This window comes from Mytilus galloprovincialis, chromosome 13, assembly GCF_965363235.1.
Source record: "Mytilus galloprovincialis chromosome 13, xbMytGall1.hap1.1, whole genome shotgun sequence".
In the NCBI taxonomy this organism is placed as follows: domain Eukaryota; kingdom Metazoa; phylum Mollusca; class Bivalvia; order Mytilida; family Mytilidae; genus Mytilus; species Mytilus galloprovincialis.
Window position 1 is genome coordinate 73,433,371 of NC_134850.1, and position 72,089 is coordinate 73,505,459.

At 33.0% G+C, this 72,089-nt stretch overlaps 1 protein-coding gene across 3 annotated transcripts; it reads right to left on the reverse strand.

The window, feature by feature from the left end:
• Positions 1 to 1,646: 1,646 nt before the first annotated feature.
• On the reverse strand, positions 1,647 to 53,974 carry LOC143056964 (ubiquitin conjugation factor E4 B-like). 3 transcript variants are annotated; one of them, XM_076230175.1, is made up of 27 exons: positions 53,840 to 53,974; positions 51,859 to 52,030; positions 49,265 to 49,314; positions 49,133 to 49,158; positions 47,319 to 47,406; positions 46,775 to 46,901; positions 43,581 to 43,713; positions 42,873 to 43,005; positions 39,548 to 39,648; positions 38,352 to 38,460; positions 36,812 to 36,952; positions 36,256 to 36,372; positions 34,898 to 34,996; positions 33,964 to 34,077; positions 31,016 to 31,108; positions 29,275 to 29,380; positions 28,491 to 28,732; positions 24,738 to 24,865; positions 24,204 to 24,302; positions 11,502 to 11,737; positions 10,547 to 10,673; positions 8,588 to 8,732; positions 6,435 to 6,569; positions 5,890 to 6,081; positions 5,162 to 5,336; positions 4,603 to 4,749; positions 1,647 to 4,299 (listed from the first exon to the last, which is right to left on the reverse strand). In XM_076230175.1, exons 1-27 carry the CDS (start codon positions 53,861 to 53,863, stop codon positions 4,244 to 4,246), a joined length of 3,315 nt encoding a protein of 1,104 aa, XP_076086290.1. In that variant the 5' UTR covers positions 53,864 to 53,974; the 3' UTR covers positions 1,647 to 4,243. The 3 variants fall into 3 exon arrangements, with proteins under 3 accessions (XP_076086290.1, XP_076086291.1, XP_076086292.1); XM_076230176.1 differs by lacking the exon at positions 49,133 to 49,158 and having other exon boundaries at positions 49,239 to 49,314; XM_076230177.1 differs by lacking the exon at positions 1,647 to 4,299 and having other exon boundaries at positions 4,730 to 4,814.
• Between the last annotated feature and the right edge of the window lie 18,115 nt (positions 53,975 to 72,089).

A 72,089-nucleotide genomic window follows, 5' to 3' on the forward strand; every position in this document is an offset into this window, starting at 1 on the left:
CAAAATATTCAACTCAAACACGCCTTAACATAAAAAGGTGCACTCGATTTTCTCTTTTCGATACAATTGTTACCCATTTTTTAGAATTTTTTCTTGAGTCACATTATGGAAGGGCATACACGAAAATTACTGAACTAATAGATTGATATGTTCTATGTGCGTGGTAATTTTTTTTTTAAATCGGAAGTTATGCATTTTCTACATCCAACTTGATAGATACCCATGTCGTCGACTTGATATCCAATTGTTCTGCTTAACTGTGTAATAGATAAATTGAAACCTTATGCAAATGGTGTTTTTAAAATAGAACACTTTGATATTGAGAAGAAAATTTGTTTCTATTAACTTTTAAATATTTTGTTACTATAGTAAACATTACAGTAAGCATTTATCGCCTTCTCTAACAAAGAGCTTCAATTCTTTTGTTCTATTTCAACCGGGTTTCCGCCTGATTTGGTATAACATGAACCAAATCTTGTGGATTGGTTCTTAACTTTAAATTTAAGATGAAGCAAGTACTCCTGATTGGTTATGAACTTCAGAATGTTATTGGATCAAGTATTCTGGACTGGGGTTGAAGTCATGAAACTTTGCTCAGTGCTCGAAGCACAAAATAAGCTCGAAACTTGAAATTCAGCATTTTGATTGGTTGATTTTGGAGTACGAGTACAAACAACTAACTGGAAAGTTTTATGACTTCAGGGCCAGGTCCTAGCTTTTGAATTAAGATGGACCAAGTATTCTAGATCGATCCCGAAGTTTTGAATTTAGTTGAACCAAGTATTCCGGATGGTCCTGGCTTTTGAATTTAACTGGACCAAGTTTTCTGGGACGGTTTCGAACTAAGAATTCAGCTGGGCATAGAATTCCGACTTGTTCCTGGACCTTTGAATTTTAAAAACTGGACCAAATATTCTGGATTCGTTTGGAACTTTCGAATTAAACCGGACCAAGTATTCTTGATTGGTCCCGAACTTTTTAATTTAACTGGACCAAGTGTTCTGGATTGTCCTTCAACTTTGATATTAAGCTGGACCAAGTATTTGGGATTGGTCCTTAACTTTTGAATTTAGATGGACCAGGTATTATTGATTGATCATAATCTTTGGAATTTAGCTAAATCAACTATCCTCGATAGGTCATAAGATTTGGAAATAAGCTTGACCAAATATTTGGGATTGGTCCGTAACTTTGGAACTTTGCAGGAATAAGACCTTTGTATTTCTAATGGATCCTGAAGTATTGAAGTATTGAAAGAGAAACACAAAAATGTTTATGAGGCCAAAAGAACGCTTTTGACATTTTTACCCACCATGTCTGTTTGTTTTGTTAACACATCGACTGTCATGCAAGTCAGAGATTTAGCTAGCTACAAAACCAGGTGTAATACACCATTTTTATACATAAGAAAATGCCTGTACAAAATCAGGATTATGACAGTTGTTATCCATTCTTTTGATGTGAATGAACTTTCGATTTTTCCATTAGATTAAAGACTTTCCATTTGAATTTTCCTCAGAGTTCTGTATTTTTTACTTTTGTTATTTACTTTATATATCAATATGTCAAGGTTCTGTCATGTTTCACATGGCAGTTAATTAAGCATAGATATGGGATATAAGGTAGAAAAATGAAAATAACTTAAAGAAACTGTAATATTTTATTAAGTCAAACATCTCTGTTGCTGGTACATAGTTTTAAATCACATAATGTAAGTAAATAAAAAAGATGTGTACACATCTAATTTATGAGACTTGAAACCATGTAAATAAATATCAGAATTCAATGAGAACAAATATATTATATTTAAAACTGCCCAACATTCAATGAGGATCGTATGCAAATATTTTTCATCAATCCCAAAATAGTTTCAAAATATGTCTCAATGTTGCTTAAAGGATATTTTTTTTAAAATTAGGCAATCTAATTCAAAACATATTTTTGTGCCATATTTTTCATTTGATCAAAACGAAATTGTTAAAGTTTGCAAGTAGATTCAGAGAAAACAAGAATGTGTCCCAAGTACACGGATGCCCCACTTGCACTATCATTTTCTACGTTCAGTGGACCGTGAAATTAGGGTCAAAACTTTAATTTGGAATTAAAATTAGAAAGCTCATATCATAGGGAACATGTGTGCTAAGTTTCAAGTTGATTAGACTTCAACTTCTTCAAAAACTACCTTGACCAAAAACTTTAACCTGAAGCGGACGGACGAACGGACGCACAGACGGACGGACGAACGGAGGTACAGACCAGAAAACATAATTCCCCTCTACTATCGTAGGTGGGGCATAAAAATGATTTTCCCTAGCTTGTAGTATTGGACTTCAATGCCACACATGCCAATGTGTATGCCACTTGATCAACAAGTGATTGTGTGCACTGGTTAATGTTATAATGTGCAGACAATGGGAGAATGTTTATCATTATTTTCTTTTACTCCTGTATATTTGTTTTTAATAACACAGACATATTGACCAAATGTATATATATATATATAGTATCAAACTTATACAATTTCTATGCAATAAAGAAAAAGGAAACCAAAACTGAGCATATTAACACACATATTCACACAAATATATTCCACGTTCATTCATATACATTAAAATGCCTTTATAAACACTCCTTAAAGTTTGTATCACAATACAGCAAAATAGAATGATCATAAATGTAATTCTTATCTATAATTATTGTGCTAGTAAGATTTTCTTATTGGAAAATTCAGGCCCTTCTTGATAATGTCTACAAATATCACTCGTTATAAATTGAGAACAATCCAATATTGGATTCCCTTTATATTCGTGTCCCGTATGAGAACAGACCGTGACAAAACAACTGTTGTATGCCCAATGTGAATAATCCCGGACATAATTATTTATATAATTTATAAGTATATTCTTAAATTAGAAATTCTTATCTTTTAAACAGATATTTTAATGAAAAACGTTTAGGTATTTCTATTTAACTCACTGGCTCTTAGTCAATTAAGACCTTACTCTATCACATATTCCGAGAACAGGGTTTGAACTCACAACCTGTGTTGCCAGGTTAAGTAAACAAAAGGAAATAGGTATTGAAATTGTTTACTTCAAAGGCTTCATACTTTTCGCTTGGAAATCCACAAATGCCCTAATCCAAGGAAAACCATGTTTTTAATTCTTATTTGCACAACAAATCTTTTGAATGATTCATATCTTATTAATAACACAGCTAAACAGCTACAAACCAGATTGCACATTGACACCATAAGGAGTCAAAGAAAAGGGAACAAACTAAGAGCTTAATGCAAACAATAGCTATTTTATAGCTCCAATGTTCTCTTAAATAGATAAATAACATTTACATGTGAAGGAACATTCAATACATCATCAATCTGATTACAATACTGATCTTGTGTCCATGTTTAGCTAACAGGATCTGACAACACTCCTTTCTACTTTCTGTTCTGGTTATTATTACATCAACCAAATGCAATGAAATTTCTGAAGGTGTATATTAAACAGAAAGTAGAACTGTGATTTTTTAATCCTTGTTAATGAAGCTTGGACATAAAGTCTGTACTTGAATCAGATTTAAATCCCATTAGACAGCAAGAATAAAGGTCATAGGACTTATTACATAAATCACATCTAAGATTATCTTAAAGAACAAACATCTTGATAACATTTGAAGTGGCATATCAGTGATTGGGTTTTTAGGGTCATCCTTGAATAACTGAATTTCATAAAACCATCCAAAATCTATTTTTCTATTTACGTTCACTGGTTTTGTAGCCCTTAATTTCTTTATTCACTATTGTATTTTCTTCTTCTAACACTTAACATTAAGACAAACATTTCAGAAATAATTAGATTCAGATTAACAATTTTGAACTATTTTCTTATTATGACAATTCAAATGCTAAATGAAATCTTTTTTCCAGTAAAATAAATGCTACCAAGATAAATTTTGACATCTTATGATAAAAAGTAACTCCAACTTGCAGCTACAATATTATGGTTTTAAATACTCATTGTTTTTACAAATCAGAGAAAATTGATCTGTCATAAAATCCATCCACATTTACAAAATAAATGATTTATTTTAGTCAAGAACCATCTTTGAGATGGTACATACAGCTGTAAATTATGACTAAAAGTATAATCTTTGAGATAGTCCATATACTTCACATATACATGGACAAGTTTTTCTGACAAACATCCATGACGATTCATCCATTACAAACATTCCATTCATTCTAACGTTTCCTTTTCTCAATCTTCCATTGTTGAATTTTCTTCTTGAGATCTGTAGCTATAAACAAACATATATATTTAACTGTTATTTAAGGTTCACTTAAGATATTAGATTTTCTCTACTATTACAAATTCAGTTCTTCCAATAAATATTTTCTACCTCAGCAGTAGATTACCTAAGCTGTAATTTTTGGACCTTAATGCTCTTCAACTTCTAACTTCATTTGGCCTTTTTGAAACTTGATCTTATTAAACTTTTCAGTAGTGTGAATTCAAAGTCTCTAATGTTAACATACAGGTTATAATCCATTTGGATGGAATGATCTATTCTAAATGTCAAGGGTAATTTATGTTTCCATACCTGGTTTTAATTCATCCTCAGTGAGGGGCTGTCTATTGAAAGGGTCGGTCTGTGAGTTTAATAAATGCCTCATTATAATGGACTTTTCCATGACTGTTCCACTAGGTAATATCACAGGGTCATCTAGTAACGTGTCCATTAAAGGATCTGAAAATATATACAGATGATACAATAAATCTATCTGTCATCTAATAAGGTATCCATTAAAGGATCTGAAAATATATATATTGATCTGATATATGTATGTAACAAAATTGTAACTAACAAAACTGAATGTATATCTATATAACTTGAAATATCTTAAACCTAATAAGCCATATATTTTTAAAATTTCAACCCGTGATGAAAAGATTTGTTTTATTTGTTTGTTTTGTAAACCATGTAAATTAAGTTAAATGTTGAAGCAATGATGAATTCATGGTGAAAAACTTAAAACCACAACTTCTCATGATGCAGGACACAAAAAACAGACAGGGAAATGCAAAATCAATGTGTATAGAAACACACTACATCAATTAGGCCTTGATGTCCAAAGTAGATGCAACTAACAAAATATTACCTTTGAATTCTTCAGGAATTTCTCCATAGTCCGTTTCTGCTAAGTTTTTATCCCTGACCAATTCTTCCACTTTATCTTGTAGTTTACGGAATTTATCAATCTCTTGTTCTGTCTTAATCCTGGCTCTCCTCATTCTACCTATTGCATCATCAAACAATTCCTTTTTATAGGACCTCTAAAATACAAAATATATCAAGTTTGTTAGATCTATACCAAAGCAGATCCACTCATTATAAAATGCCTCCGTTATGATACATATGAAATAAATGACATTTCAGAACATGATCTTACTAAGGCCTTTTGTGTCTAGCGATAGAAAAAACTTATTTATCCTATATCTTGGTACATTTTTTAGTGAATTTACAGAAATTCCAAAAATATGAAATTCTATAAATTATCCAAAGATAAGTTATGTCAGCAATGTTTTATATATATATACTTGGTTGTTGGTATTCTCAGAGGGCACTTAGTGAACACCTAAAGTACATAAGTATATAATTTCCCCTTTCAGGTTTAATCAGAATTACTTTGTCTTTCCTCTATAAAGATTGTGTCATTTTATTATTAGAATTACTTTGTCTTTATGTATGTATTCCTCTAGCTAGCTAGCTAGCTAACTAGCTGCATATATGTCATTTTATTACAAGAAATAGGTACTAACTCCATATGACCGATCAGTCCCTTGTAAATGTCAACAAACAATTATAGATTTCCTGATTATTCCTTACCTCATCATTAGCTATAGTTTTAGCAAAATCATCACAGTCTAAATGTAGATATATATCGGTTAAACTATCCAGCAGTTTCTTAGGTTCCCATCCATATTTTTCTGGGTTTTTCACCTTTAAATTTTTACACTTTGACCCACATAGCTGTTGAAGGTTAAAATTTAACATAGCTGCCAGTCTGTCCCCTAAATGCTAAAATTAGAAAGGTGGTTGAAATAAAACACATTTGTCAATACTACATCACAATATAGAGAAATGTTAATAAAACATTCGACAACAGATGTATAGATGTATGGCATCTAGATGCTGGAATTAGTAAAATGATCATAAATTGAAATAGAACTCCCATCTTTTTATTTGTTAATTCAATAAAACACTGAATGAGTCCTTAAAAGAACCTACACAACTCCTTTAAATTAGAGACTCCAAGGAGCTTTTATCGCTTACCAAGCAAAAAAGTTTAACATTAAAAAAATTAACAACAGGAGCACCCATTTTTAACAACCCATGTATTAAAAAGATGGTAAGATTTAATCAAGACTTACTGAGTCCAGAAAAGGACCAATGATTTTCTGTGTAAGATAGTGGAACATATCAACTGTTTCTGTGGCCAGGGTGAGGTAAGATCGACATTGTTTCTCATCCATAGCTAGTTGTCGTTGTCGTGATTGTTGCTGCTCCTGAAATACAAAATCCATGAAAACTCTTATCTTAGCAACCATCTCCCTAGTTTTTTCCTGTGCATCATAGACATAATTGACCCAACCTGATATAAAATCTAGAAATTGAAGATCAATTCAAATATAAAGCTGACATTAAGGTATAAATGTAAATTCTGAGTTTTATATGTCTCTTTCTTGAATCAATGGTAAATGTGTAAAATAATACACAAGTTTTTCAAGGAAGACATGTTTCATCTGCCACATAAGCACAATGGTTTTTTTTGATGGGTTAGGCCTAAAATCACCCAGTCAAAAAATAATAGCAGATTCATATCTTCATATAATTGATAAGAAAGTTTGAAATTTTAGTTGATATCTGTTTTTAACATAATTGTGATTTAACATAAAGTGTGGTACAGATGACAAAAAAAAGTATCCCATTTGTGGCTCCTTATATAAAGTGGACACTACCAATAACTATACTGTTTCTCACTTGCCCTGAAGATATAATTAGACAAATAATTCAACAGTTAATTATAAATCAGTCAGGGCTTCCATAATGTATTTGAGCCAGCCGGACATTAAGCTCAGACAAAATAATTCAACAATATACTGTGAGTCATAACTGGTTATTTCCTTTTTACTAAATAGTATTACTACTTTCTTACCCTTGACTGTTTCTCCCATTCTACTGTATTTTCTAATGCCTCTTGAATTTACTAAATAATATTACTACTTTCTTACCCTTGACTGTTTCTCCCATTCTTCTGTATTTTCTAATGCCTCTTGAATTTACTAAATAATATTACTACTTTCTTACCCTTGACTGTTTCTCCCATTCTTCTGTATTTTCTAATGCCTCTTGAATTTACTAAATAATATTACTACTATCTTACCCTCGACTGTTTCTCCCATTCTTCTGTATTTTCTAATGCCTCTTGAATTTACTAAATAGTATTACTACTTTCTTACCCTTGATTGTTTCTCCCATTCGTCTGTATTTTCTAATGCCTCTTGAATTTACTAAATAATATTACTACTTTCTTACCCTTGACTGTTTCTCCCATTCTTCTGTATTTTCTAATGCCTCTTGAATTTACTAAATAATATTACTACTATCTTACCCTTGACTGTTTCTCCCATTCTTCTGTATTTTCTAATGCCTCTTGAATTTACTAAATAATATTACTACTTTCTTACCCTTGACTGTTTCTCCCATTCTTCTGTATTTTCTAATGCCTCTTGAATTTACTAAATAATATTACTACTTTCTTACCCTTGACTGTTTCTCCCATTCTTCTGTATTTTCTAATGCCTCTTGAATTTACTAAATAATATTACTACTTTCTTACCCTTGACTGTTTCTCCCATTCTTCTGTATTTTCTAATGCCTCTTGAATTTACTAAATAATATTACTACTTTCTTACCCTTGATTGTTTCTCCCATTCGTCTGTATTTTCTAATGCCTCTTGAATTTACTAAATAATATTACTACTTTCTTACCCTTGACTGTTTCTCCCATTCTTCTGTATTTTCTAATGCCTCTTGAATTTACTAAATAATATTACTACTATCTTACCCTTGACTGTTTCTCCCATTCTTCTGTATTTTCTAATGCCTCTTGAATTTACTAAATAATATTACTACTATCTTACCCTCGACTGTTTCTCCCATTCTTCTGTATTTTCTAATGCCTCTTGAATTTACTAAATAATATTACTACTATCTTACCCTTGACTGTTTCTCCCATTCTTCTGTATTTTCTAATGCCTCTTGAATTTACTAAATAATATTACTACTTTCTTACCCTTGACTGTTTCTCCCATTCTTCTGTATTTTCTAATGCCTCTTGAATTTACTAAATAATATTACTACTTTCTTACCCTTGATTGTTTCTCCCATTCGTCTGTATTTTCTAATGCCTCTTGAATTTACTAAATAATATTACTACTTTCTTACCCTTGACTGTTTCTCCCATTCTTCTGTATTTTCTAATGCCTCTTGAATTTACTAAATAATATTACTACTATCTTACCCTTGACTGTTTCTCCCATTCTTCTGTATTTTCTAATGCCTCTTGAATTTCATGAATACGTTTTAAACAGTCCAAACTTTCATCCAATAAAAATGTTGTATCATTCATTAACATGTTAACAAACTTTACGAATGATTTGCCTTTCCTAAAAATAAAACGTAAACACGTTAACAAATTTCACAAATGATTTACCTATCGTGAAATGAATTCATTAAAATTTTTAAGGGTTCGGCGAACCCAGTGTCTCGCCTTCTTTTGCTGTTAGTCGCAGGCTTAACAAAAAAGAAGAAAAATGTTAATAAAAAGGTGTATAGATACTATCTTTTGATTGTTAGAAGCTTCTGTTCAAGTTTGGTAAAAATCCAGGATAATTTATGAATCTAATAAATGTTTCAAAAACTTAACTGCAGACTGTATGTTATGTTATCTGGAAGAGAAACTAAGTCCATTTATAAGTAAAATATAAAAAAACAGGAAGGAAATTTGAACAAAATTTTCTTCTGATACTAGCTTTTGGTCATTAACAAGCTTCTATCTAAGTTTGACACAAATCCAGGATAGTTTAAGAAAGTTATTCAAATGACGACGACAGAATGCAGGTTTGCTATCTCTAGCTTTTTCGAAGGCTCGACAATAATAAGCAATGTTTAAAAAATTGTAAGATGAACATTATGCAAAACAGTCAAGACTGAAGGTGCAAGACTAAATATCTTGTGGAAAGGAAATATACCAATGTTGATACAACTGCCTACCAAATACCATTGACTATCATAAGTAGTTCTCTTTAAACTGACCCTAACACAAACTTTAACATGTAAAATATGCAAACTATGCAAAGTGTTAAGGTCAATGAATCATGATGAGAAGAGTGGTTATGTAATCTTTATGGAAATGAGGCTTGTAATTGATATACAACTGCATGCTAAATATCAATCAGCATACCAAATGTTAAACAGCGTACTAATTATCATTGACGTATCAGTAGTGGTTCCACATAACTCACATAATCACAAAGTAATATATTGCTTGACACACTAGTGATATAAAATGTGTGGTAAACAAAATATAAATGAAACAATTACTGTGGATTCATTTTTATTCGTGATATACCAATTTTTGTGGGTTTCGTGGGTCACAGCGAACCACGAATTTAAGAATTCAACGAAGAATAATCCCGAGAAATGTGTTTATTTCCGGTTTATATGTTATGCAGTTCTAGTATAGTGTTGACTAACGATAAACATTGTAACGTTAACATAACACGTGTTTTTTATTGAAAGAAGATACAAGTATTTTAATTAAATCAATAATAAATATATCGAATATCAGTGATAATTTACTTTCTAAAATTGATTAACACTGTTCAGGGAAAATAACTGCAAGTTGTTAATTACCGTGTCATAGTTTGGTTTACTAGTGATTTAAAATCAATAGGATTAAGTACGGGGATATTGCCCGTAGGTAATATTGTTTATGACAGGAACATTTATTTTCACACCTTATACTTACAGTTACACATGACTGTTTATTATATCGTGATTAGGGAAATGAGCTTTCAATCATAAAGTTTTGAATGCCTTATAGAATTCCGACAAGAATTTATAAATTGTAAAACAAACAAATAATTAGTTGTCACTGTCCATTATTGTAATAGCAGTTATCAATGAACACTTTAACCTAGAATGACCAAGCGCGGATTTTGATAATTCAAAACTTTTTCAATGAATTCCTTCTTTTTTGTTTGTTTTATTATTGATCAAACCAAGGAGGTTATATGATCTCCTAAATCAAAATGAATTCCACGAATTACGTATCTGAATTTTTTTTTGTAATCAGCGATCCACGAATTTACGTATACCACGAAACGTCTTTTTTTCTCTATCCACGAAAATTGATACCCACGAAAATAAATGAATCCACAGTAACCATCCTAAACAGAAGACAAAAAACCCAACTTACTTGGCTTCCTCTATCATTCTGTTCTGATGGGCTGGTATTGTCCACATTACTTTTAGAATAATACTTAGATGATATCTTATAGCAAACTTATCATAGAATTCACTGCTAGCTCCTGTGGATTCAATATCTGAAAAATTTAAATCAAAAGTTTAATAGAAATTAACTTAGGGTCACTACTGATTTACTATTTGTAACAAAAATAAAGTTGCCATAAATTTCATTCTTGGATAATGCTTATTCAATAACAGAATTCAAAGAAGGGTAAAGCTCATTTTAATATTTTTGTCAAATTCTATGTATATGGTGTATTGTGTAGCATAACCTTTTGACCTATGATCTCTCTGACTGACCAAGGATCATAACTAATGAAAAATAAATGCTCAATTTGAATTTTATTACATAAAGATGAAAGACAGACAGCTGAGACGCTTTAAAAGTCTACAAACTCAATTCATGCTAAATCTTTCGACTTTTACCTTGTATTTCTAAATATGAAATAGCTTTAAAACTCTACTTATGCAGTCGTGGATCAAGAACTTTTCATAAGGGGGCCCACTAACTGATATAAGGAGGGCCCTGTTTCAGTCATGCTTCAGTGATTCCCTATATAATCAACCAAATTTTTCACCCCAAAAGAAAGGGGGGGGGGTCTACAGTGTCTACAAAGATTAAAAGACTAACAAGAGGCTAAATGGACAAACATGTCAAAATATTATTGTGTTACAAGTGAGGATGAAAATACTGTAAATTCAAAAATTATTGCAAGCATTTATTATTGCAATTTTGTCATTTAAGACTATAATGCGATTTTAATTTTTGCGATATTGAGAAAAATCCTGTTTGATTTGTATACAAAAAATTAATAATGCTAGTTTAAATTATTGCTAATATAACCCGGTCACATTTTTCCGATAATAAAAACGTTGCAATAACTTGTGAATTTACTGTAACAAACCTGTATAAAAGTTCATAAGAGCTGGAACTAAATGTTGTAAAGCTAATGGATGCATTAAAAATTTCTCGTTGAGACTCTGACTCCGAGGTTGTACGGCAGGGTTCATCACAAAGATAACTTCTACTAGTTTAGCGATCAAGTAAGGGTTTCCAATATAATTACTGCTACACACTAATACAACCAACAAGTGTAGAATTCTGTCCATGGAGGGATCGTCTGCCACATGGGGTACATATCTATAACAGAATACAAATACTATCATCTATAATTACTGCTACACACTAATACAACCAACAAGTGTAGAATTCTGTCCATGGAGGGATCGTCTGCCACATGGGGGACATATCTATAACAGAATACAAATACTATCATCTATAATTACTGCTACACACTAATACAACCAACAAGTGTAGAATTCTGTCCATGGAGGGATCGTCTGCCACATGGGGTACATATCTATAACAGAATACAAATACTATCATCTATAATTACTGCTACACACTAATACAACCAACAAGTGTAGAATTCTGTCCATGGAGGGATCGTCTGCCACATGGGGTACATATCTATAACAGAATACAAATACTATCATCTATAATTACTGCTACACACTAATACAACCAACAAGTGTAGAATTCTGTCCATGGAGGGATCGTCTGCCACATGGAGTACATATCTATAACAGAATACAAATACTATCATCTATAATTACTGCTACACACTAATACAACCAACAAGTGTAGAATTCTGTCCATTGAGGGATCATCTGCCACATGGAGTACATATCTATAACAGAATACAAATACTAACATCTATAATTACTGCTACACACTAATACAACCAACAAGTGCAGAATTCTGTCCATGGAGGGATCGTCTGCCACATGGAGTACATATCTATAACAGAATACAAATACTAACATCTATAATTACTGCTACACACTAATACAACCAACAAGTGTAGAATTCTGTCCATTGAGGGATCATCTGCCACATGGAGTACATATCTATAACAGAATACAAATACTATCATCTATAATTACTGCTACACACTAATACAACCAACAAGTGTAGAATTCTGTTCATAGAGGGATCATCTGCCACATGGGGTACATATCTATAACAGAATACAAATACTATCATCTATAATTACTGCTACACACTAATACAACCAACAAGTGTAGAATTCTGTCCATGGAGGGATCATCTGCCACATGGGGGACATATCTATAACAGAATACAAATACTATCATCTATAATTACTGCTACACACTAATACAACCAACAAGTGTAGAATTCTGTCCATTGAGGGATCATCTGCCACATGGGGTACATATCTATAACAGAATACAAATACTATCATCTATAATTACTGCTACACACTAATACAACCAACAAGTGCAGAATTCTGTCCATGGAGGGATCGTCTGCCACATGGGGTACATATCTATAACAGAATACAAATACTATCATCTATAATTACTGCTACACACTAATACAACCAACAAGTGTAGAATTCTGTCCATGGAGGGATCGTCTGCCACATGGGGTACATATCTATAACAGAATACAAATACTATCATCTATAATTACTGCTACACACTAATACAACCAACAAGTGTAGAATTCTGTCCATGGAGGGATCGTCTGCCACATGGAGTACATATCTATAACAGAATACAAATACTATCATCTATAATTACTGCTACACACTAATACAACCAACAAGTGTAGAATTCTGTTCATAGAGGGATCATCTGCCACATGGGGTACATATCTATAACAGAATACAAATACTATCATCTATAATTACTGCTACACACTAATACAACCAACAAGTGTAGAATTCTGTCCATTGAGGGATCATCTGCCACATGGGGGACATATCTATAACAGAATACAAATACTATCATCTATAATTACTGCTACACACTAATACAACCAACAAGTGTAGAATTCTGTCCATTGAGGGATCATCTGCCACATGGGGGACATATCTATAACAGAATACAAATACTATCATCTATAATTACTGCTACACACTAATACAACCAACAAGTGTAGAATTCTGTCCATGGAGGGATCGTCTGCCACATGGAGTACATATCTATAACAGAATACAAATACTAACATCTATAATTACTGCTACACACTAATACAACCAACAAGTGTAGAATTCTGTCCATGGAGGGATCGTCTGCCACATGGGGTACATATCTATAACAGAATACAAATACTATCATCTATAATTACTGCTACACACTAATACAACCAACAAGTGTAGAATTCTGTCCATGGAGGGATCGTCTGCCACATGGGGTACATATCTATAACAGAATACAAATACTATCATCTATAATTACTGCTACACACTAATACAACCAACAAGTGTAGAATTCTGTCCATTGAGGGATCGTCTGCCACATGGAGTACATATCTATAACAGAATAAAAATACTATCATCTATAATTACTGCTACACACTAATACAACCAACAAGTGTAGAATTCTGTCCATGGAGGGATCATCTGCCACATGGGGTACATATCTATAACAGAATACAAATACTATCATCTATAATTACTGCTACACACTAATACAACCAACAAGTGTAGAATTCTGTCCATGGAGGGATCGTCTGCCACATGGAGTACATATCTATAACAGAATACAAATACTATCATCTATAATTACTGCTACACACTAATACAACCAACAAGTGTAGAATTCTGTCCATGGAGGGATCGTCTGCCACATGGGGTACATATCTATAACAGAATACAAATACTATCATCTATAATTACTGCTACACACTAATACAACCAACAAGTGTAGAATTCTGTCCATGGAGGGATCGTCTGCCACATGGAGTACATATCTATAACAGAATACAAATACTAACATCTATAATTACTGCTACACACTAATACAATCAACAAGTGTAGAATTCTGTCCATGGAGGGATCGTCTGCCACATGGGGTACATATCTATAACAGTATACAAATACTATCATCTATAATTACTGCTACACACTAATACAACCAACAAGTGTAGAATTCTGTCCATTGAGGGATCGTCTGCCACATGGGGTACATATCTATAACAGAATACAAATACTATCATCTATAATTACTGCTACACACTAATACAACCAACAAGTGTAGAATTCTGTCCATTGAGGGATCATCTGCCACATGGGGTACATATCTATAACAGAATACAAATACTATCATCTATAATTACTGCTACACACTAATACAACCAACAAGTGTAGAATTCTGTCCATTGAGGGATCGTCTGCCACATGGGGTACATATCTATAACAGAATACAAATACTATCATCTATAATTACTGCTACACACTAATACAACCAACAAGTGTAGAATTCTGTTCATAGAGGGATCGTCTGCCACATGGGGTACATATCTATAACAGAATACAAATACTATCATCTATAATTACTGCTACACACTAATACAACAAACAAGTGTAGAATTCTGTCCATTGAGGGATCATCTGCCACATGGGGTACATATCTATAACAGAATACAAATACTATCATCTATAATTACTGCTACACACTAATACAACAAACAAGTGTAGAATTCTGTCCATTGAGGGATCATCTGCCACATGGGGTACATATCTATAACAGAATACAAATACTATCATCTATAATTACTGCTACACACTAATACAACCAACAAGTGCAGAATTCTGTCCATGGAGGGATCGTCTGCCACATGGAGTACATATCTATAACAGAATACAAATACTATCATCTATAATTACTGCTACACACTAATACAACCAACAAGTGTAGAATTCTGTCCATGGAGGGATCGTCTGCCACATGGAGTACATATCTATAACAGAATACAAATACTAACATCTATAATTACTGCTACACACTAATACAACCAACAAGTGTAGAATTCTGTCCATGGAGGGATCGTCTGCCACATGGGGTACATATCTATAACAGAATACAAATACTATCATCTATAATTACTGCTACACACTAATACAACCAACAAGTGTAGAATTCTGTCCATGGAGGGATCGTCTGCCACATGGGGTACATATCTGTAACAGAATACAAATACTATCATCTATAATTACTGCTACACACTAATACAACCAACAAGTGTAGAATTCTGTCCATTGAGGGATCGTCTGCCACATGGAGTACATATCTATAACAGAATAAAAATACTATCATCTATAATTACTGCTACACACTAATACAACCAACAAGTGTAGAATTCTGTCCATGGAGGGATCATCTGCCACATGGGGTACATATCTATAACAGAATACAAATACTATCATCTATAATTACTGCTACACACTAATACAACCAACAAGTGTAGAATTCTGTCCATGGAGGGATCGTCTGCCACATGGAGTACATATCTATAACAGAATACAAATACTATCATCTATAATTACTGCTACACACTAATACAACCAACAAGTGTAGAATTCTGTCCATGGAGGGATCGTCTGCCACATGGGGTACATATCTATAACAGAATACAAATACTATCATCTATAATTACTGCTACACACTAATACAACCAACAAGTGTAGAATTCTGTCCATTGAGGGATCATCTGCCACATGGGGTACATATCTATAACAGAATACAAATACTATCATCTATAATTACTGCTACACACTAATACAACCAACAAGTGTAGAATTCTGTCCATGGATGGATCATCTGCCACATGGGGTACATATCTATAACAGAATACAAATACTATCATCTATAATTACTGCTACACACTAATACAACCAACAAGTGTAGAATTCTGTCCATTGAGGGATCGTCTGCCACATGGGGTACATATCTATAACAGAATACAAATACTATCATCTATAATTACTGCTACACACTAATACAACCAACAAGTGTAGAATTCTGTTCATAGAGGGATCGTCTGCCACATGGAGTACATATCTATAACAGAATAAAAATACTATCATCTATAATTACTGCTACACACTAATACAACCAACAAGTGTAGAATTCTGTCCATTGAGGGATCGTCTGCCACATGGGGTACATATCTATAACAGAATAAAAATACTATCATCTATAATTACTGCTACACACTAATACAACCAACAAGTGTAGAATTCTGTCCATTGAGGGATCGTCTGCCACATGGGGTACATATCTATAACAGAATAAAAATACTATCATCTATAATTACTGCTACACACTAATACAACCAACAAGTGTAGAATTCTGTCCATGGAGGGATCGTCTGCCACATGGGGTACATATCTATAACAGAATACAAATACTATCATCTATAATTACTGCTACACACTAATACAACCAACAAGTGCAGAATTCTGTCCATGGAGGGATCGTCTGCCACATGGAGTACATATCTATAACAGAATACAAATACTATCATCTATAATTACTGCTACACACTAATACAACCAACAAGTGTAGAATTCTGTCCATTGAGGGATCATCTGCCACATGGGGTACATATCTATAACAGAATACAAATACTATCATCTATAATTACTGCTACACACTAATACAACCAACAAGTGTAGAATTCTGTCCATTGAGGGATCGTCTGCCACATGGGGTACATATCTATAACAGAATACAAATACTAACATCTATAATTACTGCTACACACTAATACAACCAACAAGTGTAGAATTCTGTCCATTGAGGGATCATCTGCCACATGGGGGACATATCTATAACAGAATACAAATACTATCATCTATAATTACTGCTACACACTAATACAACCAACAAGTGTAGAATTCTGTCCATTGAGGGATCGTCTGCCACATGGGGTACATATCTATAACAGAATACAAATACTATCATCTATAATTACTGCTACACACTAATACAACCAACAAGTGTAGAATTCTGTCCATGGAGGGATCATCTGCCACATGGGGTACATATCTATAACAGAATACAAATATTATCATCTATAATTACTGCTACACACTAATACAACCAACAAGTGTAGAATTCTGTCCATGGAGGGATCGTCTGCCACATGGAGTACATATCTATAACAGAATACAAATACTATCATCTATAATTACTGCTACACACTAATACAACCAACAAGTGTAGAATTCTGTCCATGGAGGGATCATCTGCCACATGGGGGACATATCTATAACAGAATACAAATACTATCATCTATAATTACTGCTACACACTAATACAACCAACAAGTGTAGAATTCTGTCCATTGAGGGATCGTCTGCCACATGGGGTACATATCTATAACAGAATACAAATACTATCATCTATAATTACTGCTACACACTAATACAACCAACAAGTGTAGAATTCTGTCCATTGAGGGATCGTCTGCCACATGGGGTACATATCTATAACAGAATACAAATATTATCATCTATAATAACTGCTACACACTAATACAACCAACAAGTGTAGAATTCTGTTCATTGAGGGATCATCTGCCACATGGGGGACATATCTATAACAGAATACAAATACTATCATCTATAATTACTGCTACACACTAATACAACCAACAAGTGTAGAATTCTGTCCATGGAGGGATCATCTGCCACATGGGGGACATATCTATAACAGAATACAAATACTATCATCTATAATTACTGCTACACACTAATACAACCAACAAGTGTAGAATTCTGTTCATAGAGGGATCATCTGCCACATGGGGTACATATCTATAACAGAATACAAATACTATCATCTATAATTACTGCTACACACTAATACAACCAACAAGTGTAGAATTCTGTCCATTGAGGGATCGTCTGCCACATGGGGTACATATCTATAACAGAATACAAATACTATCATCTATAATTACTGCTACACACTAATACAACCAACAAGTGTAGAATTCTGTCCTTTGAGGGATCATCTGCCACATGGGGTACATATCTATAACAGAATACAAATACTATCATCTATAATTACTGCTACACACTAATACAACCAACAAGTGTAGAATTCTGTCCATTGAGGGATCGTCTGCCACATGGAGTACATATCTATAACAGAATACAAATACTATCATCTATAATAACTGCTACACACTAATACAACCAACAAGTGTAGAATTCTGTCCATTGAGGGATCGTCTGCCACATGGAGTACATATCTATAACAGAATACAAATACTAACATCTATAATTACTGCTACACACTAATACAACCAACAAGTGTAGAATTCTGTCCATGGAGGGATCGTCTGCCACATGGGGTACATATCTATAACAGAATACAAATACTATCATCTATAATTACTGCTACACACTAATACAACCAACAAGTGTAGAATTCTGTCCATTGAGGGATCGTCTGCCACATGGGGTACATATCTATAACAGAATACAAATACTATCATCTATAATTACTGCTACACACTAATACAACCAACAAGTGTAGAATTCTGTCCATTGATGGATCATCTGCCACATGGAGTACATATCTATAACAGAATACAAATACTAACATCTATAATTACTGCTACACACTAATACAACCAACAAGTGTAGAATTCTGTCCATTGAGGGATCATCTGCCACATGGGGTACATATCTATAACAGAATACAAATACTATCATCTATAATTACTGCTACACACTAATGCAACCAACAAGTGTAGAATTCTGTCCATGGAGGGATCGTCTGCCACATGGAGTACATATCTATAACAGAATACAAATACTATCATCTATAATTACTGCTACACACTAATACAACCAACAAGTGTAGAATTCTGTCCATTGAGGGATCATCTGCCACATGGAGTACATATCTATAACAGAATACAAATACTATCATCTATAATTACTGCTACACACTAATACAACCAACAAGTGTAGAATTCTGTCCATTGAGGGATCGTCTGCCACATGGGGTACATATCTATAACAGAATACAAATACTATCATCTATAATTACTGCTACACACTAATACAACAAACAAGTGTAGAATTCTGTCCATGGATGGATCATCTGCCACATGGGGTACATATCTATAACAGAATACAAATACTATCATCTATAATTACTGCTACACACTAATACAACAAACAAGTGTAGAATTCTGTCCATGGATGGATCATCTGCCACATGGGGTACATATCTATAACAGAATACAAATACTATCATCTATAATTACTGCTACACACTAATACAACCAACAAGTGTAGAATTCTGTCCATTGAGGGATCGTCTGCCACATGGAGTACATATCTATAACAGAATACAAATACTATCATCTATAATTACTGCTACACACTAATACAACCAACAAGTGTAGAATTCTGTCCATTGAGGGATCGTCTGCCACATGGAGTACATATCTATAACAGAATACAAATACTATCATCTATAATTACTGCTACACAGTAATACAACCAACAAGTGTAGAATTCTGTCCATGGAGGGATCGTCTGCCACATGGGGTACATATCTATAACAGAATACAAATACTATCATCTATAATTACTGCTACACACTAATACAAGCAACAAGTGTAGAATTCTGTCCATTGAGGGATCGTCTGCCACATGGGGTACATATCTATAACAGAATACAAATACTATCATCTATAATTACTGCTACACACTAATACAACCAACAAGTGTAGAATTCTGTCCATTGATGGATCATCTGCCACATGGGGTACATATCTATAACAGAATACAAATACTAACATCTATAATTACTGCTACACACTAATACAACCAACAAGTGTAGAATTCTGTCCATGGAGGGATCGTCTGCCACATGGGGTACATATCTATAACAGAATACAAATACTATCATCTATAATTACTGCTACACACTAATACAACCAACAAGTGTAGAATTCTGTCCATGGAGGGATCGTCTGCCACATGGAGTACATATCTATAACAGAATACAAATACTATCATCTATAATTACTGCTACACACTAATACAACCAACAAGTGTAGAATTCTGTCCATTGAGGGATCATCTGCCACATGGGGTACATATCTATAACAGAATACAAATACTATCATCTATAATTACTGCTACACACTAATACAACCAACAAGTGTAGAATTCTGTCCATGGAGGGATCGTCTGCCACATGGGGTACATATCTATAACAGAATACAAATACTAACATCTATAATTACTGCTACACACTAATACAACCAACAAGTGTAGAATTCTGTCCATTGAGGGATCATCTGCCACATGGGGTACATATCTATAACAGAATACAAATACTATCATCTATAATTACTGCTACACACTAATACAACCAACAAGTGTAGAATTCTGTCCATGGAGGGATCATCTGCCACATGGGGTACATATCTATAACAGAATACAAATACTATCATCTATAATTACTGCTACACACTAATACAACCAACAAGTGTAGAATTCTGTCCATGGAGGGATCGTCTGCCACATGGAGTACATATCTATAACAGAATACAAATACTATCATCTATAATTACTGCTACACACTAATACAACCAACAAGTGTAGAATTCTGTCCATTGAGGGATCGTCTGCCACATGGGGTACATATCTATAACAGAATACAAATATTATCATCTATAATTACTGCTACACACTAATACAACCAACAAGTGTAGAATTCTGTTCATAGAGGGATCATCTGCCACATGGGGTACATATCTATAACAGAATACAAATATTATCATCTATAATTACTGCTACACACTAATACAACCAACAAGTGCAGAATTCTGTCCATGGAGGGATCGTCTGCCACATGGAGTACATATCTATAACAGAATACAAATACTATCATCTATAATTACTGCTACACACTAATACAACCAACAAGTGTAGAATTCTGTCCATTGAGGGATCATCTGCCACATGGGGTACATATCTATAACAGAATACAAATACTATCATCTATAATTACTGCTACACACTAATACAACCAACAAGTGTAGAATTCTGTCCATTGAGGGATCGTCTGCCACATGGGGTACATATCTATAACAGAATACAAATACTATCATCTATAATTACTGCTACACACTAATACAACCAACAAGTGTAGAATTCTGTCCATTGAGGGATCATCTGCCACATGGGGGACATATCTATAACAGAATACAAATACTATCATCTATAATTACTGCTACACACTAATACAACCAACAAGTGTAGAATTCTGTCCATTGAGGGATCGTCTGCCACATGGGGTACACATCTATAACAGAATACAAATACTATCATCTATAATTACTGCTACACACTAATACAACCAACAAGTGTAGAATTCTGTCCATGGAGGGATCATCTGCCACATGGGGGACATATCTATAACAGAATACAAATACTATCATCTATAATTACTGCTACACACTAATACAACCAACAAGTGTAGAATTCTGTCCATGGAGGGATCGTCTGCCACATGGGGTACATATCTATAACAGAATACAAATACTATCATCTATAATTACTGCTACACACTAATACAACCAACAAGTGTAGAATTCTGTCCATGGAGGGATCATCTGCCACATGGGGTACATATCTATAACAGAATACAAATACTATCATCTATAATTACTGCTACACACTAATACAACCAACAAGTGTAGAATTCTGTCCATTGAGGGATCGTCTGCCACATGGGGTACATATCTATAACAGAATACAAATACTATCATCTATAATTACTGCTACACACTAATACAACCAACAAGTGTAGAATTCTGTCCATGGAGGGATCGTCTGCCACATGGAGTACATATCTATAACAGAATACAAATACTATCATCTATAATTACTGCTACACACTAATACAACCAACAAGTGTAGAATTCTGTTCATAGAGGGATCATCTGCCACATGGGGTACATATCTATAACAGAATACAAATACTATCATCTATAATTACTGCTACACACTAATACAACCAACAAGTGTAGAATTCTGTCCATGGAGGGATCGTCTGCCACATGGAGTACATATCTATAACAGAATACAAATACTATCATCTATAATTACTGCTACACACTAATACAACCAACAAGTGTAGAATTCTGTCCATTGAGGGATCGTCTGCCACATGGGGTACATATCTATAACAGAATACAAATACTATCATCTATAATTACTGCTACACACTAATACAACCAACAAGTGTAGAATTCTGTCCATTGAGGGATCGTCTGCCACATGGGGTACATATCTATAACAGAATACAAATACTATCATCTATAATTACTGCTACACACTAATACAACCAACAAGTGTAGAATTCTGTCCATGGAGGGATCATCTGCCACATGGGGTACATATCTATAACAGAATACAAATACTATCATCTATAATTACTGCTACACACTAATACAACCAACAAGTGTAGAATTCTGTCCATGGAGGGATCGTCTGCCACATGGGGTACATATCTATAACAGAATACAAATACTAACATCTAATAGACATATATAGGATCCTTTTATAATTACCTAACATTACACTACAAATTGTCATAGTAGCTGATGTATTCACTGCTTTCTGTTGTCATAGTATCTGGTGTATCCACTGCTGTCTCAACAGAAACTGTTAATTTGTGTTTAAGGTTTCTGAGGTGTCTAAATGGTCCACAGTAGAATTTTTCTTAAATTTCGGTACAAGACTTCTTGCTGAATGAACTTTCAAATATCAATTTAAAAACCTTGTTTTTTCATTAAAATACATTGAAATCAACAAAATCAATTATTTTGTATGGGTTACATAGGGGAAAGGTAATTTTTCATTAATTTTCCTCATGAAACAAAAGAATTAGTTAACATTTCCTGAGAGAAGTGCTGTTCATAAATACTTACAAAATTAAAATATTAAAATAAGGGGACACAAAGGCCTTATTTTCTTGAGAAAAAAACCCAACACAAATTGTCCTATCAAATTCAATTTTATTATCTGCCCTTGATTATAGAAGGATTTTTCCAAAAAAAATTAAATCTACTTGAAGCCACTTAATTTCTTGGAACTTTAATCATTTAATTTCAATTTTTAAAAGTTTCAGTTGAATTCTGAAAGATACTTGGTAAAATATTTCTAAATCAAACAAAAATGTGTCCAAAGTACACGGATGCCCCACTCGCACTATCATTTTCCATGTTTAATGGACCGTGAAAATGGGTAAAAAATATAATAAGCCAATAAAATTAGAAAGATCATATCATAGGGAACATTTGTACTAAGTTTCAGGTTGATTGGACTTCAACTTCATCAAAAACTACCTTGACCAAAAACTTTAACCTGAAACTCGCACTTTCATTTTCTATGTTCAGTGGACCGTGAAATAGGGGTCAAAAGTTTAATTTGTCTTTAAAATTAGAAAGATCATATCATAAGGAACATATGTACTAAGTTTCAAGTTGATTGGACTTCAGCTTCATCAAAAACTACCTATCAAAAACTACCTTGACCAAAAACTTTAACCTGACGGGACAGACGGACGAACAAACGGACGGACAGACGAACGGACACAAATACCAGAAAACATAATGCCCCTCTACTATCGTAGGTGGGGCATAAAAAGTATTTTTGCAAGAAGCCCAAAAGGTCAGGTCAGAAAAAGATACCTGATCTACCTTAAAGAGTTTTAATAATATTATACATTTGTAAAGGTTTATCATGGCTACTTACTGAAGAATAAACTGTAAGAATTCTGCCAAATCTTCTATGTAAAAATCTGGTAAAGCAGCAAACTGCATGGGGACGTCTGTTGGAAGAGGCAGAGTTACTCTAAAACAGATAAATTGAAACAGAAAATATAGGTTTTTGTTCTTAGTGTCAATATAGAATGGAGTTATCTTTCTTGCACCCTTCCGGCTCTCTCACAAATTGTTTATTTATGTACATTTTATATTAATAATTGTTTTTTCTAAAATGATGTATGTAAATGTTTGTGTACTACTTTCTTGTGTGTAAATGATATGCCCTTAAGGGCCATCTAATTAGGAAATAAAATTATTTGATTTGATTTGATTTGATATAAATAAATCTTTGACTGATAATATTGGGACTGATATATCTAAACCCTCTGTTGTTTCTATATATAGCAACAACAAAGGGTTTTGATAAATGTTGTAATTAAATTGATGACTACATGAAGTATACATTTATGAATTAAATAAAGGATTCTTTCATAAATAAAGTCTAGAAATAACTATCATTTACCCTGAACTTTTTGGATCAGCTACTTTCAACATGTAATCAGAATGGACTTCATAGAATTGTAAACATCTTCTTAACAGAGATTCATCTAACACAGCAGCATCAGCACAAAGTTTACTTTTATTTAGTCTCTGTAAAATAAAACAAGTGAAACTGCGAGCTACTGCTCACTGATGATACCCCCGCCGCAAGTGGATAATATTAATAGTGTAAAAATATGCAAGTGTTCGGTAAACAGGAAGTTGTCAAGTGATAAATCTGAAAACGCATCACACGGTATAGCTGACTTATATAAATCCTGAAACCAAATTTCAGAAATCCTTGTATTGTAGTTCCTGAGAAAAATGTGACGAAAATTTTCAACTTGGCTATCATGTGTAAAATCATACAAGTGTTCGGTAAACAGGAAGTTGTCGAGTGATGAATCTGAAAACGCATCACACGGTATAGCTGACTTATATAAATCCTGAAACCAAATTTCAGAAATCCTTGTATTGTAGTTGCTGAGAAAAATGTGACGAAAATTTTCAACTTGGCTATCATGTGTAAAATCATACAAGTGTTCGGTAAACAGGAAGTTGTCAAGTGATGAATCTGAAAACGCATCACACGGTATGGCTAACATATATAAATGTTGATACCAAATTACAGAAAGGGTGGATGTGTAGTTCCTGAGAAAAATGTGACGAAAATTTTCAACTTGGCTATTATGTGTAAAATCATACAAGTGTTCGGTAAACAGGAAGTTGTCAAGTGATGAATCTGAAAACGCATCACACGGTATGGCTAACATATATAAATGTTGATACCAAATTACAGAAAGGGTGGATGTGTAGTTCCTGAGAAAAATGTGACGAAAATTTTCAACTTGGCTATTATGTGTAAAATCATACAAGTGTTCGGTAAACAGGAAGTTGTCAAGTGATGAATCTGAAAACGCATCACACGGTATGGCTAACATATATAAATGTTGATACCAAATTACAGAAAGGGTGGATGTGTAGTTCCTGAGAAAAATGTGACGAAAGTTTCATGGGACGGACTGACTGACGGACGGACGGACTGACGGACTGACGGACGGACGGACTGACAGAGGTAAAACAGTATACCCCCCCTTTTTTAAAGCGGGGGTATAATAATATATCAATCTTATTATCACAATAATAACAGATGTTTATATATTAAGGATTATGCGTTTAGATTTTTTTTACTGTTGATTCATTACTTTTCATTGGACCCCATAGATCTTATGGATATAATATATGAACCAGAAAATTAAATATTCAACAAAGTAAAGTAAATGATCCTGAATTAATAGGTCTACTTGAACAAAAGAACTTCTTTATTTCTATCAGAGATATAAGACCCCATACCTGGACCTGAGATTTCCATTTTTTTTTTAGAAGTTCTTTATTTCTATCAGAGATATAAGACCCATACCTGGACCTGAGATTTCCATTTCTTTAGAAGTTCTTTATTTCTATCAGAGATATAAGAGCCATACCTGGACCTGAGATTTCCATTTCTTTAGAAGTTCTTTGTTTCTATCAGAGATATAAGAGCCCATACCTGGACCTGAGATTTCCATTTCTTTAGAAGTTCTCTATTTCTATCAGAGATATAAGAGCCATACCTGGACCTGAGATTTCCTTTTCTTTAGAAGTTCTTTATTTCTATCAGAGATATAAGAGCCATACCTGGACCTGAGATTTCCATTTCTTTAGAAGTTCTTTATTTCTATCAGAGATATAAGAGCCATACCTGGACCTGAGATTTCCATTTCTTTAGAAGTTCTTTATTTCTATCAGAGATATAAGAGCCATACCTGGACCTGAGATTTCCATTTCTTTAGAAGTTCTTTATTTCTATCAGAGATATAAGAGCCATACCTGGACCTGAGATTTCCATTTCTTTAGAAGTTCTTTGTTTCTATCAGAGATATAAGAGCCCATACCTGGACCTGAGATTTCCATTTCTTTAGAAGTTCTTTATTTCTATCAGAGATATAAGAGCCATACCTGGACCTGAGATTTCCATTTCTTTAGAAGTTCTTTATTTCTATCAGAGATATAAGAGCCATACCTGGACCTGAGATTTCCATTTCTTTAGAAGTTCTTTATTTCTATCAGAGATATAAGACCCCATACCTGGACCTGAGATTTCCATTTCTTTAGAAGTTCTTTATTTCTATCAGAGATATAAGAGCCATACCTGGACCTGAGATTTCCATTTCTTTAGAAGTTCTTTATTTCTATCAGAGATATAAGAGCCATACCTGGACCTGAGATTTCCATTTCTTTAGAAGTTCTTTATTTCTATCAGAGATATAAGAGCCATACCTGGACCTGAGATTTCCATTTCTTTAGAAGTTCTTTATTTCTATCAGAGATATAAGAGCCATACCTGGACCTGAGATTTCCATTTCTTTAAAAGTTCTTTATTTCTATCAGAGATATAAGAGCCCATACCTGGACCTGAGATTTCCATTTCTTTAGAAGTTCTTTATTTCTATCAGAGATATAAGAGCCATACCTGGACCTGAGATTTCCATTTCTTTAGAAGTTCTTTATTTCTATCAGAGATATAAGAGCCCATACCTGGACCTGAGATTTCCATTTCTTTAGAAGTTCTTTATTTCTATCAGAGATATAAGAGCCCATACCTGGACCTGAGATTTCCATTTCTTTAGAAGTTCTTTATTTCTATCAGAGATATAAGAGCCCATACCTGGACCTGAGATTTCCATTTCTTTAAAAGTTCTTTATTTCTATCAGAGATATAAGAGCCCATACCTGGACCTGAGATTTCCATTTCTTAAGAAGTTGTTTATTTCTATCAGAGATATAAGAGCCATACCTGGACCTGAGATTTCCATTTCTTAAGAAGTTGTTTATTTCTATCAGAGATATAAGAGCCATACCTGGACCTGAGATTTCCATTTCTTAAGAAGTTCTTTATTTCTATCAGAGATATAAGAGCCCATACCTGGACCTGAGATTTCCATTTCTTAAGAAGTTGTTTATTTCTATCAGAGATATAAGAGCCATACCTGGACCTGAGATTTCCATTTCTTTAGAAGTTCTTTATTTCTATCAGAGATATAAGAGCCCATACCTGGACCTGAGATTTCCATTTCTTTAAAAGTTCTTTATTTCTATCAGAGATATAAGAGCCCATACCTGGACCTGAGATTTCCATTTCTTAAGAAGTTGTTTATTTCTATCAGAGATATAAGAGCCATACCTGGACCTGAGATTTCCATTTCTTAAGAAGTTGTTTATTTCTATCAGAGATATAAGAGCCATACCTGGACCTGAGATTTCCATTTCTTAAGAAGTTGTTTATTTCTATCAGAGATATAAGAGCCATACCTGGACCTGAGATTTCCATTTCTTTAGAAGTTCTTTATTTCTATCAGAGATATAAGAGCCATACCTGGACCTGAGATTTCCATTTCTTTAGAAGTTCTTTATTTCTATCAGAGATATAAGAGCCATACCTGGACCTGAGATTTCCATTTCTTTAGAAGTTCTTTATTTCTATCAGAGATATAAGAGCCATACCTGGACCTGAGATTTCCATTTCTTTAGAAGTTCTTTATTTCTATCAGAGATATAAGAGCCATACCTGGACCTGAGATTTCCATTTCTTTAAAAGTTCTTTATTTCTATCAGAGATATAAGAGCCCATACCTGGACCTGAGATTTCCATTTCTTTAGAAGTTCTTTATTTCTATCAGAGATATAAGAGCCATACCTGGACCTGAGATTTCCATTTCTTTAGAAGTTCTTTATTTCTAGCAGCATTAGGAAGTTTACTCCATATTGGTTCTGTATTCTCTAATTCATCAACCATACGACTGACATCCCTAATGGCCTTTAACCTTTGTTGATAACGTCGTGTGGCAGGTACAATAGAGAGATGATGACAGTGTAACGTCACAAAGAAACATTCTGTAGGAAACTTAGGATCCTGCCATGGGGGCTTCTTCTCAGATTCTGAAAAAAAACCAATGATCAGGTTTAATTTTTTTTCATTAAATGAATATTTTGAAAAAAAATAATTGATAAATGAATTTGTCTTTATTCTAAAATGAATGTTATTGGTTGTAATTTAGAGTGAGAGCTGTAAAAGATTCTATGGAAAGGATTTCTGAATCATCTCACTAACTATCCCTATGTTGATATGAATAAAAGTTGTAGATAACTTATAATATTTCATGTTAAGTTGATACATCAAACTACTAATTATATGCACGATATATAATTAAATCAATGATCTTTTTAGGTGAGAAAATAACTTCCTGTCTTAAATTTTTTTTTAATCAAGAACAACCAGTATTAAAATGTATTATAGATAGAGACTATATATATATACATGCTGATAAATACTTGACCACATTGAACGATTTTTGCTTGCTTTATAGCTATTGGTAATTAAAAAGCATTGATGATCTATCTTTGACTCACTCTTTAAAACATGACAGTACATATAAAATAATGACTACTTAAAAGAATATTAATAAATGATTAATACTTACTTAGTTTTTCTGTCCACTTGTCACAATCATTAGGCAGAGCTCGGAGTCTCGTTTCTGACTTAATGCTGACACGGGAATTAGGATGAAATGGATAATAAGGATCTACCTATAAATATATTACATAAATATTGAGTAAATATGTCACATTCAGACCATAAACCATTGAGTACAGTTAACTTTACCTTCACTTTATAAATACTATTAAACCTATCAAGGATCTTATAAATGGTTCATAAGTTACTGCATAGAAACTATATTCAATATCGAAACTGACCTCCATTTTGTCATCTGTAAAAATGTAATGAAACTAAAAAGAATAAGTTGAATGGTTCATAAATTATTGCACAGAAACAACTAGATATCATTGAGATGGGAGCCATCTCTGTGGGCCCCGCTGTGAATAATGTGCATTAAAAAATTGTATCTTTACCATAGGACATGGGTTTGTCAACTGAAATCAAAGATTTTGACCTTGACCTTTGACCTATGAAGTTGTAAATAAATTATGACACACCCTTTGGTGTTGGTTTATAAACATGTCAAGTATAAACTTTGAAATGATAAAGGTTCTCAAGATATAGAGCGGACACAATCTTTACCATAGGACATGGGGTTGTCAACTGAAACCAAAGTTTTTGACCTTGACCTTTGACCTAGGAAGTTGCACATAAATTATGACACACCCTTTGGTGTTGGTTTATATACATGTCAAGTATAAACTTTGAAATGATAACGGTTCTCAAGATATAGAGCGGACACAATCTTTACCATAGGACATGGGGTTGTCAACTGAAACCAAAGTTTTTGACCTTGAACTATGCCCTAGGCAGTCGTTCATAAATTATGACACACCCTCTGGTGTTGGTTCATATACATGTCAAGTATAAACTTTGAAATCATAACGGTCCTCAAGATATAGAGCGGACACGATCTTCACCACAGGACACAGGGTTGTCAACTGAAACCAAAGTTTTTTGACCTTGACCTTTGACCTAGGAAGTTGTACATACATCATGACACGCCCTCTGGTGGTGGTTAATAAACATGTAAAGTATAAAGTATGAAATCATAATGGTTCTCTAGATATGGAGCGGATACAAAGTGTTACGGACGGACGGACGGACGGACAAACTGATCACTATAGGATACCGCCTTTGGCGGGACCCTAATAACAATTTACCAAGGATCATAACTCTTAAACAGTAAAAGTGATAATATTAAATATCAAACTAGACCTTCATCTTGTCAGCAATATCAACGCACAATTTTTTTGATAAAATTGATTGATTGATTTGTGTTCAACTCCACTTTCTACACTATTGTGCTATTTTGTAACTGTATGTTTTTTATTGGTCGAGGAAGCTGGAGTGCCCATAGAAAACCACCAACCTTCGGTTAGAAAACGGACAATCTCAGTCAATGAAGATTAGAGTCGATTGCACCTGCAGCGTGAGTGATTCGAATCAACAACCTCAGTGTTGACCTGTTAATGATCAGTAGTTTGACTACTTAGACCATGGGGACAAGGAGGACTCTAAAATTTTAGTTGGTGTTAAAGGAACAAAAAACTCAATTCTTTCGTCAGTAACAATATATACATATTTGAAAAGCCTTAGTGGAAAATTCATAGTTATTGCACAGAAACTATTGGAGGTAGCCCACCTTACTTTACCTTAAAATCCCACAATCTCCTTTATTAAAAGAACAACTTGTACTTCTTTATACTTAATATGCTACTAACCTTTTCTAGACTTATTTTATTGACTGTTAACATCTGTAAAACTGATAACAAATTCAACATAAAGCCGTCTCCTGCAACGTATCGCTCATCTACCTGGAAAATAAATGACACCATAGGTATATACATTTTAACATGCCATAAATAAGGTTCAACGAATTAAATATAAATATAACCAACAATAAAGAACAAGTCAGCAAAAAGTTTTGTGTACTGTCCATAAGAAACATGGGCAACCATCTTAAAAATCTGCTTAAGGTTACAATAAACAATTAGATCTTATGAGCACATCCATTTTATGAAGATAACATGGTATTCAGAATTAAGAGTATGGCTGATCCTGATTGGTCAATATGTGTGCTGTTATATTTTATTATTAAAGACTTCATGCACTCTCTAAAGCTGTGGCTATGAAAGACAAGGCTGAATCTCTACTCTCTAAAGCTGTAGATATAACTTACCTGTATTTGATATTTTTTTGAGTTTCTCTCTAAAGCTGTAGATATAACTTACCTGTATTTGATATTTTTTTGAGTTTCTCTCTAAAGCATTGGCTATGAAAGACAAGGCTGAATCTCTACTCTCTAAAGCTGTAGATATAACTTACCTGTATTTGAGATTTTTTGGAGTTTCTCTCTAAAGCTGTGGCTATGAAAGACAAGACTGAATCTCTGCTCTCTAAAGCTGTAGATATAACTTACCTGTATTTGAGATTTTTTGGAGTATCTCTCTAAAGCTGTGGCTATGAAAGACAGGACTGAATCTCTACTCTCTAAAGCTGTAGATATAACTTACCTGTATTTGAGATTTTTTAGAGTTCCTCTCTAAAGCTGTGGCTATGAAAGACAAGGCTGAATCTCTACTCTCTAAAGCTGTAGATATAACTTACCTGTATTTGAGATTTTTTGGAGTTTCTCTCTAAAGCTGTGGCTATGAAAGACAAGGCTGAATCTCTACTCTCTAAAGCTGTAGATATAACTTACCTGTATTTGAGATTTTTTGGAGTTTCTCTCTAAAGCTGTGGCTATGAAAGACAAGGCTGAATCTCTGCTCTCTAAAGCTGTAGATATAACTTACCTGTATTTGAGATTTTTTAGAGTTCCTCTCTAAAGCTGTGGCTATGAAAGACAAGGCTGAATCTCTACTCTCTAAAGCTGTAGATATAACTTACCTGTATTTGAGATTTTTGGAGTTTCTCTCTAAAGCTGTGGCTATGAAAGACAAGGCTGAATCTCTACTCTCTAAAGCTGTAGATATAACTTACCTGTATTTGAGATTTTTTGGAGTTTCTCTCTAAAGCTGTGGCTATGAAAGACAAGGCTGAATCTCTGCTCTCTAAAGCTGTAGATATAACTTACCTGTATTTGAGATTTTTTAGAGTTCCTCTCTAAAGCTGTGGCTATGAAAGACAAGGCTGAATCTCTACTCTCTAAAGCTGTAGATATAACTTACCTGTATTTGAGATTTTTTGGAGTTTCTCTCTAAAGCTGTGGCTATGAAAGACAAGGCTGAATCTCTACTCTCTAAAGCTGTAGATATAACTTACCTGTATTTGAGATTTTTTGGAGTTTCTCTCTAAAGCTGTGGCTATGAAAGACAAGGCTGAATCTCTGCTCTCTAAAGCTGTAGATATAACTTACCTGTATTTGAGATGTTTTAGAGTTCCTCTCTAAAGCTGTGGCTATGAAAGACAAGGCTGAATCTCTACTCTCTAAAGCTGTAGATATAACTTACCTGTATTTGAGATTTTTGGAGTTTCTCTCTAAAGCTGTGGCTATGAAAGACAAGGCTGAATCTCTACTCTCTAAAGCTGTAGATATAACTTACCTGTATTTGAGATTTTTTGGAGTTTCTCTCTAAAGCTGTGGCTATGAAAGACAAGGCTGAATCTCTGCTCTCTAAAGCTGTAGATATAACTTACCTGTATTTGAGATTTTTTAGAGTTCCTCTCTAAAGCTGTGGCTATGAAAGACAAGGCTGAATCTCTACTCTCTAAAGCTGTAGATATAACTTACCTGTATTTGAGATTTTTTGGAGTTTCTCTCTAAAGCATTGGCTATGAAAGACAAGGCTGAATCTCTACTCTCTAAAGCTGTAGATATAACTTACCTGTATTTGAGATTTTTTAGAGTTCCTCTCTAAAGCTGTGGCTATGAAAGACAAGGCTGAATCTCTACTCTCTAAAGCTGTAGATATAACTTACCTGTATTTGAGATTTTTTGGAGTTTCTCTCTAAAGCATTGGCTATGAAAGACAAGGCTGAATCTCTACTCTCTAAAGCTGTAGATATAACTTACCTGTATTTGAGATTTTTTAGAGTTCCTCTCTAAAGCTGTGGCTATGAAAGACAAGGCTGAATCTCTACTCTCTAAAGCTGTAGATATAACTTACCTGTATTTGAGATTTTTTGGAGTTTCTCTCTAAAGCATTGGCTATGAAAGACAAGGCTGAATCTCTACTCTCTAAAGCTGTAGATATAACTTACCTGTATTTGAGATTTTTTAGAGTTCCTCTCTAAAGCTGTGGCTATGAAAGACAAGGCTGAATCTCTACTCTCTAAAGCTGTAGATATAACTTACCTGTATTTGAGATTTTTGGAGTTTCTCTCTAAAGCTGTGGCTATGAAAGACAAGGCTGAATCTCTACTCTCTAAAGCTGTAGATATAACTTACCTGTATTTGAGATTTTTAGAGTTCCTCTCTAAAACTGTGGCTATGAAAGACAAGGCTGAATCTCTACTCTCTAAAGCTGTAGATATAACTTACCTGTATTTGAGATTTTTGGAGTTTCTCTCTAAAGCTGTGGCTATGAAAGACAAGGCTGAATCTCTACTCTCTAAAGCTGTAGATATAACTTACCTGTATTTGATATTTTTGGAGTTTCTCTCTAAAGCATTGGCTATGAAAGACAAGGCTGAATCTCTACTCTCTAAAGCTGTAGATATAACTTACCTGTATTTGAGATTTTTTGGAGTTCCTCTCTAAAGCTGTGGCTATGAAAGACAAGGCTGAATCTCTGCTCTCGGAGTTGACTAGAATAGTATGGGTTATCTTATATAATTCATTCTGAAACATATCAAAAATAAAGTTTTTTCAAAGATTAAAATAATATGCTGACATGGAAAATAAATTTATGACAATATACTGATAAAAACCTCATAAAAACCTTGCATTAATATAAACAAAAAGAATATCCAACTAAATTTACATAAACAAATGTATATTAGGTGCATGATTGTTTTTATTAGTTGTTAGTGGCTTTGAACTGGCTGTCAGTAACTAAGAATACTCTCAGATCTGTACTTAGTGTCTTTTTGTTGCTGGGTTACTCAAGTACACAGTCATGTCTGTGTTTTTGTTAGATGTACCGTATAGTGGGTTATTTCTCAGGTCTGTAGATTTTGCTTATTTTTGTGGATAGAAAAAAATCACCAAAATAAAATACGCCAATATAAAAGTGTACATGCAAAGGTATTGATAAAAGTTTTGAACCCCCCAGAATATTTCGTATACCGTATTCAATTAAAATCGTGAAATTTTACACCCGCGAAAATAACCCGCTATACAGTATTTCTATTTGCATCTATCTGATGAGTTAAGCCTTTTTCAACTGATTTTTATAGTTCCTTTTTATGTTGTACTGTTACACTACTGTCCCAGGTTACAGGGAGGGTTTGTATCCCGTTAACATGTTTAACCATGGAACTCTCTGTAATGCACATGTCTGTTCCAAGTCAGGAGCCTGTAATTAAGTGGTTGTGGTTTTTTGATGTGTTACATATTTGTTTTTGTTCATTTTGTTTTTACATTTATAAATTAGTCCATTAGTTTTCTCATTTAAATTGTTTTGCCTACACAACATATGTAAAAGTGTGTGTGTACTTACCCGTACAAATTCTAAGCCATGTTGTAATGACTGTTGTGTTATCCTGATATTGTCGGGTGTTAACTGATGGCCAGAAAAATATTTTTCTACCACTCTAGTCTGAAATATACATTGTTTAATACCATTCACATACATGTACATTAAATACATAGGAAAAATAAAACATATATTTGTGACATGATACATATTAGAATATGTCTGATTGTTGAAATGATACTTTCTGTTTTGATTTTCTATGTTGTTTCAACTGCTGTCTTTTTGAAATATACAGAAATAGAAAGATGCATCAAAGAGAAAACTCTCCATCCAAGTCACAATGTGCAAAAAAGTACTACAGATCTCCTTTACAACATAACTCTCAGATCAATAAATGTTGGTTATGCTATTATTCATGTGTTTCTTTGTTTAATATGTTCTCCTATTTATTTGTATTGTAGTCCTGTAATGTAATGTTGTTATTTTAATGTTATATTTAACATTGCCATTAAAGAGGAAGGTTTGGCATGCCACAAAACCAGGTTCAACCCACCATTTTTTTTTTAAAATGTCCTGTACCAAGTCAGGAATATGGCCATTGTTATATTATAGTTCGTTTGTGTGTGTGTTACATTTTAACGTTGTGTTTCCGTTGTGTCATTTCTTTTCTCTTATACTTGAGTTTGAATTCACATTACTATAAGACATGTCATGGTACTTTTCTATCCCAAATTCATGTATTTGGTTTTGATGTTATATTGGTTATTCTCATCGGATTTTGTCTAATGCTTAGTCCGTAGCTGTGTGTGTTACATTTTAATGTTGTGTCTTTGTTCCCCTCTAATATTTAATGCGTTTCCTTCAGTTTCAGTTTGTTACGCCGATTTTGTTTTTTGTCCATTGATTTACAAGTTTTGAACAGCGGTATACTACTGTTGCCTTTATTTATGCCATTTACATTAGACATAAAACTAAAATAACTGCAAGATGATACTCCAAAAGCAAATCAATGGCTGTATGAAGACTTCATAATAGCCACTTTCAAGTGGAACTTTTACATAAGATAAAAATTACTGCTTAATGAATGCTGTACTTTGAATATTTTTCCAATTCTTGACAATTGTATTGTATTTGTTATAGTAAAATGCATTCAAAAATCATCTTCTGTGAAATTTACTATGACTTTGTGTGTCTGTTTTTTTTTTTATAGAATAAGTTTATCTATATATAATTGTCCATGTCTTTCATATGGGTATGGATGCAGTAAAGTAAAAATTTTGGAATCTTTTAAGGTTTTAAAATTTATTTGATAATTTCATTGTATTTTCTTTGAGCACTTCTATTTTTCTTTGCCACCATTTTGTGTTTTATTACTAACTCACATTGTCTTCAGCAAACAGTGATAAACCTAGAAATGGTCCTAACATGGACAACTTCTCTAACTCTATCCCTGCCGCTTGTGTTAAAGAATCAGGTAACCAGTTATTCTGTTTTACTATCTATAAAAACAACGAAAGAATTATCTAAAGGAATACAAACATGCAATCCCAATACCTGGATCTATACAAATGCAAGAACATTAATATAACACAACACATGTATTGAAGCAGTTTTTATTAAAATGTATATAAATTATTATATTGCCTCCTGTTTCTGGATCTATACAATGGAAAGAACAATAATATTAATCACCACAGAATTTGTATTGAAAGAGTTTTAAAATTGTTTTTATTGATATATATATATATATGAATTATTATATTGTGTCCTGTTATAATAAAGATGCAGTCAAGGGCTTTTGGTGTTACATACACGTTAATAACAATAGCTGTCACAGGCCTTATTTTCTTGAGAAAAAAAACCACAAGTTGTCATTTCAACTTCAGTATAATTATCTGCCCTTGGCTTTTAAAAGTAACACCAGCGATTTGTACATACCAGAGAACAGACTGGCCTTGTATTGCCACTTTTTATATCACATAACTCCGTCAACACACAGAGGGGGTCCTTATACTCATCACTATCTAGAGACAAAGGATGGATCATCCGTGTTAAACAGTGGAGAACTGGTTCAAATATCTACAATGTAAACAAAGAGGATCATTATAAACATATTGTGTAAATCAATGAGGGAACCAGATTATTAACACTGCAGGAAACAAATTTTAGATATTGTTTTTACAAGAGTTTTGAATTCTATCATAAATCAAATGAATATCTGTAACAAGAGCTACTATTTTAACATAAGTAAAACTGGTTTACCAAATAATGTTTCCCCGTACCAGGTCAACATATCTGAACAATACCATTATATGTATTTGTTGGATGTTGTTTGCTACTGCTTGTTCATCTATTTTCCCCCAAAGAACCCAAGTAGAGGTACTTGGTGAATTTTGATTGCTGTTCATTAATTTTATGTTATTTCCCTTTTTAAAGTACTATATTCACAGCATATACCCGAAGGAATTTATCTTTCTAAAGAGTTTGTGTCGCTCATTTTGGTCTATGTGCATATTAAACAAGGGACACACATTATAGAAAAGAATAGAATTCATGACAAAATTCTCTCAGTCTGTTTTGGTGATAGTGGCCCAGTAAATTGAAAGGAAAAGATTTTTGTAAAAATTTACAAAAATTTAGGAAAAATTGCCTTTAAAAACAAATATCTTGAAGGCGTCAATTGTCAATTTGGATCATGTTGAATTATTCGAAGAACTTACTTTTCTTATCAAAGCGTTGTTTAATGCTTTTGAAAATTTCATGTTAGATAGAATTTGACCTGATGAGCAATATTTCTCCACAGATTTGCTCTAAATGCTTTAGTTTTAGAGATACATATGAGCCGAAAAACTGCAATTTACCCCATGTTTTATTTTAAGCTATAGCAGCCATCTTGGTTAATGGTTGGGGGTCATAGGTTACAGTTTTTTATTTAGATCAAGAGAAGAAGTTTTTTGTATAGATAACAAATTACGAAAAATTGACTTTTAAAGGGCAATAACTTATTTTTGGGACAATTTTGGTCATGTTGACTTATTTGTAGATCTTACTTTGCTGAACAATTTTGCTGTGTCCAGTTTATCTATCACTTTTATAATATTCAACATACATGTAATAACAATAAACTGCAATATTTCCTAATAAATACTTATAGGGGACAGCAACCCAGCAACAAGGTGTCTGATTCATCTGAAAATTTCAGGGCTGATAGATCTTGACCCGAGGAACATTTTTACTCCAATGTCAGATTTGCTCTAATTAAATGCTTTACCCCCATGTTCTATTTTAAGTCAAGGCTTCCAACAATGTCATAAGATAATTTTTTTAACTAGATACCCTAAGGATGATTTAGGCTAAGTTTGGTTTTGTTTGGCCCAGTAGTTTATACAGAGAAGATTTTTGTAAAAGTAAACAAACGACGACGGACAATGGATGCCAAGTGATGAGAAAAGCTCCACAGAGAACTTTTGTAACTTACCATACAGAACGTATCTTTATCAGGACAGATTGTCTGTACAAGTTCAGGTAAAAATCCTCGTGGAAGGTTGTGAGACAATAAATAAGGTAATAATAAGGACATTCCAGATCTAAAAACAAATAAAAAATCAATTATGTACAAAAAAACAAATACTGTGGATTCATTATTATTCGTTTGGTACCAATTTTGTGGAAATAGGTGAACAAGAATTTTAAATGTTCAAAGAAGTACAATTTATCTAAAGGCTTGTACATTGACTTTTGCTAAACCACAAAATCAAATATTCACCAAAAAAGAATTTGTCATAAATCCACAAAATTGTTAGCCAAGAAAATAAAGAATCTCCAGTATATCACATGTTTTACACACACCCGACAGGACATAGGATTTGATCGGGTGAGCAAGAAACAGTAAACAGTAAACATACAAAAAACTAGACAATGAACATACAGTGTATCATAAGTAGACCAAACTAGACATCATTGAGATGAGAGCTATCTATGTCGGCCTAGCTGTTAATAATGCATGGTAAATAATTTGTATCCTCAACATAGGCCATGGGATTGTCAACTGATACCTAAGTTTTTTACATTGACCTTTGACCTAGGAAGTTGTACATACATTATGATACGTCCTCTGGTGTTAGTTGATGTACATATTATGGGGACGGAGTCCCCAATAACAGTCGAAAATTCAATAAAAAAAAAAATACGGGAAAATTTCCCAAATTTTTCATTGTACTAATGAACTCAAAATCGTTCAAATTTTTTTTGTCGTGTTTTGAAATCCCGGACCGGCGCAGAAATGTACAATGTACTTCCTTTTTCCGGTCTCGTTTGTATGAAACTTTGAGTAAAATATATATTTATCAGTCTAGTATAAAATAGGAAGGAACGTGCAATACAAATTTCATTTTTAATAATTCCTTGATATGAAAAAACGTTACCTGATGATAGCGTTTCTTTGTTTACAATGCATATGACGTCATAATTTAAATAACGTCACAACTAAATCCCTAACAACAGAACCAAAATCGGAAACATTACGGTATTTCCGTTTCTTTTTTTTTTAACAAATATTTAAGCTACAAAAAAATAATTCATACAGACTTCGTCCCCATTTACAGGTAATGCCTGCCTCATATTAAGTATAAACTTTGGACTCATAGCTGTATGACAGACACACTGGTAACCTACCTTGGTCTAGTAAAAACTCCTTGTAAAACCATAGCTGTATGACAGACACACTGGTTCCTTGCTGAAGATAACATTGTACTCATAGGTGGCATACTTGCTCTCTGTAATATTGATGCATTTGAATAAATAGTGAATTTCATCTTTAGAATGCTTTTAAATCAATGAAATAATGTCACAGAATTTTAACTATTTGACAAGACTCAAGACTATTATATAGTTCCATTACTGTGGATTCATTAGGTACCATCTTTTGTGGGTTTTGTGAGAACAGGTAAACCACAAATTGAAAAGTTCAACGAATTTCCTATAGGCTCTTATGCAAATTGGTAAAACCATGAAAAATGTAAGTTTTCCTCAATCAACGAAAATTGATACCCACGCAATAATTTAATCAACAGTATGTCATAAAGTTAAAATTCAAGAAGTAATTATTAGTTAATCATGTAGATATCTATCCAATTTAACTTAAAAACCAGATGCTCCGCAGGGCGCAGCTTTATAAGACCGCAGAGGTTGAACCCTGAACAGTTGGGGCAAGTATGGACACAACATTCAAGCTGGATTCAGCTCTAAATTTGGATTGTGATTAAATAGTTGACACAGCATAGGTTTATGACACAGAATGAATGTGGTCTAATGAACTTGAAATTTTTTTTTTGCCTTTGAGCAATTCACTAGGCTGTTGAATATTAATCCTCTCAAAAAAATGTTTGAAGAAATGTTCTTTTCATTTATGAAATCTGAAATGAGAAAAATTGACCCTCCCCCCCCCCAATTTTTTTTTCACATCCCCCTTTCCCTCATTCCAAAACTGATCTCAATTCAAATTTCTAATGTAGTTTGCAACAATAACAATAACTACTCATTTAAATACATCATAAAATATTAAAATGTAAAAAAAGTGCTTGTTATCACTAAATGGTAAAGATTGTTTTAATTTATCAGTTGGTAGTAAAAGAGAATATACATTGTATATTGTATAAAACAATGATTAAAGTTGATTCAACTACTATTCTGGACAAAGAAAGATAACTCCAATTGAAAATACTTGCTATTGCACAATACTGTGCAATTGTGGAAGATTTCTTGCTATTGTGAAATTCTGTGCAATTGAAAATTTCTTGCTATTGCACAATACTTAATATAATAATTTTGGATCCTGATTTGGACCAACTTGAAAACTGGGCCCATAATCAAAAATCTAAGTACATGTTTAGATTTAGCATATCAAAGAAGCCCAAGAATTCAATTTTTGTTAAAATCAAACTTAGTTTAATTTTGGACCCTTTGGACTTTAATGTAGACCAATTTGAAAACGGGACCAAAAATTAAGAATCTACATACATAGTTAGATTTGGCAAATCAAAGAACCCCAATTATTCAATTTTTGATGAAATCAAACAAAGTTTAATTTTGGACCCTGATTTAGACCAACTTGAAAACTGGGCCAATAATCAAAAATCTAAGTACATTTTTAGATTCAGCATATCAAAGAACCCCAAGGATTCAATTTTTGTTAAAATCAAACTAAGTTTAATTTTGGACCCTTTGGACCTTAATGTAGACCAATTTGAAAACGGGACAAAAAATTAAGAGTCTACATACACAGTTAGATTCGACATATTAACCCTTTCGCCAATGAGTCCCGGTACGGGACTCACTCTTCAGACAGCTGACGATGAGTCCCGTTTTACCGAGATCGGAATACCTCTTTTATATTTCCCGCTCAAAACAGTGCAAACATGAGTTATCTTTCTTTGATGAATACCCGGATGAAAGTGTAAACATGGTGCTTCCGTTTGTTGAAAACCGTGTCAAAAATAGAGGAAATTTACGGAATTTACGAGAATTTGAAATGAGGGAACATTTTTTTTAAAGAATATGGAAGAATTGAAGCCAAACTAGTATACTTTTTTTACATAAAATGTCGTTTTATGTACAAAACACTTGGAATGGACATCGTTCAGTGTGAGGAATTTGTACAGCCTCGTAAAATTTTTCAAAATTTTGCCGTTTTGGGTTAAAAAATTACAATTTGGGGTCAAAGAGCAGAATTTGGAGAATCTCACCTCAATAATGCCGAAAATTTTAAAATTTGAATATTTTATGAAGAAAAAATTATCAAAACATGAACAAAACTGTGAACATAGTGTTAGTGAAAGAAATAACTACAAACAAGTTTTTATTGACATTTATTATGAAGATCTCCCACTTAAGTTATAGTAGCCAGGGAAGCCATCGTCTCAGAGTAGCTTCAGTCTGGGCAGCAATCGGTGAAAGGGTTAAAGAACCCAAATTATTCATTTTTGATGAAATCAAACAAAGTATTGGACCCTTTGGGCCCCTTATTCCTAATCTGTTGGGACCAAAACTCCCAAAATCAATCCCAACCTTCCTTTTGTGGTCATAAACCTTGTGTTTAAATTTCATTGATTTCTATTTACTTATACTAAAGTTATTGTGCGAAAACCAAGAATAATGCTTATTTGGGCCCTTTTTTGGCCCCTAATTCCTAAACTGTTGGAACCAAAACTTCCAAAATCAATCCCAACCTTTCTTTTGTGGTCATAAACCTTGTGTCAAAATTTCGTAGATTTCTATTTACTTAAACTAAAGTTATAGTGCGAAAACCAAGAAAATGCTTATTTGGGCCCTTTTTGGCCCCTAATTCCTAAACTGTTGGAACCAAAACTAATAAAGTCAATCCCAACCTTCCTTTTGTGGTCATAAACCTTGTGTTAAAATTTCATAGATTTCTAAAGTTATAGTGAGAAAACCAAATGTCTTCGGACGACAATGACGACGACGATGCCAACGTGATACCAATATACGACCAAAAAATTTTCAAATTATGCGGTCGTATAATAAAGGACATCACTACTGCAGTAAGATTGTCTTATTCTAAGTGCTTGATTGATTGATTGATTGCTGTTCGCTCAATGACCTGTAGCAATTATTTTTGTGCATATTCAAGACAAACGTAGAAATTGTTAGTGTGAGTCATATCACTTTATCATATATGAGATGGCAGTGATTATGATATACCAATATTGATATTTAAGTAAACCATTGCTTTTCATATACTATGGATTCATTTCTTTTCGTGGGTACCAATTTTCGTGGTTTGAGGAAAACTTGCATATTCGTGGATATCTAATTTCTTGGTTTTGACAAAGACTGCATACATTCCTTAAGAAAATTTGCAAACCCTTGAATATTTAAATTCGTGGTTCCCTTGTACCCACGAAATCCACGAAAAATTGGTATCTAAGGAATAATTATGAATCCACAGTAGTTAATAGATTTTTGCAGAATTCGTATATACCTTAGGAGCTGTTCTTTCTTCAATGGCTACTCTATCATAGCTGTCCAGTAAATAGTTTATTAAATCTGTATCCTTACATTTCTCTGGTTCATACTTAAATTCTCTTCGTAATTGTAAACTGGGGGCTAAAGACCTAAATAAATAAATACAATATTAATGTCTCTACTTCATAACTAATCTTTTAAAACTAATAACTTTCCAGCTAAAAGATGAAAGAAGTAAATGTATGGAATAATATAACAAATGAATCTCATGGACAAATTATCCTTGATACTATTAAGCAGAAATAGTCCACCACTATAAAACCATAAAACATGTAATAATGTTGGTCTTGAAATGTAGGATTAGTTAAGAAATAATAGCCTAAGTTAAAGTGATTCTTTTAAGACCTTGATATTAAAACTTCTTAAAGAAATGTGTATACGAAAATTAAAGACAATGTGGAATTTTTCCTTTTCTTGTTTATAATATACCCTTCATCCTTATGTAAAGTTCATTTTGTTATTGAGTGTACGTTTTGTTGCTTTCATTTTTCAGTGTTTTACATAGACTTGTTTCACATGAACCTCAATTGTTTGGGTTGGAGACTTACGTTTTAGGACTGGAGCCTGGTTTCCTTGATGATACAATTGTTTGGGTTGGAGACTTACGTTTTTGGACTGGAGCCTGGTTTCCTTGATGATACAATTGTTTGGGTTGGAGACTTACGTTTTAGGACTGGAGCCTGGTTTCCTTGGTGATGCAGTTCTAAGTTTCAGGATAGGATTATCAGGGCTCTCTCGTATCTTTAGCAATACCTCCATTACTGTCTCATTCACCAAATCTTTAAAATCTATACAACCTGTATATAAAATTGATAACAAAAGGAAATTTTTTTAGGGAGCTGAAGTGCTGTTATTCAGTATTCAAACATGGATGCCCCACTTGCACTATCTTTTTCCATGTTCAGTGGACCATGAAGTTGGGTAAAAAATCTAACTTGGCTTTAAAATTAGAAAGATCATACCATACAGAACATGTGTACATAGGGTGCAATCAACAGTTTTTTTCTATGACGTCATATTTTGAGGGACCATTTATAAGTGACCCTTAGTGGTGGACTGATTAATAAAGATACCTGTATAAAACTAGATATCACTGGAATCAGAATGTTCTCTAGTTTATAATGGAATAAAAAAAAAAGGGTACTTTTAATAGTATAAAAAAAGTTTTATCCAGAGAAACTGGGAAAAACATTGCCTAATTTAAGCTTAAAAAACCTGAAATCAGGTCATGTGCACACCCCTGAAGACATGATACCTGCACATTTTTCATTATCAAAGTTGTATGAATTTCATAGATTTTTACCTGGTCTTTCAAAAAATTCATGCTTCAGGGTACGTTCGCCTGCTTTTAATTGAAGTTAATTAACATATCTTTACAACCAAATACAAATCAAAGAGCAGAATGCTCTGAGGGATACGATTGCCATATAGTTTTCATTGACACATATATAGCAGTTCTGCCAACTTTTCATTAAGCAAATTCGTGAGATTTGGCCAAAAAGAGGAAAAAATTGATCCAAGGATACTGCTGCAAAAAAGCATGAACATGCGTGAGTCTCACGCATTTTTGGCAGCCCTGGCCTTGATAGTCCAAATAATTATGACGTCTTGAAAGGCTATTATATTTTTTTTCTTTGACGCTTTATTTCGACGTCGAAGTAAGGCGTCAAAGAAAAAAAATTATGATAGCCTTCCAAGACGTCATAATTATTTGGACTATGGCCTTGAAGGCATAAAACTTTGCTCAGTGCTTGGAGCACAAAAATCATGCTCGAAACAAGAAATCAAGCAATTTCATTGGTCGACTTTTTAGTATGAGTACAGAAAAACTGACTCGAAAGTTTTATGACCGCAAGGCCTGGTACAGCTGGATAGTATTATTTTCAAAACTAATTCAACTGCACATGCAAAGGTAATATAAATCTGAATAGTCACTCAACTTTAAAAATAGCTAATCCCGGATACAAGTGTAGGAGCAATGTACTTATTGTGTTTTATTTGTGTGCTATCAATTCCAAGTTTACTTTCCACAGCAGTCACTGAGAGAGAGAGAAGGTATTTCACTTCATAGTTCGAGATTACTCTGATGTCCAACGGCTGATTTGCCAGACAAGCTGGGACCATGGGGGACTTTTATGCTAGTATACTTAAATTACAAACTTAAATAGTCCCAGTCCCATATATTATATCAAGTATTATTGGATGCCGAATTGAATTTTAAATAGGTGCCGATTTGACTAGATGCCGATTTAACCAGGTGCCGATTTGACTTTTTCTATGGGTGCCGATTTGACTTGTACCCAGTAATCTCGGGACTTTTCACTTCGTATCTTATCACCGTTAATTCTAAGAGGAACCCCATTTCCCAGTCCCATATATTATATCAAATATTATTGGATGCCGAATTGACTTTTAAATAGGTGCCGATTTGACTTTTTCTATGGGTGCCGATTTGACTTGTACCCAGTAATCTCGGACTATTACTTCGTATCTTATCACCGTTAATTCTAGGAGGAACCCCATTTCTAACTCTTTAATTATTAATTTCCTTTTGGTCAGTGGGCATGAATCCTTCCGTACACTCCTCTGTTTAAATTGAGACGATTTTGACGGGAAATACTTCTGAAAGGGAGACAACTCGAAACGATAATATGGAAGACTCCATTTCGACTAAAGGGGTGTTATAAGTAAAACTTCATTGATTTTAATTTAAATGATGCATATGATTTTAAATTATGCAACAACAATATTAAACCCTCAGTAGCAGGCAGACATAGAAGACATAGAATGAGTTTCAAATTAATTAATAAGCGGGGAATCCAGAACAACCACTCAATCTGATACCCCTTGAAATCAAGAAAACTATACGCATGCGCATAAATACATAAACAAACCCCCGATTTGCGATTTGGAACAAGAACGTTTATTTAATTTATGATATGATGAATGAGTCTCAATTTCTATATGAGAGTACAGTATCAGTTTCATAACGGTAAAATATAGAAAACTTCAGTTCTTATATGACAGAAATAGAATTATCGAAATTCAAAGAACTCTCGCATTTATCAAAACTGGGGAATTCCCTCTGACGTGTTTCTAAATTTATAAAAACACTAAATATAAATACTGCTTAATTCTGATTTTCCGTGTTGTTAAAAACACGCATATAAGTCAACGGAAAAATCAAACATGAAGATTATGAGAAGAACATTACAGGAAAGTTGTTTATGTTCAATCCTTTTGCTTGTTTTTACCTTTTAAAGCAAGACAATCATAAGAATCTGAGATGTTGCTGAATGTTTAGAATAAAACGGTTGACGTGAGGGAATGAGCCCCTGAGTCAACGGTAGAAGTCTACAGATTGCTTAAAAGCAATCGTATTCCAAAAACATGATACTTTTTCACCACTTATGTTGATAAAAAGGGACTTCCCTCCATGTCTATTTTTAGTTGGGGAATAACCCCTAGTTTTTTATACGAAACTGTTTATAGCACCCATAAGTTTTAAGTTGATTGGACTTCAACTTCATCAAAAACTACCTTGACCAAAAACTTAAACCTGAAACTCCCACTAACATTTTCTATGTTCAGTGGACCGTGAAATTGGGGTCAAAAGTCTAATTTGGCTCTGGAAGGTTGTCAGGAATCAGGAATCCTGCAAATATGTATACATATAAGACTTGAACACTTAAAACTTTTTGACCCTTTGATTTTCCTCTATATTAATCATCATATGCCTATGGATTATCTTCACTGTCTCCACAAGCCTGTTCCAGCATTTGTTTTGCCAATGAGCACTGATGAAATTAATCTATATCCACACAAGTCACACATAACCTTTTAACCTACGATACTAACCTTCCTCTACTGAGTCCTTAAGTTGTGGTAAATGAAGCGTATCAGATGAACTTTCTTTCCAGGACACCAGGAATATTGACCTTATTGCACTTAACATTTGTTCTTCATTAGCTTCAGCACCGACCTCCTGAAATATCACATGATTAGTCTTGATTTAAAGTCAAACTACAAGGAAATATTTGTATTACACGATACATTGAGTGGTTACTTAACATCGTTATCTTTTCTAAAAATTTGCATGTTCTTGTTATTTTTTATCAAGTGTTCTCTGACATGTCTAGTCAGCATTTCATTTGTCACAACAAGTATAACAATAGAGGTGGGATATACATCAATGAGAAATACAAAATGAACCAAAATATGTGTCTTATCATGCTTATTGGTTGTTTGCCTTCTTAGGTTTGACATTTCAAGGGTGAAAACCCTCAATCTACATTCCCTTAAAGACTATTCAGTTCCTCTTGAATTTTACATTTCAATAGTGAAAACCATCAATTTACATTCCCTAGAATTTATGTTTATATACATGTTTATTTGTATTTACCCGTCGACGTTTCACATCATATTTAGTCTCTGTTTCATCAACTTCCATGGTTTCTATTCCAGAATCAACATCCATCTGAGACTGGAATCTAAAAATAAAGCATACTCTTAAAAGGGTTCTCCAGAATGCAATCTAAAAATAAAGCATACTCTTAAATGGGTTTTCAGAATTCAATCTTAAAAATAAAAAATACTCTTAAATGGGTTTTCAGAATTCAATCTAAAAATAAAAAATACTCTTAAAAGGGGTTTTCAGAATTCAATCTTAAAATAAAACATACTCTTAAAAGGGGTTTCCAGAATTCAATCTAAAAATAAAACATACTCTTAAAAGGGGTTTCCAGAATTCAATCTAAAAATAAAAAAATACTCTTAAAAGGGGTTTCCAGAATTCAATCTAAAAATAAAGCATACTCTTATTTATAAAGGGTGTCCAGAATCCAATCTAAATATAAAGCATACTCTTAAAAGGGGTTTTCCGAATTCAATCTAACAATAAAAAATACTCTTAAAAGGGGTTTTCAGAATTCAATCTAAAAATAAAACATACTCTTAAAAGGGGTTTTCCGAATTCAATCTAAAAACAAGAATGTGTCCTCAGTACACGAATGCCCCACTCGCACTATCATTTTTCATGTTCAGTGGACTGTGAAATTGGGGTAAAAACTCTAATTTGGCATTAAAATTAGAAAGATCATATCATAGGGAACATGTGTACAAAGTTTGAAGTCGATTGGACTTCAACTTCATCAAAAACTACCTTGACCAAAAACTTTAACCTGTAGTGGGACAGACGGACGGTTGGACGGACGGACAGACGGACGCACGGACCAGAAAACATAATGCCCCTCTACTATCGTAGGTGGGGCATAATAAAAAATACTCTTAAAAGGGGTTTCCAGAATTCAATCTTAAAATAAAACATACTCTTAAAAGGGGTTTCCAAAATTCAATCTAAAAATAAAGCATACTCTTAAAAGGGGTTTCCAGAATTCAATCTAAAAATAAAAAAATACTCTTAAAAGGGGTTTCCAGAATTCAATCTAAAAATAAAGCATACTCTTATAAAGGGTGTCCAGAATCCAATCTAAATATAAAGCATACTCTTCAAAGGGGTTTTCCGAATTCAATCTAAAAATAAAAAATACTCTTAAAAGGGGTTTTCAGAATTCAATCTAAAAATAAAACATACTCTTAAAAGGGGTTTTCCGAATTCAATCTAAAAACAAGAATGTGTCCTCAGTACACGAATGCCCCACTCGCACTATCATTTTTCATGTTCTGTGGACAGTGAAATTGGGGTAAAAACTCTAATTTGGCATTAAAATTAAAAAGATCATATCATAGGGAACATGTGTACAAAATTTAATGCCCCTCTACTATCTTAGGTGGGGCATAATAAAAAATACTCTTAAAAGGGGTTTCCAGAATTCAATCTTAAAATAAAACATACTCTTAAAAGGGGTTTCCAAAATTCAATCTAAAAATAAAGCATACTCTTAAAAGGGGTTTCCAGAATTCAATCTAAAAATAAAAAAATACTCTTAAAAGGGGTTTCCAGAATTCAATCTAAAAATAAAAAAATACTCTTAAAAGGGGTTTCCAGAATTCAATCTAAAAATAAAGCATACTCTTATAAAGGGTGTCCAGAATCCAATCTAAATTTATATAAAGCATACTCTTACAATATAATATATTGCCCTCCTAGTCACAGATTATGTCAACACAAAGAGCAGTGACAGCAATGTTAAATCAAACTTATTGGTTTTTTTAGCATTCTGAATCCACCTCCATACTTCTCTAAATCAAACTTACTGTTTTTCTGAGCATTCTGAATCCACCTCCATACTTCTCTAAATCAAACTTACTGTTTTTCTGAGCATTCTGAATCCACTTTCATACTTCTCTAAATCAAACTTACTGTTTTTCTGAGCATTCCGAATCCACTTCCATACTTCTCTGTGAGTCTGGTGTGATTGGGTCTACACTTAAAGTACCTAAAAAAAATCATTGAAAATTAAATTAAAACATTTCCGAAAACCGGTGTTCAAGCAAGAGTATGAGGGCACAATGTTAGAAAAAGACACTTTTGTAAAGCAACCTTTTTTAAAACAGATCTTTTCTTATACATTGACAAAAATAAACATGATCAATGATGATGAATAACCTCTTTGTTTTTTCCTCCCAAACTCATCTTTCTTGTTGCAGATACATGTACAAATGTATGGTACTTTTAGGAATTCGGCAATTTTCCCATTTGTAAACGGGCATAACTCTATAACAGCTATAGTGTAGTGATGCCACCAAAATTCAATCTTAATCTGTGTTTTGTGGTAATAAGCATTGTGTATATGGACCATAATTTGGTATTCGGCCTTTGGTTTCTTTTTGTATCCTTTTTTATAAGTTCTAAAACTTTAACTTTTATTCTGTGGGTTGTGTTGGTGTTAGAATAGTATTAATGGAACAATTGAGTTTTTCAAGAAAAAATTAATACATTTTGATTCACCGTTTACGTGACAGGAAACCAAACAGGAAACCAATCTTTATTTTCTTTATTTTGCACAATATATTTCAAAAGACATAAATGAACACCATTACTAGTGTTACTTGCTTCATGTTAATATTTAAAATCTATTTTCAATGTTAAATTAAAGTTTTTTTTAAACGCGACAGGAAACCATAAGAAACCGAAAGCATTTTTTTAGTTTTATTTTATTGCAAAATCTGCTAAAAATAATCTGAACAGTATACTTTTTCTTAAAATCCATCTTAAATGTAACAGTATTATAAAACTACTAAATATGTGCTTGTTTTGAAAACAATTAGTACAATTTATTCAGAAATTTCCATATTTTCTTCATTGATACAGGATACCATAATTGTTGTATCTTGATGTTTTAGCCAAAAAAATGTATTTATATTTGGTTTTGAAATTCCAGTTATATACAATTTATTCCAAATCATTGGCAATGTAAAATTCTTTAAATCCAGTAAAGAAAAAAACTTTTAACTTGTAATTAAAATCTTTAAAATAAGCACCATGTGATATTTGTGACCTGTACACCATCTACATAGTTTCCACATTTTAACCTACTTTAGTGGGCTAAAATCAATAAAGTACTTCCTTTCAAGTCATGCATGGTAAAAGTTTACTTCTCCTTTGACAAGTTTATTGCGTTTCTGAAAAGTGTTTGCAGAACATGAATAAAAAAAAAATAATTAAAAATTGTGACAAAGATACAACTTTTGTACATTACAAGTGTAACGGTATATTAACATGTATTTTTTATTAAATTATTTTTATTCACCTAAAATATCCAGTAATATTTACTGCTGAAGCAAAATCAATCCAACGAGCATCGGCACAATGATAAGAGACGTAATGTCGATTGAATTTTTCAAGGACCCTTTACATCGTTATCGGGAAACGAAGTGTGTTATAACGTCTGTCAAATCTGAAATCGATTTTGTAAAGTTATTGGGCATTTATTTTCACAAAAGATCGTATGTAACATTATGCACTTAGGAAAAATAATAGACCCCCAGCGCAATCTCTTTGAAAATTGTATTTTCCTTTTTTAAACAAGACGAAACAAGTCTACAGATTATGTTTGCTAACATCCCGTTGGAAACAAAAACAATGTTTAGACCTAGTATTTCATATATCCGGTCGTAAGGGCGTGATCACGTTAGTCACATGTTTCACGAATAACCGGAAATGATTAGAACTTAACGACAAAAACAATTTTAATAAAAAAAAAGGAAATAACTGGACTTCTGTTTCGTGTGAAATGTAACGCATAACGATAACGTCATTTTCTAACTTAATTATTACGAAGAACAAAACTAGAATGTAAATCATCTCTGATTTACCTGTTTGAACATCTCGCGAGAGTTCATATTTGCATATTGTTATAAAAAAATTCTATTACAACAAAGCAGATTGCCTTGATCTAAAATTTGCGTTACGAAATCGCAAACCGAAGTAACGCTAGTGTTCTTACACCTGCTACAGAAATACTTATAGTTCTCGGAATTTTCTTCTGACTATTCTTATTGGTCGATGTTCTTTATTATTTGAAAGCAAAAGTTACAAATTTGCCGGTGACGATTATCTATAAATCAGTCAGCATTATGCACTTCGGAAGCGAAAAGTAACGCGAGAAACGACACAAAAATACGGTCGTATAATCTTTGAAATTTGTTAATTTCAATTTTTTTCTAGGGAAGAGTAACATACACTTGAATGTTGATAAAAATAAAGGCATCTTTAGATGTGGTTACAACTTTTCTTACAGTAATACACATTTTTATCACTTTTCTATCGTTATAGGAAACGAGCCCAATAGCAAATTATGGTCCATATATACATGATATATATATATAAGTTTCTTAACATTCGGTTGAGGCAAACTAAAGTTAGACAACGGAAACCAACTTTGGGATGTACACACAAGGGTAAAACTTAATACCCATTCAACTACGACGGGTAGCATAAACATGCCTACTTTGTTTAGTATCTATTCATGATTACTTACTTGGAAGAGTTCGTCTCTGTGAAGTATCTACAGATGATTGACTTGGTGTTGACTGGCTTGATTGTCTTTCTGAAGACTGACTAGAAGGTGTAGACTGGGTTCCAGATGACCTGTCCCCATCTGGAGGGGTAGTCTGGTTTCCTGCTAACCTGGCCAGACGTCTTCTCCTTATCTGTTATAATTAGTGGAAAATTAAACCAGACATTATTTTGTTTATAATGTGATCTCTATCTGCATTACTACTGACAAACTTGTTGGATCAATGACTTGTCTTTAGTCTTTTTGAGTATGTTATTTTTTTTGCTTTGTGTCAATTGTTGATGAGGGAAACCCTTTTCAAAAGATAGTTCTCATTGCAACTCATACCCATGATTTGACATAAACAGTAGTCAGTCATTTGTCAGTATACAGCACCTACTTTAGGACTATCGAGTTCTAACATTAGCAGTCATTTGGACTACATGTATCTGACATTTTGTCAGTATACGTACATGTAGTAACTTAATATCTCTATAAGACATGTACACACATCATGGACACGTGATTTTCCATCCCAGAAACCTGTGCATCAGTGGGTAACACCCATGTTTAATTAGATGGGTCCTATCATCATGGATGCTATCAATTAGCTGTTATATGGAATCCCAAAACATTTATTTTAATCTGAAATTGACTTTAGTTTCATGCAATGTTCATGATGTTTGCAGTTAACAATGGTTAACAGGTTAAAAGAAACAAAAGATAAAAAATTGATGTAATTGATCATGTGAGTGGCTAACTATGTGTTAGATCCATTTATATCGATCCATCTAACGAGCATTTTTCAACTGATTTTTATTCAATATTTTATTGGAAAGAGCACAATAGACAGATAGGGACGTGATCCGAATACAGAAAAATTTAATATTAAAACAACATATAAATGAATTAAAGATGTATGTAACAACAAGTCATAGGCCAATTCTATGTATATCACTAGATTATTTTATAGTTCATTTTTATGTTGAACTGTAACACCACTGTCATGATATGCATGACTGTCCCATTGTTTAGCACATATTAGGGGAGGGTCGGGAACCGGCTAACATGTTTAAACCCACAACATTCTGTTTGAATGTTCCTGGTCCAAGTCAGGAGACTGTGATTCAGTGGATGTTATTTGTTGCGGTGTTATATATTTGGTTTTTGTTCATTTGTTTATACATTAATTAGACCCTAAGTTTTCTCTTTTGAATTGTTTTACATTTGTGAAGTCTGGCCTTTTATAGACGACTATGCTGTATGGGCTTTGCTTATTGTTGAAGGCCATACAGTGACCTATAGTTTTAAATTTCTATGTCATTTGGTCTATACAACGTATCGCTAATCCCGGCTGACCCGGCCGCTTGAACATTTGACGCATACAACAATCACTTTTCCATTGTGGCGTCAGATATTTTGCTTTATGACGTCAAAATTTTACGGGAACCTGTGTGATATCCAGTATTGGCGGACAAATAGCGATAATGTGTATTGTGAAGAGTTCAACTGAGTTGTCCTTTTTTTTTATATGCACTTTAATATGGGATATACAATAACAGAATAATACACCTTATCGCTATTTGTCAGCCATTGCTGGATATCACACAGGTTCTCGTAAAATTTTGACGTCATAAATCAAAATATCTGACGCCACAATGGAAAAGTGATTGTTGTATGCGTCAAAAGTTCAAGTGGCCGGGTCAGCTGGGATTAGCAATAAGGTGTATTGCAACAACAATATACATTGTACATGATAAAAGTTGTCAAAGGAAGGACAATGAATGCCATTATCAATGTATTTGAAGGGATAATTATGTGATGTAACACAAACCGTCAAGGGTTTTTAAAGAGTATCAGTCCTAATTTTATACATTCACTATAATATTCAGTCAAAACATTGAAAATAGGAATCATGACAAATCATTATTGTTGAATTTTTAGTTTAGCTTCAATAATCTACCTCGTCTGGTGTGAGTTCACTCATTTCTTCTCTACTTAGATATTTGATTCGATTTTTTCTACCATAAAGTCCCTTTTTTTTTTAAATCAGGTAAAAGTGTCTTTGTGTTTTCTTCTTTTCCAATATGTGACGTCACATTTTAACCCGGAAGTGTTCACTATTATTAGCAGCTTTCGACAAAGCGATAAAAACGAAGAAACCAATAACGTTCCCCAATACACATTCGACTCAAATAGTCGGGTGAGTATTATAAGCGCGCTATAAAAGCTTTTTCTTATTATTTTATGGCGCATCACATACAGTTGTGTACGTGTATTAAAATGTGTCACAAAATTAAAACTTATTCATGCTAATATATTTCAAATCGACTAAAAGAACACTTTTAAAATTATACGCATAAATTTAAAATCTAGAAGAATACTTTTTACAGTAAAAATTTAAGCCGGAATAAGCTTAGAATCTAAAGGATACTTTAAGTTTATACAGTATACATATATATCTTTATTATAAGTTAAGGGGGTTCGAGGGTACATGTATGATAAATCTTTTTTTTTAAGTATGGGTTTTCGCTATTTTTCTGTACAGTAAAAAAAATCGGAACTTTAAAATACACTTAATAGAAAAATCAAATAAAAAAATCGGTCACTGTTCATTTAAGCTCACAATCTGCCTTCGAAAGGCATGATTTTTTTTTAAAGTACTTTTTCTGTTGAACTAATAGGACAAATAGAGGTGATATCGAAATAAAAAAAAAAACTTTTTTTTTATAGAAATTGCTTAAAGTTTACAACTGTTTAATTTAAGAATAGCTTGTTTGAAAAAAAATATATATAGGGTCACCGATGAGTTAATAAAAGATATTTCAATTTTAATGCCAAAGAAAGGGCATTTTTGTTATTGGGCAGATCATTTTGAGCTTTTTCAATGTTATAAACATTAATTTTAAATGTCATCTGGGACCAAAACAAATCGATTTTTGGTTGTTTTTTGTGCCATATTTAATAGTGCAATAAATAAAACTTGTAACGAATAAAAAAAGATGTTTAAATATTTGCTGAAATTTTTGTACCCTCGAGCCTCCTCAAGAAGCAGTTGAAATCTAAAAGATACTTTATACAGTATAAGTTAAGCGATAAGAATACACCGAATCGGCTGAAAATGTTCCTGATAGATATATCTTAAACTGATGAACATTTTAAACCATCAGATTTTCTCTAAATGCATTAGGTTAAGATTATTATTCTTAAGGAATCAGTTCCAATACGTGATTTGTTGTCCCTTGTCTGCTTTAGACGATAACAATATACTGTTAGTAGTCTTTTGTTATTTTATGTATCATTTTCATTTTGTTTAGTTTCTTTTGTTACCTATGACTTCCTTTAAACTGTGCGTAATAAGTATTTCGTTTTGTAGTTCTGTGTGTTTTTCTGTATTGGATAGAGATACATACATGGGGAGAGGGTTGAGATATAAAAAAGCATGTTTAAACCCGCCGCATTTTTACGCCTATCCAAAGTCTAGCCTTTGTTTGTTTTGTCGTGTATGATTTCTAATTTTAGTTCTTTTGTTTGTATTTTTTTATATATATTTTTTTGAGTTTAGTATGACGTCCAGTACACATTTTTTTGTTTAGGGGCCAGCTGAAGCACTCCTCCGGGTGCGGGATTTTTTCGCTGTAATGAAGACCCATTGGTGGCATTAGACTGTTTTCTGCTCTATGGTCGGATTGTTGTCTCTTTGGCACATTCCCCCTTCCATTTCTTAAATTTACTCCACCCTCACACAAAAAACGTATTAATTTGAGTGAAACGAATGTCCCTGATAGTGATCGATGGTGAAGATATTTTTTTCAGTTGAGTATTCGACTTAAGAAGCTTGCAAAACATGTACTTATGTCGCCTTTTCCAATCAATGGATTAACCGTTTCACAGATGATATTGGATATGTTCCTCATGTCGTAACTATAATACCCTTCCCCTTTTCACGATTGTGACCGACCGAATTAGACTATTTACCGAATTTGTAATAACATAAGCAACACGACGGGTGCCACATGTGGAGCACGATCTACACACCCTTCCGGACCACCTGAGATCACCCCCAGTTTTTGGGTTCGTGTTGCTTAGTCTTTAGTTATCTATGTTGTGTCCTTTGTACTATCATTTGTCTGTATGTCCGTTTTTCTTTTTATCTGTAGCAATGGCATTGTCAGTTTATTTTCAATCTATGAGTTTGATCTTTCTTCCCCCTTTTAAGTAAAATGTATTTTTGATTATTTTAACTCTCCTTTTTCATTCAGTAATTATCATAAATAAAACTGCTCCGGTGTTGAAAGCTTTCAATTGTGTTGTTAATTTTACTTATCATTCTATAAAATAGTTTCAGGATATTTGTAAAATGCTGTTTAATTTCTTAGTTAAATGACTGAATCTTGCAGGTATTTTAGAAAACACCTGAAAATATATACATACATACAAGCAATTGTTTTTGACATGGGTCTGTTCAGCAGTCACTTTATATACACTGTCAATTTATAATCATACCATTGGCGTCCTGCTTTTACTAATTACCCGATATTAGGCTATAATAAATCAATACGTGGCTATGGTGGAACAGCAATTTTTTTGCAGAAAGACTTGACCAATGCAGTTAATATAATGCTGGATGGGAATTATCTCATTCAAGTTATAACCATGCTAACAACAGACAGTAACCAAATTTAATATATCTAATTCATGTATATATACCATCTGCACAAATTAGAGGGGACAATAGTTTCAAAGATGCACTATATCAAATTTCAGAAATTATGGATAAGTATAAAGAAATTTACCAGTATCATCCTATGTGACGATATGAATGCGCCCTTGCATCTTGATAATAGAAAATGGAACAAAGTATTTGAAGGTTTCATAAAGAAAGGCAACAGTAAATAGTTATCAAAGGTACCAGGATTATAATTTAGTACACCAGACGCGCGTTTCGTCTTCATAAGACTCATCAGTGACGCTCATATCAAAATATTCATAAAACCAAACAAAAAGTTAAAGGGCAATGAGGATCTAAAATTCCAAAAGAGTTGTGCCAAATACGGCTAAGATAATCTATTCCTGGGTTAAGAAAATCCTTAGTTTTTTCGAAAAATTCAAAGTTTTGTAAACAGAATTTCATAAAAATGACCACATTATTAATATTCATGTCAACACCGAAATGTTGACTCCAGGGATGGTGATACCCTCGGAGACGAAACGTCCACCAGCAGTGGCATCGACCCAGTGTTGTAAATAGTTATCAAAGGTACCAGGATAATAATTTAGTACGCCAGATGCGCGTTTCGTCTTCATAAGACTCATCAGTAACGCTCATATCAAAATATTCATAAAGCCAAACAAGTAAAGAGTTGAAGAATATACCACTATTCGAAAGTCATAAATAGATTGAGACAACACAAATCTGGCTAACAAACTAAAACCGAGGGAATCACATCAACTATAAGAGGAAAATAACGAAACAACAGAAACAATTATTTTGCCCCCCCCCCAAAAAAAAAATAACCAAAAAAAAACCCGACGATGCAACACACATGACACACAGAGAAACGAACTTAAGGATGTTTGCTTAAATTGTCATGTTTAGGAATTTTGTCAGATTTTCGAAAATCCTCTGGTTTTATTCATTTGAATGCCTTAAAAAAATGCCCATGGACCAGCATTTTTCTTTTTATAAATCTTTTACATGTATAATTATAAGCCATTTGTAAAAGTCTTATAAAATCTTATTTACTTTGTAATAGTTTTTTTTAGAACTTTAGCTGGTTAATGATGAAGTTATGAAAAGTCAAGAGAGAACATTTTCCCGCCAAAATTTCAATGGCAAATATCTCTAAAACAAGCACATTGACCCCTATATTTTTTTTGCTTTTTTGATTCCTCAATTTATCTTCTTTCAATATTTACTAGTTTTATGGAAAGTTATTTATTTTGAAACTGAGCATCAAACTTCCTTAAAGACAACAACTGCCATTTTCCTGACTTGGAAGAATACATTTTAAAATAAAAAAGGTGGGTTGAACCCTTTTATGGCAATGTTAAAGTTTACACTTAAATGACAACACTACATGACAGGAATACAGTACAAATAAATGCAAGAACACCCAGGACAGAGAAATACACAAATAAACAAAACAATAGTATATTTCGACATGCTAATCACAGAACAAAATAAAACATACAAAACAACATAGGACAGCACAACAGAACCACGAACTATGTCAAAAATATAAACAATTACATTTACCATGCATATAGCTACCCAATAAAGCCAACTCTTTTCCATCACGGTAGTAAATAAGCCTTACAAATTGATTATTTTTTATTAATTAAAAAAAGTATACAGCAATTAAAACTATCTGTGAAGATAGCTTTAAGTCACACTACAAATACTTCCGATCATAGTTTACGCTTGTAACAGCAAGGGACAAGATACGATAAGGCCCGTTTATGCCCCCTCCTTTTTTCTCATTTTTGAAATTCTGTTTTAGATAGCTACTTATCACGTTAAAACATTCCCTTAGGTTTGAAGTTTGTTTGGATATACTTCAAAATCATTAATTTCAAAAAATGGGTAAGTAAGAGGGTTAAAAGGGCACCAAAAACGCCGAAAGAAGGGAAAATTAAGATTTTTGGTCATTGTTTCTTAAAATGTAATAGGGTGCGCCTACGTGACACGGAGAAAATTACGGCGATTCAGACGGTAAAAACAGTGTTAATGACATTGGAATAAAAATATTCCTGAGTCACGTTGGCACAGGCACTTAAAAAAAAAATCGTTGTACGAAACACCTGCAAAGTTAATAATAGTTACAATATTTGAATAATAACAGAAATTGAACCCCTGTCACCTCACCCAGTTGCCAAACTTAGTGGGTTTGAAGTTCATTCAAACAAACTTCAAGCATCAGGGAATAATTTAACATAATGATTAGCTTTTCAAAACAGAATTTGAGAAAATGAGAAAAAAGGGAGGACAAAAACGGTTCTTAACGTACCTTGTCCTAGCTTTTGTTTTAAACGTGAAAAGATGTACCAGTACTGTCTGCCCTGTCAAAATACATACGAGACCAAACTTGAGAAAATGTGACAAAAGTCTCTACAAGTCAACTATTGAAAATACTCTTGGTAAAACATATAGACCAAACAATATACCAAACAACGTAGAGTCACGTATACAAAAACTAGAATCTGTACTTCATAAAGCTGGAATTTAAATATATCTCTAGCTATAGAAAACTGAAACCACCCAAATCTGCAAAATTAGTCAAGCATCTACTGAAGCCAAGTCTGCACATTAAATCTAAAAAAGGTAAAACCATCAGAATTCAGAATGTGGATTAAAAAATGCAAAATTTCAAAAAAGCGAAAAAGCCGTCTGCGACAATAAAAGAGACAAGTACATACATCCAAGAAGGAAAATTGCAAAATTAAGCAAGCTTCGAAAAAGACAATAAAACATTCCATTAATTGATAAAACAACAAAGATCGAACAATTTATCGAATAATGGTATACTAGTACTTTACATTGGAAATACAAAATTTGAAGGAGAAAATATACTTGAAGCCTGGTCAATACATTTTAAAAAGCTTGGAACACCAATTTATGACAGAAATATTTTTGACCTGGAAAGCTTCCGCCTAGCAAAATGCTTTCATTCTAAAAAAGCAACAATAAAAAAAAAAGAAATTAAACAAACAACTCCTGAAGAAGTAAAAACTGCAGTTACATGTAGGAACCTGAGCACTGGCAAAACACAGATGAAAACGATATCTGTTCTGAGCATTACAACGAAACAGTATATGAAATATCTGTGAAAATCGCAAGTATAATCAATAACATTTTCAATGATCTGGACGTAAAACAAAGAGTCTAATGGCATATTAACACCTGTCATTAAATAAAACCATACCTGGAAATTACAAGTATTTTTCTATAATCGTTGAATACATTGTTAAAGGAAGACTAGAATATTAACTACAACCATCACAAAATTCATTACAACGAGGTTTTACAGAAAATGCATCAAATCCGTTTGCAGCCTTCATTACAACAGAAACGATCCTTTTATACCGTTTATTACAAATATTATTAGAACTCGTAGCCCGCGAGGCAGATAAAGGCGTTTGACACCATCAGTATGAGATCATGTTAAATAAACTTTTTCATAATGAAATTGACGACGATATGTAGATTTAATTTGTAACATTTATTAAGATACATGTATGTCTCTAAAAATTAAATGTAACAATGAAACATCAGAAATCATCAATATTTTGCAAGGGGTACGTCAAGGTGCAAACATTATAATCTCTGTTATACAAACGGTATAATGACACCTTTCTTAATGCAATATCCACCAGCAATTTAGGAGCAAATCTAAGCAATATGTATGTAGACCAACTAACATGCGCGGAAGATATTACATAGCTGGATGAAAGATCCGATATACAAGCAATGCTAGGCATTATAGAATATCAAACCAAAAGGGTCATGGTTAAAATTAATCATGATAAATCCGATATACTGTTTGTTTCTAAAGGATCAAAATAGCAACCTTAATCATACAGCTTTAAAGGAAAAGAAATAAAAAGAGTAGTAAAGCTAAAACATCTAGGTATCATTAGAGCTACGAAATGGCAAATTCAACTTAGATGAAAGACTAAAAACAAACCAAGAAACCATTATGCCTTTTTAGGTTCTAGTCTACATGCTAGACAGGAATGCCACCGATAGTACTTAACAAAGTATGGCAAACATACGCCGTCCGACGTTATCTTTATGGAAAAATTACATACACAGGCAGATATTTAACCATTTTATATGTCTACCAGAAAGAACAGTATTGTCAGTAGTATATATCATAAAAGGAGCTGAGCCAATTGAGTCGGTTCTAATCAAAAACATGCTAGACTTATCCCTCTCAATCTCTCGCCTTTATGGCTCGATAGAACGAAACATATTAGAATGTGAACTCTTTTATTTGTGGTAAACTTTACAAACATATCAATTGTCAAAAGCAGAAGATTTATGGAAAAATATGTGCGTAAAAAATTATTGAAAACATCAGTAAAAGAGGAACGAAAGATACAAGAGGGACAGTCAAATTCAAAGATAGAAAATAAACTGAAAACGCTATGGCTAAAAATAAACAGACAAACAGACAAATCATAGTACAGAAGACACAACTAAGCAACACGAACCCCACCAAAAAACTGTGTGTGATCTCAGGTGCTCCGGAATGGTAAGCAGATCTTGCTTCACATGTGGCACCCGTCGTGTTGCTTATGTTATTACAAATCCGGTAAATAGTCTAATTCATTAGATCACATTAGTGAAAAGGGAAAGGTAAGGTTGTTACGGCATAAGGAACATATCCGATATCATCTGTGAAACGGTTATTCCATAACGGTCAACCAACTCGTGATGGCGTCCGTAAAATTTACAAAGGGATGATTTCAACTTCACCATTTGGAACTCTGGGTTTAATGACTTCCTTGTCAGCAGCAATCGTCTATCAAGGAAATCTTGATAGGAGATACAAGCCCGGGAATATCGTGTCAATTGGGAGATCTATACTCCGTATGCAGGCGCTGCTAGAATGTTGCTACATAGAAATGGAAAGTTCACAATTGGGAAGCTGAAATCATCTCTTTTGTTGTACATTTTTGTTTTCAACCGACCCATATTGTCAATTTCTAAACCTTCTAAAAGACAAAAAGAAAAAGCAACTTGCGAAATTCTTTAATTTACTTTCCCATATATTGATGATGTTCTATCATTGAATAACCCATATTTCAGCCAATACTTACATCTCATATATCCCAGTGAACTTGAAATTAAGGATACTACTAATACTAGAAGGACTGCTTCATACCTTGATCTTTTCCTCAATATTGACGCAGATGGACGACTTCACACGAAAATCTATGATAAACGGGACGATTTCAACTTCCCAATTATCAATTTCCCGTTTCTCAGCAGTAACATACCCTCTGCCCCTTCGTATGGTGTTTACATATCTCAATTGATACGTTATTATCGTGCTTGTTCACACTATACGGACTTCATATACGGGAGTGTGCTCCTTACGCAGAAACTGCTACGACAAAGTTATGAAGAGGACAGATTAAAATTGACACTCCGTAAATTTTACGGACACCTTCACGAATTCGTTGATCCATACTATGTGTCTTTGACCAAACTAGCTAAGGACATTTTTACCACCTGTTAAATTGTCATTACGTCGTCTTATCTTTTAATTACAAAATGTGACTTGTTCCCGATTGTGACTATTTGCTGAGTGTGAATTTGCATTGCTATAAGACGTGTTACGGTACTTGTCTATCCCAAATTCATGTATTTAGTTTTGATGTTATATTTGTAATTCTCATCGGATTATGTCAGATGTCTTGACGTCTTTTCGGTTATATTTGTGTGTTATGTAAAAGAATATTTATCACCGCCTTCATTTATTAGATTTGATTTGGTTCAACGTAATTTGTACGATGCATTACGGTTGCAGTTTAATTGTGAATTAACCGGACATAGAATATAGGTAATTGTCTAATTGCTACCTCAGTATTGCAATTTTCATTGTTATTAAATGTAATATGGGTATTTAGTACAAATATAATATTAAATCAATCCTAATTCTATTTTATTTTTGACAGATAGTTTTATTCATTCATATGTGACGTCATTTTTCATTTTTGATGTTCTGTTTTACAAATTCAAATGTGACGTCATTTTTTTGTCATTTTTTACAATTTCAAATATGACGTCACTTGGCGTTGTGGTTTTGACTAATTCGGATGTGTCTATTTTTTGTGTTAGATTTTGTCGGGTTATGTAATGTATTTCGGTTGTTTCCTGTAATTAGTTAATACTTCAGTTTTATCATGTATATCTTTTATATAGTCATTTTATAAAATTTACTGTTTGCAAAAGTATAAATTATTCTAAATAATTGTGATGTTCTGGTACCTAATAGAAAAACCTGGGCGTTTTTAGTACAATTTTTTTGAACTTTTGGTCCTCGACGCTGTTCAACTTTGTACTTGTTTCGGCTTTCAAACTTTTGTATCTGGGCGTCACCAGTAAGTCTTGTGAGAACAAAATGTACTTCTGGCGTATTACATTTTAAACCTGTTGCCTTTTGTTAGCTATTATTCGTTTGTTTCTTTGTCAATTGTGTTCTCCTATTTATTTGTATTGTAATCCTGTAATGTTGTGTTGTCATTTTAATGTTATATTTCACATGGTCATAAAAGAGGGAGGTTTGGCATGCCACAAAACCAGGTTCAACCCACCATTTTTTTCTTTCAAAAATGTCCTGTACCAAGTCAGGAATATGGTCATTGTTATATTATAGGTTGCATTTCTGTAAATATTGACAATGCAATTTCTCATAGGAACTCCTTTTACGGCTAAAACTGTACCACTTTTACTATGAAGTTTTGCAAAAATCTTATCCTAGAATTGAAAGTACATATGCACCACAATTTTTTTCAAAGGTCAAAATATAGGGCTGTGCGGGATATTTTCAACGTTTATATGCCCTGAACTTCTCAGAGTATAAACTTACACTAATTTTCTTAACTACCCCTACCTCGAATGAAAGGTTACCACATATTTCAATGTAAACAATATGCACGTGTCTATTTACTGGTAACATTCCCAAGTTCTGTCTCTGCGATATGGAACACAGAGAGCATTACTGGGAACCAGTATGTAAACAAAATTAATTTTCTATGAATATTCAATTTCTCCCCAAAAGAGGCGTGTTTTGAGAAACAGCTGTATTTACAAAGTGCAACCTATACAGACATTTATTCAAATAGAAAACTCTCTAAAATTAGTTTTTCTCACATTAATACTCATTTATCAGAATTAAAGTCTTAAAGAAATCACTGTGTATACCCCCTCCCCTGTTTCAATTTTTAAAAGAATTTGAAAACAAGACTTTAATTATTGCCAGCTTCCCCTATTTGCATATTTTCTGATAAAAAATGCCCAGAACCTGTTAAAAACTGTATTGATAACATATTGAAAGCATATCAAAATATCATAAATGTAATGTTTAGCAGTCAACCATTACAACATTCAAGATTATATAAAGTATCCAATCCAGCCTCTATCTCCAGTCCACATCTTACTGTATGCCTATTTGTCAATTAAAGAAAACATTTCTGCCTCAAATGGTCAATTTAGAATTCTTGTCACAACAGTATCATCTGTAACCATATATCTGACACAATTTAGCTACTATATTTACTAGAAGTGTTCAAACAAAGCCATATTTTCAATAGTTGTATGTATGCAGATACCAGTCTGAGATATAAATTCACTTAAAATGTTGTAGAGATGACTGCTAACATCTGATTTTTGCATAACTTCCAAGCATAGCTATTGTTTTCTATATCAAGAACTTTAAAATCATAAAATCATAGCATTTACAAGTTAAATTATTTGTTTTATGACCCAAGGGGTAGGCAATTTTCTATGTTTTTTGCCTCTGGGGCCTCAAATTTCCTAAATCATTCTGCTGTTTCTAGCAATTTGGAATATTTAGTACATATTCAGGATAGAACACACTATTGTAAGTTTTCTTGAGATATTTTTGTTTTTTCTAGCTTGTATTTATTATGCCGTGGTGACAAAAAAACAGATTTAGGTGTTGCGGCTTACTTTTGGGTTATCGAAAGGACACAAATACCCCATACATAATATTCAGGAAGGATCTATGAGTTTCAATGACTGCGAAGAGTAAATATAAGCACTTCTTAACAATTTACTTACAAATATGCAAATATTATGATTTAATTTTGTATCCAGGACTTTAAGTTAACTATGCATACTGTAAACTGTGAATTTATGCTGAGTCATCATATTTAAGGCCCAGGATTCTATCAATCTTCATTAAATATTTATAAAACTTCTTATTTGAGTTAATTTCTTTAAAATCTGTGAAATAAAGCAAATTTGGTTAAATTCTGAATGTTCCCCTTTTTCACCCTATATAGGTTGCATTTCTGTAAATATTGACAATGCAATTTCTCACAGGAACTCCTTTTACGGCTAAAACTGTAGCACTTTTACTATGAAGTTTTGAAAAAAATCTTATCCTAGAATTGAAAGTTCATATGCACCACAATTTTTTTCAAAGGTCAAAATATAGGGCTGTGCGGGATATTTTCAACGTTTATATGCCCTGAACTTCTCAGAGTTTAAACTTACACTAATTTTCTTAACTACCCCTACCTCGAATGAAAGGTTACCACAGATTTCAATGTTAACAATATGCACGTGTTTATTTACTAGTAACATTCCCAAGTTCTGTCTCTGCGATATGGAACACAAAGAACATTACTGGGAACCAGTATGTAAACAAAATTCATTTTCTATGAATATTCAATTACTCCCCAAAAGAGGCGTGTTTTGAGAAACAGCTGTATTTACAAAGTGCAACCTATAGTTCGTTTCTGTGTGTGTGTTACATTTTAACGTTGTGTCCTATATTTGAATGTGAATTCACGTTATTATAAGACGTGTCATGGTACTTTTTCTATCCCTAATTCATGTATTTAGTTTTGATGTTATATTTGTTATTCGCATCGGATTTTGTCTAATGCTTAGTTCGTTTCTGTGTGTGTTACATTTTAATGTTGTGTCGTCATTTTCTTGTATTTAATGCGTTTCCCTCGGTTTTGGTTTATGACCCGGATTTGTTTTTGTCTATCAATTTATGAGTTTTGAACATCGGTATACTACCGTTGCCTTTCTTTATTTACATGTAAGTCAAGATATGAGGCCGACTTAACTGTATCTGTAGTATCCTTTATCTCTAGTTCGATGGGATAAATTCGTTCCACATAGTCACCCACCAAATTTTGAATTATTTAGTGAAAGAACATCATCTATATAGCAGAAAGTAGAGTTAAAGGATATCGCTAACTTCTTATCTTTCTTTCTAAGAAGTTCCTGTATGAAGTCAGCCTCATGATAATAAAGAAACAAGTCGGCAAGAAGAGGGGCACAATTTGTTCCCATTGGAATGCCGACAGTCTGTTGAAAAACGCGTTCTCCGAACGTAACAAATATGTACATATACTACATACTCCAAAGTACTATTACAAAATTTAGTAGAAATACTATTCAACCAAACTGCAAGCTATCAGGGATGAGGTAATTGAAAATGTAATGGTAATTAAGTGTAATGCATTACAATTATCCATGTAATTGAATGTAATGTGTAATTGAGCATTTTTTTAATTACATGTAATGGTAATTTAATTAATTACATTGAAAAAAGAATGTAATGCTCAATTACTTTTGAATTACATTTCAATTACATATACTTTTATGGTGTTAAAGATAAGGATTTGTTTTTAATAATATAAATTGTAAAATAATACTTGCTTTTCAAATATATCACATACTTTTTTAATATATGAAGTCTATAAATTATACTGAAGTTACAATGTATATTAATATTTATTTGACCTACAGATGGGTTTTTTTAATAATGATTATTTAATTATAAATAAAAAAAATGTGAGAATCATATATTAGTGTTCAGTTTTTAAGAAAGATCTTTTAACTAAGTAATTAATCACCTTGTTAAACAAAAACCCCCCAAAAAAAGTGTCACTGTGAAAAATATTTCTTGGACAGTTCATTTAGAATTTAAAATCACTGCACACAATCAGTTTGTCAAATTAGTATACACAACAGGATTATAGAAATAAAAAATTAACAGCTGTAAAAACAATAGCATTTAATCAGATTAAAATGTCCAGGGGCAATGCCACTGTTACATGTATTTTTATCTGATTAGCAAAATATTGCTAATAATTAGACATTATACATACATTATTTGTATTAAAATTATTTTCAATATTGTGACAAGAACACTTTTTGATACTTTTAATGTAAAAAAAAATATTTATGATTTATGTATAATAGCTTTATTAATATTATGTTTATTTTAAATGACTTCATTTCTGAGATGTCAAAATACCCCTTGATGTATTGGCAAGTTAATAGGAACCAATTCTCCCTCCTTTCAATATGATGATCTTCTGATCTTAGAACTTCCATGTTCTGATCAAGCAATATCTGCCATATTAGCTCCTGTCGAAAAGCTATTTAGAATTAATGTCAAAGTGTTCAGAAAAGAGAGATTCAGACTAAATGACAAAACATTAAAATAGCTAATGATTATCAAATGCAACGCTTAAACTATGCTTACATGAATATTTTACACATGCATTATTTATACATGTATGATATTGTTAAAAATACCATGACGAAATGTAATGTGTAATTTAATTAATTACTTTAGTAAAGTAATTGTAATTTAATTAATTACATTTTAAAAACAGTGTAATGTGTAATTGATGTAATTGATCATTTTTGCAATTTAATGTGTAATTTTATTAATTACATTTCAATGTAATTGACCCCAAGTCTGCAAGCTATGCCACGAATCTGACGAAACCATGGAGTATTTCCTACTGGATTGTTTAAGTCTAAGTGATGTATATGTGATGGCAATGATATATAGAGAAATTATTTAAAATGCTACGAGAGATAGAAGGGGGGACACAAGACGTATGCAACCAATTACCCATGAAGCGTACAAAACCTTTATTTGATTTAAAGTGACATGAACATTTTAGATATTTTAATTTTACGTAAATGATGTTACTAGCTAATGATTGCACTTAACCACAGTACCACTGCAGAATGAGGGTTAACACAGAAAATTGCTGGAATATTTCAAATATAAATCTTTTAAAACCAATCCGGTTTCTTAATGTACCTTTAGAAAGGCTAGACAAAATATTACAAAATGTCACATAATACCTACGTTGAAACTGTCCCTTTATTGAAAATCAACAATTTGTAGGGATACCATTTTTGATTATTTTCAAAGTTGAATTCAAAATTAACAACACCAAATAAATCTTTACAATATGCGTGTAAAATAATAGTGCTGATAAAGTCATGTGGGATACACATTCATGCTAATAACGCTTTTTGCGGATCGTCTCTCTCATTCTTTAGTTTTCCATTTTGTGTCTTTCAGACTGTTGATTGTATAATTTTGACAATGTTTTGATTTTTGCTATGACGTAATCAGTTTGTCTTTGACATATATTATATGAATATCAATTTGATACTTGTCGCTATTATGTACACGGAATCAAGAAGTTTGTTTTCTGTTATGGTCGCGGACTGTGATCTATTTCTTGCACGAAGAAATATTTCTCGTATCATGCTGCGTGTAATATGATACAAAACAGTGATACGACAATCTACCTTAATTTACTTGGCCTATCCAGCATCATGACACGATATTTCATTCCCGTTGGCTACTCGTTATGATATTCAAAGGTTAAGACGATGCACAATTAGTCTATTAATTAAAATTGCATCTTAAATATTTGAAAACTTGAAAATATACAAAACACTCATACTTTTCACATTACAATGTTCTTTTTGTCAAATTTTGTTATATCCTGAAGCGTACGAAAAAGTTTGAAAGTGTCCAATGTTAAAGTTTGACACCGTAACAGGACAAAAGACTAGATCAACTATTCGCGGATTTTTTTATTATTAAACACAACAAGAATTTGTACAATAAGAGAATTAGGTTTAACAATAGAAGGCTCGTTTTGTTATTATAATGAAAACAAATAACTCAAGTTGATTTCAATCAATATCCAATGCTCACTAGTTGTAAAACCTATAATTATCGTTTAAATTATTTTTCATAATAAACTGTTATTTATTTATTAGCATACTTATAGAATAACTAATCGAAGAATTCAAATAGAGAAAAATATTCAACGAGTGACCGGACAACACATTAATTCACGAATGCGTGTAGCGCATGAGTTAATTATCAGTGTTGTTTGGTCATTCGAGTTAAATATTTTTCGATATTTGAATTCTTTAATTAGTTATTCTTTTTATCACAATGGCAAATGGCTTTTTTTTAAAGAATTTAATGTAAAACATACTAGGAACTATATTTTCTTTCTACGCATTCACAATTTGTTTTGATCCACCGTTATCGACTTCTTGACAACGCCTATTGTTGTTTGACGTCAGAGAGTGAAATAACCACGTTTATGTCACATGTGAAATCATCGGTTTTTATTTACCTGGGAAATCAATGTAATTCATTGCAACCAATGTAATAATTTACGATAATGGTTTTAATAATTTTCAAAGATTATAAAAACAGTGACTATAGTATTTTAAACAAACTGTATCTGCCTAAATCTTTGTCATTTACTTTCTGATTGAGAGCTGTGTCATTAATCGAAAATCTTAAGTACACGTTAAATAGATAACACTAAATGAGGGACGAAATATACCAAAGGGACAGTCAAACTCATAAATTTAAATAAACTGAAAACACCATGGCTAAAAATGAAAAAGACAAACAGACAAACAATATTACACATGACACAACATAGAAAAACGAAGAATAAACCACACGAACCCCACCAAAAACTAGGGGTGATCTCAGGTTCACCGGAAGGGTAAGATCAACAGAAATCATACGGGAAGACAACGATCAAGAAAACACAAAGAAAAAAAAACTAAAATGTTACGACTGGACAAAAAGAACGCCATATTAAAAGAAATGAAATAAATTCATTAGGGTCAGTAATACTTGTTATTATCATTTTCTTTGACAGACCTGTTTATAGTTATCAAAGGTACCAGGATTATAATTAAGAACGCCAGACGCGCGTTTCGTCTACATAAGACTCATCAGTGACGCTCAAATCAAAAATATTTATAAATATTACCTGACCTTAAACATAAGCATGTGCTATTGGCTTCAGTTGTTGTTCCTAATTCAATTCCATAATCAACGATCATATTTGAGAATTTGATACAAACACTAGATAGAAACAAGAAGATGTAAAAAACATAGCCACACTCTTAATAATATTTAAGAACAGCCACTTTACTGAAAAGAGATTTTTTTGAAGACTTCAAATTATGTTTTTTTTTCAAATGGGAAAACCTGTTAACATATTTTTATCTTCTTAAATTCCTTTTGGTAAAAACCTATCGTATTAGAAATAGCTAAGAAAGGGGAAAATCTTTGAGACTTGAATCAGGTCAATCTAAATAAGAGCTGGTTAAACCACTCAATGTTTACTCAGTTATTGCCACAGTTCAGTCGTCTTCGAACCTGCAGTCTATACAAAAATACAAAAGTCAGTTGCCATTAAAATTGTTAGTGCATTTCATTCGAACCAAAATTTAGTACACGTTGTGTGGAGTTTGCTATTGTTTCCTAAACACTACAGTAGTAGAAACAAATACATATTTTAATCAATGTTTACTGACCTTGTTTGAACTTTCAATAGTGCATGCACATGTTGATGGTAAATGACTTATTCCAAATGTAGAAACAAGTACATCGTTTAACCAGGTTGAAGTTAGACACAAATGTAGCATTTGTACTAACAAACGATGATTGACAAACTGTAGACGCATTTTTAGCGAGTGTATAAATTGGCAAAGTTTATGCAACATGCTTTGAAAGGTAACAAGCATTGACTTTATACATTGATAATGTTCTCATCAATTCAATTTAGATTTCGGTCTACAGACTTTAATACACACTAGTTATATTTATATGATGCAACATTGCCCCTTTACCACATTTATACATTAAGTCCATTATAAAATATTTATATGCTATTTTTATATTAAAGATGAATACAGTATATACAAATGATACTATTTGTTTGTTTTATAATTTTTTGTTCAACCATATGTTTTTATACTCCACAGAGGAAGAAAACTTGTTTACAACTGTCTGTCTGTCTGTCTGTTACACATTTCAGTTGTATTGCATATAGTTTTATTTGGTAAGACTGTATTTGTAAAATTTCTATCGTTAAATTAATTTATTGATTACTTTTTTTGTATTCATGATTATTAGTCCCCTACCGACGAAGTCGAAGGAGACTTTCGTTTGCACTCCTTCCATCTGTCAGTCCAGCAAATAAGTTTTACACACCTTTTCTTCATGTTTGAAGATCTGTATTTGATATTTGGTGAGTTATTTGTTATGACAAGTTAAAGATTAAGTTAGATTTGATGATTTTGTATGGTCATTGGACTAAGAAAATTCACTCAAATGATCAGTATTTGCATTTCTTTTTTAGTCTTGAAGACATTGATTTGATAATTGGTATATATTTGTATCATGACAAGTTAAAGATCAAGTTTGAATTTTGTTACGGTCTAAAGATTTTTGTTATATGTTTAATATGGTCTTTGGAGAAAAATCGCTCAAACAATCATTTTCATTCTTGAAAGTAGAGTTGTCTCATTGGATCTCATACCACATGCATCTTCTTATATCTATTGAAGATATTGACATGATATCTGTTATAAAGTTGAAACCGTGACAAGTTATAGATCAATCTAAAATTTTGTTTCAAAAACTTTTAAGCAGTAGGGGACTATGTACTGCCATGCAATACTCAAATAATGCGTGTTTACTTCTCCTACTAGTATTCACCGCGGCAGTTTCGACTGAGTTGAAATAAACTGAGGATTTTCTTATCCCAGGAATAGATTTCCGTAACCGTATTTGGCACAACTTTTTGGAATTTTGGATCCTCAATGCTCTTAAACTTCGTACTTGATAAATATTTTCATATGACCGTCACTGATGAGTCTAATGTAGACGAAACGCGCGTCTGGCGTACTAAATTATAATCCTGGTACTTTTGATAACTATTAACACCACTGGGTCGATGCCACAACTGGTAGACTACAGCACTTCGGTGTTGACATGAATATCAATTATGTGGTCATTTTTATAAATTTTCTGTTTACAGAACTTTGAATTTATCGAAAAACTAAGGATTTTCTTATCCCAGGAATAGATTACCTTAGCCGTATTTGGCACAACTTTTTGGAATTTTGGATCCCCATTGCCCTTCAACTTCGTACTTGTTTGGCTTGATAAATATTTTGATATGAGCGTCACTGATGAGTCTTATGTAGACGAAACGAGCGTCTGGCGTATTACATTATTATCCTAGTACCTTTGATACCTATTTGCACCACTGGGTCGATGCCACTGCTGGTGGACGTTTCGTCCCCGAGGGTATCACCAGCCCAGTAGTCAGCACTTCGTTGTTGACGT

What these genes read in the sequence shown, in the direction of transcription:
- LOC143056964 (XM_076230175.1), bottom strand. Translation starts at nt 53,863, where the DNA reads ATGAGTGAACTCACACCAGACGAG. An exon ending in AAGAAAGAACAGCTCCTAAG is followed by an intron (nt 39,649 to 42,872) that starts GTATATACGAAT and finishes TCAATATTACAG; the next exon opens with AGAGCAAGTATGCCACCTAT. An exon ending in ATGGCTTAGAATTTGTACGG is followed by an intron (nt 34,078 to 34,897) that starts GTAAGTACACAC and finishes GATATGTTTCAG; the next exon opens with AATGAATTATATAAGATAAC.